This window comes from Cupressus sempervirens, chromosome 3 (assembly GCF_028749045.1).
Source record: "Cupressus sempervirens isolate cs-2001-9-10 chromosome 3, ASM2874904v1, whole genome shotgun sequence".
In the NCBI taxonomy this organism is placed as follows: domain Eukaryota; kingdom Viridiplantae; phylum Streptophyta; class Pinopsida; order Cupressales; family Cupressaceae; genus Cupressus; species Cupressus sempervirens.
The window spans coordinates 740,855,917-740,928,005 of NC_143120.1; the positions used below are offsets into that span (position 1 = coordinate 740,855,917).

General features: G+C 34.2%; 1 protein-coding gene and 1 pseudogene across 1 annotated transcript; both read left to right on the forward strand.

Annotated features, from left to right (window-relative positions):
* The first annotated feature begins 27,343 nt into the window (after positions 1-27,343).
* Positions 27,344-28,110, forward strand: LOC149568950 (putative germin-like protein 2-3). The gene is made up of 2 exons (XM_089817660.1): positions 27,344-27,470; positions 27,578-28,110. Exons 1-2 carry the CDS (start codon positions 27,344-27,346, stop codon positions 28,108-28,110), a joined length of 660 nt encoding a protein of 219 aa, XP_089673786.1.
* A 15,336-nt stretch (positions 28,111-43,446) lies between these two features.
* LOC149568951 (putative germin-like protein 2-1) lies at positions 43,447-55,446 on the forward strand (annotated as a pseudogene).
* The last annotated feature ends 16,643 nt before the right edge of the window (positions 55,447-72,089 follow it).

Genomic DNA, 72,089 nt, shown 5'->3' on the forward strand with positions numbered 1-72,089 from the left:
CTGTCTCATAAAATAACAGATGCAACAATCGCTTCATGAAAACAGATAAAAAAGTATTCCCAAGATATTTGTCCTGGTCACAACTTCCTCTCGGCCCTTAATTGTGGCTGTTCCACCACATAGTTGGTTCACCAATCAGCTGAAATGCAACCCATAAAGCCCTAGACTATGCCGAAAGGTGATGAACACGAAAGTACTTTACCATGAAGATGATTAATTTCTCAGCATTATCCTTACCATCGAAACCATGGAAAGTGGGTAATACGATCTTTTTAAGGTCATTGCTCAGCTCCTCCACTATCTTCTCATTATTATTCAGGTGTCCAAAATTATTCTTCATTAAAACCAGAATGTCACGTGGAGAGGAAAAAATTATTTATATCTATTTATACAAATGACAAGAAAGATTTATATCACAATTAGCATTGTGTTAAATTATGAACAACAATAGAGAGTGAAGATTTGATAAACTAAATAAAGACTAAAATTTTCAATCGATTTTATATATATGCAAGCGAATCACAAATTTGATTTCTGTTATCAAATTCAAGTTAGGTTTAGTTCCGAGCAATTAGGAATAGGGTAAAAAATAGTATTCGTATATCTTTTAGGAAATTATAAAATCATTGCAAAAAGTAGATTGTTGCATAAAGCTACTGTAGATTAAAAATGCTATCAAATGCAAGTTAGATTTGTTTCAAAATGAAATAAACCCGTGACAATGAAAAAGAGAAATCAGGAATAGGGTAAAAAATATTATTTCATATATCTTCTATGATGCATAGCTTAAAATTTGTAAGATACATTGCTTTTTAAAAATAAAATAAAAAAATTAGTGCTTTTTAATGGATCATTTAAGACTGACAAAGTATCACATTTAATATATCTGTCTAATTTCTTTTTGTTGCGATTAGTATTGGCATTTGTAAATGAAAAAAATCAAATTCCCTGTTTACCTACAAAATTAGTAAGATTGAAACTAGTGAGCTTTTTATATGTGAATGAAAGTGTACTCAAGCAAGGTATAATAATTTAAAACAAATCAAGAACAAATTGAAAACTATAAAAAGAAGCCACGATACAGAACTCTCCAAAGTCTATGGGATAAGGACGGTAGAATTAAATGGGTTTTGTATTCAGTTTTTGTCTTCTTTTGAATATGAAGAATATACATTACTTGTAGAAGCGTTCATCTTTGCCAATGATATTTGGTGATCGATCAATAAAAATTTGAAGATTATAAAGATATTTTTAACTGATCTAGGAGGTAAGTTAGGTTGTCTTAAGTTTCAAATAATAAACTAAGCATGTCTCAGGTTCCATCCCGATTTGCATCTTTACTACATAATAGTCTTACAATTACCTCTTTTTATTGAAAATCTAGCTATTTCATGTTAGTTCCATGCATATGATCTGATGGTGTGAACCAATTTCATTCAATTTACTCAGTGAGATCTTAACTACGATTATCCAAAATGGAACTATGAAACCTAAAATACAAAAAAAAAAAATTCAAGTTATTAGTATTCTAAATTTGTATAAAGAGTGCAAGAGAAAATTTAATAATATTTATTTATTCATGAATGCTAGAAGCAACACCCTCCTGACATAACATGGTACTATGAGGCATCATGAAGAATGTGCAATAATTATCTTTCAAAACTAATAGAACTTTAAAATACAATATTTAGACATATTCACATGTCGTACACAAGAGTCAGAGCAAAAGATATTTAAGTTCCTAATGAAGTTCTCTTAGATTACTAATAAGCATGCTTTGATAATGAGATTGTATACAATAGCATTCCTCATGGACGAAGAAGAAATTTTGATAAGTAAATACAGAGTGTTGGACATTTAAAAATAAGAAATCTACCTCATGATTAGGAAACATGCATTAACAAAGCAATATCACAAAATTTTGATAGCCAACAAGGTCCAAGTAAGGAAATCTTTTGTCATATCTCTTATAAAGATATCATTATTACTTGCAACCATCTTATCTGTGTAAAAAATTAGCACTCTAAGTTTGTCCATTCCAGATTGACTTTATATAGAACATTTTACTACCATAAATTTCGACTTTTGACCAAAGTAGAAACTACAGCTTGGGTTTAGAAAAACATTTTCTTTGTAGAGGAACTAAAGAAGAGTAAAAGATCTCGTAAATAAGTTGGTAACATAAGAAAGCATTGAACGTTAACCTGGAGCGTTGAGCGTTGATTCTCTACTTATTTAATCTCTCTTCCATCCTCTCCTTTATTGAACTATCACTGAATCCGCTGGTATTTTAAAATGGCCGCACTGCTAACTTATCAAGATTCAGAAAATGGAAATTTAGTAAATAAAATCATCAATCTTTATTGAAGAAGGCTTTTGAGTTCATTCCATAGAATTGATAGAGGAAACCTTCTTAAAATTTTAAACATAATAAAGATGGCAACCGTAGTATGGAAACAAACCTCAATGTTTAATTAACGGGCCCTGCAATAATTGATTACATTTCCACACTTTCTTTCCTTATGATTCATGGTGTTGTGTGTTACATCCTCTGAAATGTAAAGGACTATCAGTTAGAATTTATGAAAAATATCTCATTGTATTTGAAGTTGGTTGTTGCTGAGAAAAATCATCGTATTATGAAAATATCAGCTGTAGTTTAGATTTCAAACTGAAAATTATACTAGAACAATGAGAAGTGTTGTTGTTGGATATTGGAAATGTGCCTCTTAGTTCAGATCATTACTGAATTTGGTACCGAGTCTTGTGAAGGCAGGATTCGAATAAAGACTAAAATAGGTTAAGTTATAGGACGTTCTTAATTGTACTAGTTCTTATGGTGTTGTAACTATTTCCATAAATATTAGAGGTTATGTTTATGTTTACTAAGAGTAGAGATAATATTTTACGATCTTGTGATTTTAAGAGGTAAATCATATTAACTTGGAAAGGACTACAGTCCAAAAAAATTCATCTCTTAACTCTGTATTTTCAACGGAATGATATGACATTTCTAATTTCAGTTGAAATAATTAGTGTCTCATCGAAAGGAGGAAGAATAGTGGTTAAGAAAGAAAGAGGTTTCAAGGATCACCCATGGAAACTCTGACTAGTTTTCCATTTTTATTGAAGGGAAATATTAAACAATGTAAATCAAAATCTGAGTCTAATTCTCCATGAGTTCTTTGAAAATGTTTCCAGATAAAATAACAAAAGGTTTGACATGCGTCCTTCAAAAGGTAAATAAATAAATTATGTTAGATAGTTTTCCTATTTGACCCCATTTGACCCACATAAATGATTATAATATGTTTCTAAGGTCTTGTGACCCCTAAAGACATATGTTGTCATGACATGTGTCGAAAAAGGTCATAGGATAACCTATGACTCCTTTTGACCCATATAAATGATTATAATATATCCCTAGGGGCCCTAGGACCCCTAGAGACATATGTTGTAATGATATGTGTTGAAAGGGGTCATAGGATTTTCTATGACCCCTTTCAACCCATATAAATGATTATAATATGTCCCTAGGGGTCCTGGGACCCCTATAAACATATGTTATAATGAAATGTGTCAAAAGGGGTCATCGATTATCCCATGACCCCTTTCGGCCCATATAAATGATTATAATATGTTCCTAAGAGTCTTAGGACTCTTAGGGACATATGTTGTCATGAAACATGTCAAAAGGGGTCATAAGGTTATCATATGACTGCTTTTGACCCATATAAATGATTATAATATGTCTCTAGGGGTCCTAGGACCCCTAGAGACATGTTGTAATGAAATGTGTCGAAAGGGGTTATAAGTTATCTTATGACCCCTTTTAACCCATATGAATAACTATAATATATCCCTAGGGGTCCTAAGACACCTATAGACATATGTTGTAATGAAATATGTTGAATGGGGTCATAGGACATCTTATGGCCCATTTCAACTCATATAAATGTTTATAATATGTCCTTAGGGGTCGTACATCTCCTGGAGACATATGTTGTAATGAAATGTGTCAAAAGGGTTCATAGGTTATCCTATGACCCCTTTCAACCCATATAAATGATTATAATATGTCCCTATAGGTCCTAAGATCCCTACTGACATAAGTTGTAATGAAATGTGTCGAAAGTGGTCATAGGTTATACTATGACCCCTTTTAAACCATATAAATGATTATAATATGTCTCTAGAAGTCCTATGACCCCTATAGACATATGTTGTAATAAAATATGTGAAAATGAGTCATAGGTTATCCTATTACCCCTTTCAACCCATATAAATGATTTTAATATGTCTCTAGGGGTTCTGGGATCCCTAGAGACCTGTTTTGTCATGAAATGTGTCGAAAGGGGTCATAGGTTATCCTATGATCCCTTTCAACCCATATAAATAACTATAATATGTCCATAGGGGTCCGAGGACCCCTAGAGACATATTTTGTAATGAAATGTGTCCAAAGGGATTATAAGTTATCCTATGACCCCTTTTAACCCATATAAATAACTATAATATATCCCTAGGGGTCCTAAGACACCTATAGACATATGTTGTAATGAAATGTGTTGAAAGGGGTCATAGGACATTTTATGGCCCATTTCGACCCATATAAATGATTATAATATGTCCTTAGGGGTCTTACGTCCCCTAGAGACATATGTTGTAATGAAATGTGTCAAAAGGGTTCATACGTTATCCTATGACCCCTTTTAACCCATATAAATAATTATAATATGTCCCTATGGGTCTTAGGACCCCTATAGACATATGTTGTAATGAAATGTGTTGAAAGGGGTCATAGGTTATCATATGACCCCTTTCAACTCATATAAACAATTATAATATCCCTAAAGATATGTTGTCATGAAATGTGTCGAAAGGGGTTATAGGTTATACTACGACTACTTTCAAATCAAAAAAATGATTATAATATGTCCATAGGGGTCCTATGTCCTTCAGAGAGATATGTTGTAATGAAATATGTTGAAAGTGGTCATGGAATAGGTTATCCTGTGACCCCTTTCCACTCATATAAATGATTTTAAAATGTCCCTAAGGGTCTTGGGACCGCTAGAGACATGTTCTCATAAAATGTATTAAAAGTGGTCATAGGTTATCCTATGACCCTTTTCAACCCATATAAATGATTATAATATGTCCTTAGGGGTCCTAAGACCCCTAAAGACATGTTGTAACTAAATGTGTCAAAAGGGGTCATAAGTTATCCTATGACAACTTTCAACCCATATAAACAATTATAATATGTCCCTAAGGATCGCAGGAACCCTAAAGACATGTTCTAACAAAATGTGTCAAAAGGGCTCACAACACATCCTATGGCCCATTTCGACCCATATAAATGATTATAATATGTCCCTAGGGCTCTTATGACACCTCAAGACATATGTTGTAGCAAAATGTGTCAAAATGGGTCATTGATTATCTTAGGACTCCTTTCGATGCATATAAATGATTCTAATATGTCCCTAGGGGTCCTAGGACCCCTAGAGACATATGTTGTCATGAAATGTGTCGAAAGGGGTCATAGGTTATCCTATGAAATTTTTTGACCCATATAAATGATTATAATAAGTCTCTAAAGGTCCTAGGACCCCCAATGACATATATTGTCATGAAATGTGTTGAAAGGGGTCATAGGTTATTCTATGAGCCCTTTTCACCCATATAAATGATTATAATATGTCCTAGGGGGTCCCTAGGGGTATTGGGACCTCTAGACACATATGTTGCAATGAAATGTGTTGAAAATTATGACCATTTTTGACCCATATAAAAGAATCTAATATGTCCCTAGGGGTCCTGGGACCCGTAGAGACATGTTGTAACGAAATATGTTGAAAGACGTTATAGGTTATACTATGATGCCTTTCAAACTATAGAAATGATTATAGTATGCCCCTAGGGGTCCTATGTTCCCTAGAGACATGTTGTAATGAAATATGTTAGAAGAGGTCATAGGTTATCCTATTACCCCTTTCGAACCATATAAATGATTTTAATATGTCCATAGGGTTCTTGGGACCCCTAGAGACGTGTTGTCCTGAAACGTGTCGAAATGAGTCATAAGATATCCTATAACCCCTTTCAACTCATATAAATAATCATAATATCTCTCTAGGGGTCCTAGGATGCCTAGAGACATATTTTGTAATGAATTATGTCGAAAGTGGTCATAAATTATCCTATGGCGTCTTTCAACCCATACAAACAATTATAATATGTCCTTAGGGGTCCTAAGATGCCTAAAGACATATGTTGTAATGAAATGTGTCAAAAGGGTTTATAGGACATTCAATGGCCTATTTCGACCCAAATAAATGATTATAATATATCCCTAAGGGTCATATGACCCCTAGAGACATATGTTGTAATGAAATGTGTCGAAAGGGGTCATAGGTTATCCTATGACCCCTTTCAACCCATATAAATGATTATAATATGTCCCTAGGGGTCTTAGGACCCCTAGAGACATGTTGTAATGAAATTGGTCAAATGGGGTCATAGGTTATCCTATGACTCATTTTAACCCATATAAATGATTCTAATATGTCCTTAGGGGTCCTGGAATCCTTAGAGACATAAATTGTCATGAAATGTGTTTAAAGGGGCTTTAGATTATATTATAAACCCTTTCAAACCATAAAAATGCTTATAATATGTCCCTAAAGGTCTTATGTCCCCTATAGACATATGTTGTAATGAAATATGTCGAAAAGTGTCATACGTTACCTTATGACCCCTTTTGACCCATATAAATGATTCTAATATGTCCCTAGGGGTCTTGGAACCCATAGAGACATATTATGTTATAAAATGTGTCAAAAGAGGTCATAGGTTATTGTACGACCCCTTTCGACTCATATAAACGATTCTAATATGTCCCTAGGGGTCCTGGGGTCCCTAGAGACATGTTTTAGTGAGATGTGTCGAAAGGGGTCATAGGTTATAGTATGATCCATTTCAAAGCTATGTCCCTTGGGATCTTATGTCCCTTAGAGACATATGTTGTAATGAAATGTGTCGAAATGGGTCATAGGTTATCCTACGACCCATTTCAACCTATATAAAGAATTCTAATATGTCTCTAGGGGTCTTGCGACTCCTAGAGACATATGTTGTCATTAAATGCGTCTATTTGACTCATATAAATGATTATGATATGTCTGTAGGGGTCCTAGGACCCCTAGAGACATATGTTGCAATGAAATGTGTCAAAAGAGGTCATAAGTTATCTTATGACACCTTTTGACCTATATAAACAATTATAATATGTTCCTACGGGTCTTCGGACCCCTAGAGGCATATGTTGTAATAAAATGTGTCAAAAGGGGTCATAGGACATCTTATGGCCCATTTCGACTCATTTAAATGATTATAATATGTCCCTAGTGGTCCTATGACTCATGGAAACATATGTTGTAATGAAATGTGTCGAAAGGGATCATAGATTATCCTATGACGTCTTTTAATTCATATAAATGATTATAATATGTCCCTAATATGTTGTAATGAAATATGCCGAAAGTGGTCATAAGTTATCCTATGAACTCTTTCAACCCATATAAATGATTCTAATATGTCCTTATGGGTCTTCGGACCCCTAGAGACATATGTTGTCATGAAATGTGTTGAAACGGGTCATAGGTTATCTTATCACCTATTTCAACCCATATAACTGATTATAATAAGTTCTTAGGAGTCTTAGGACTCCTTGGCACATATGTTGTCATGAAAAATGTCGAAAGGGATCATAAGGTCATCCTATGACTGCTTTCAACCCATATAAATGATTATAATGTCCCTAGGGGTCCTAAGACTCCTATCGACATATGTTGTAATGAAATGTGTCAAAAGGGGTTATAGGTTATACTATGACCTTTTTCAAACCCAAAAAATATTATAATATGTCTCTATGGGTCCTATGACCCCTAGAGACATATGTTGTAATGAAATATGTCGAAAAGAGTCATAGGTTATCCTATGACCCCTTTTAACCTTTATAAATGATATAATATGTCCATAGGTGTCCTAGGACCCCTAGAGACATGTGTTTGTAATGAAATGTATCGAAATGGTTCATAGGTTATCCTATGACCTCTTTCGATTCATATAAATGATTCTAATGTGTCCTTAAGGGTCTTGGGACCCCTAGATACATATGTTGTTATGAGATGTGTCGAAAAGGGTCAAAGTTATCCTATGACCCCTTTTGACTCATATAAATAGTTATAATATGTTCCTGGGGTCCTAGGACCCTTAGAGACATATGTTGTCATGAAATGTGTTAAAAGTGATCAGAGATTATCTTATGACCCCTTTTGACCCATATAAATGATTATAATATGTCCCTAGGGGTCCGTAGACCCCTAGCGACATATGTTGTAATAAAATGTGTCGAAAGAGGTCATAGGTTGTCCTATGACTCATTTTGACCCATATAAATGATTATAATATGTCCCTGGGGGTCCTGTTTCTTTTAAAACATATGTTGTAATAAAATGTGTCAAAAAGAGTCATCAGTTATCCCATGATCCCTTTTAACCCATATAAATGGTTATTATATATACGTAGGAGTCGTAGGAGACTTAGGGACATGTGTTGTCATGAAACATATCAAAAGGGATCATAAGGTTATCCTATGACTCTTTTCAACCCATATAAACAATTATAATATGTCACCAGGGATTCTAAGAACCCTAGAGACATATATTGTAATGAAATGTGTCGAAAGGGGTTGTAGGTTATCCTATGACCCCTTTCAAACTATAGAAATGATTATAATATGTCCCTAGGGGTCATATGATCCCTAGAGGCAAATGTTGTAATGATATATGTCGAATGGGGTCATAGGATGACCTATGACCCCTTTCGACTCATATAAATGATTCTAAAATGTCCCTAGGGGTCTTAGGACCCTTAGAGACATATGTTATCTATTAAGAATAAGGTGTCTCAACCTTGTATAATTCCTATTCTTATTATTTGTTTTGTAAAATGTATTTCTTGCAAATAATGTTGATGTGTCAACATTTTGAATTGTGTGTAAGGAGATCATGGCTAAAACGGCTATGATAGATTCCTATGACACGTAAGAGCTATGTTAGGAAGATTGAATGATAGGTGAAGACATGTGGCAACTGATAAATTGGAGTATTGTACACTCTACCCCAATAGTGGGGTTAGGGTTCCTATTTTCTCGGAGAATGGTAAAACCCTAATACAGTTTATCTTTGGGAGTAGCCCTAAAGTGAAGCGCATGTTATAAGCATTTTTTAGGGTTATGAAGAGTAGTGATGCGTGATAGTGTATTGTTGGTACTGTGAGTTGCTATTGGAGTCTTCTATTGTCATTGTTGAGCTTGCACTACAAGTGTATTGTAACCTTTTGTTGAAGATAATACATTGTGCAGGTTCTGGAGGGGTGGGGTTGTTTTACCGAAAGGTTTTTTTCCACTCGCAAATCTTTGTGTTGTGTGTTTCTTTCTCTATCTATTTTTATGTATGCATTGTTGGCCGCAATATTGTTGTTGTTTACAAATCTGTAAGTGAAAAGTTTTTAAAAAGATTTGCACCATACTTTACTTAAGAGATTAGTGTAGGAAGCTATTTTCGCACCTGAGTTTCCTTACATTATCATGAAATGTGTTATAAATATTTATAATATGTCCTTAGGGGACCTGAGAATCTTAGGGACATATGTCATTATGAAACATATCGAAAGGGGTCATAAGGTTATCCTATGACCCCTTTCGACCCATATAAATGATTCTAATATGTCCCTAGGGGTCTTGGGACCCTTAGAGACATATGTTGTAATGAAATGTGTTAAAAACTATTTGAAATCATATAAATGATTATTATATGTGCTTAGGGGTCTTGTGTCCCCTAGAGACATGTTGTAATAAAATATGTCGAAAGGGACCTTTCGACCCATATAAACAATTCTAATATGTCCCTAGGGGTTCTGGGACCCCTAAAGACATATGTTGTCATGAAATGTGTTGAAAGGGGACCCATATAAATGATTATAATATGTTCCTAGGGTCCTGTGGCCTTTAGAGACATATGTTGTCATGAAATGTGTTGAAAGGGGTCATAGGTTATCTTATGACCCTTTTTTACCCATATAAATGATTATAATATGTCCCTAGGGGTCTCAGGACCCCTAGAGACATATGTTGTAATGAAATGTGTCGAAACGGATCATAGGTTTTCTTATGACCCCTTTCGACCCATATAAATGATTATAATATGTCCCTAGGGGTCCTGTTCCAATAAAATCATATGTTGTAATGAAATGTGTCGAAAGGGGTTATCGGTTATCCCATGACCCCTTTTTGACCCTTAGAAATGATTATAATATGTACCTAGGAGTAGTAGGAGACCTAGGGACATATGTTGTCATGAAACATGTCAAAAGGGGTCATAAGGTTATCTTATGACTCCTTTCGACCCATATAAACAATTATAATATGTCCGTAGGGGTCCTAAGACCCGTAGAGACATATGTTGTAATGAAATGTAGGTTATATTATGACCCATTTCAAACTATGGAAATGATTATAATATGTTCTTAGGGGTCGTACGATTCTTAGAGACATATGTTGTAATGAAATATGTTCAATGAGATCATAGGTTATCCTATGACCCTTTTCGACCTATATAAATGATTCTAATACGTCCTTAAGGGTCCTAAGACCTTTAGGGACATGTTATTATGAAATGTGTCAAATCTTTTCAACCCATATGAATATTTATAATATGTCCCTAGGGGACTTGGAACTCCTATGGACATATGTTGTCATCAAATATGTCGAAAGGGGTCATAGGTTATTCTATGACCTCTTTTGACCCATATAAACAATTCTAATATGTCCCTAGGGGTTCTAGGACCCCTACAGACATATGTTGCCATAAAATGTATCAAAAGGGGTCATAGGTTATCCTATGACCGCTTTTGACCCATATAAACAATTATAATATGTTCCTAGGCGTCCCAGGACCTCCAGAGACATATGTTGTAATAGAATGTGTCGAAAGGGGTCATAAGTTATCTTATGGCACCTTTCGACCCATATAAACAATTATAATATGTCCCTAGGGGTCCTAGGACCTTAGAGACATATGTTGTAATGAAATGTGTTGAAAAGGGTCATAGGACATCCTATGGCCCATTTCGACCCATATAAATGATTATAATATGTCCCTAGGGGTCCTACGACCCCTGAAGATATGTAATAAAATGTGTCGCAAGGGATCATATGTTATCCTATGACACCTTTTAACCCATATAAATGATTGTAATATGTCCGTTAGGATCTTGGGACCCTTAGTGACATATGTTGTAATGAAATATGTGGAAATGGGTCATAGGTTATCCTATGAACCCTTTCAACCCATATAAATAATTATAATATGTCTGTAAGGGTCTTGGGACCCCTAAAGACATATGTTGTCATGAAATGTGCCGAAAGGGGTCACAGGTTATCCTATGACCTATTTTGGCCTATATAAATGATTATAATAAGTTCTTAAGAGTCCTAAGACCCTTCAGGACATATGTTGTGATGAAACATTTTGAAAGGGGTTATAAGGTTATCTTATGACTGCTTTCAACCCATATAAACAATTATAATATGTCTCTATAGGTCCTAAGACCCCTACAGACATATGCTGTAATAAAATATGTCAAAAGGGGTCATAGGTTATACTATGACCCCTTTTAAACCAAAAAAATGATTATTATATGTCCTTAGGGGTCCTATGACCCCTAGAGACATATGCTCTAATGAAATATGTTGAAAGGGGACATAGGTTATCCTATGACCCCTTTCGACCCATATAAATGAGTCTAATATGTCCTTAGTTGTCCTGGGACCCCTAGAGACATATGTTGCCATGAAATGTATCGAAAGGGTTCATAGGTTATCCTGACTCCTTTCAACCCATATTAACGTTTTTAAAATGTCTCTAGGGATCCTAGGACCCCTAGAGACATATGTTGTCATGAGATATGTCGAAAAGGGTTATAGGTTATCCTATGACCCCTTTCGATCCATATAAATGATTATAGTATGTTCTTAGGGTCCTGGGACCCCTACAAACATATGTTCTCATGAAATGTGTTGAAAGGGGTCATAGGTTATCCCATGACCTCTTTTGACCCATATAAATGATTATAATATGTCCTTAAGGGTTCTAGGACCCCTAGAGAGATATGTTATTATAAAGTGTGTCGAAAGGGGTCATAGGTTTTCCTATTACCTCTTTTGATCTATATAAATGATTGTAATATGTCCATAGGGGTCATGTTCCCCTAAAAAGATATGTTGTAATGAAATGTGTTGAAAGGGGTCACAGGTTATCTCATTGCCCCTTTTGACCAATATAAATGATTATAATATATTCCTAAGAGTCTTAGGAGACCTAGAGACATATGTTGTGATGGAACATGTCAAAAGAAGTCATAAGGTTATCCTATGACTCCTTTCAACCCATATAAATAATAATAATATGCACCCAAGGGTTCTAAAATGCCTAGAGACATATGTTTTAATGAAATGTGTTGAAAGGGGTCATAGGTTATACTATGACCCCTTTCAAATCATAGAAATGATTATGATATGTCCTTAGGGGTCCTATGATCCCTAGAGACATATGTTTTCATGAAATATGTCGAATGGGTTGTTGGTTATCCTGTGACCCCTTTCAACCCATATAAATAATTCTAATACGTCTCTAGGGGTCCTGAGACCCCTAGAGACATGTTGTCATGAAATCTGTCGAAAGGGTCCCTTTCGACCCATATAAATGCTTATAATATGTCCCTAGGAGACTTGAGACTCCTAGATACATATGCTGTCATGAAACATGTCGAAAGGGGTCATAAGGTTATCTTATGACTTCTTTTGATCCATATAAATAATTATAATATGTCCCTATGGGTTTTAGGACCTATAGAGACATATGTTGTAATGAAATATGTCAAAAAAGGTCACAAGTTTTCCTATGAACCCTTTCGACCCATATAAATAATTATAATATGTCCCTAGGGGTCCTAGGACTCCTAGAGGCATATGTTTTAATGAAATGTGTCAAAGGGGTTCATAGGACATCTTGTGGCCCATTTTGACCCATATAAATTATTATAATATGTCCCTAGGGGTCCTACGAGCCTTAGAGATAGATGTTGTAATGAAATATGTCGAAAGGGGTCATAGGTTATCCTATGACCCCTTTCGTCCCATATAAATGATTCTAATATGTCTCTAAGGGTCCTAGGACCTCTAGAGACATATGTTGCCATGAAATTTGTCAAAAGGGCTCATAGGTTATGCTCTGACTCCTCTCGACCCATATAAATGATTATAATATGTCCCTAGGGTTCATAGGATCCCTGGAGACATATATTTTCATGAAATGTGTCGAAAGGGGTCATAGGTTATCTTGTGACCCCTTTTGACCCATATAAATGATTATAATATGTCCTTAGGGGGTTCCTAGTGGTCTTGGTACCACTAGAGACATATGTTGTAGTGAAATGTGTCAAAAATGATTATAGGTTTTCCTATGACCCGTTTCGACTCATATAAATGATTCTAATATGTCCTTAGGAGTCTTGGGACCCTTACAGATATATGTTGTCATGAGATGTGTCGAAAAAGGCCCCTTTCGACCCATATAAATGATTATAATATGTTCCTAGGTTCCTAGGACCCCTAGAGACATATGTTTTCATGAATTGTGTCGAAAGGGGTCATAGGTTATCTTATAACCCCTTTTGACCCATATAAATGATTAAAATATGTCCTTAGTAGTCTTGGGAACCCTAGAGACATGTTGTAATGAAACATGTTGAAAGGGGTCACAGGTTATCCTCTGACCCCTTTCGATCCAAATAAACGATTATAATACGTCTCTAGCAGTCCTAGGACCCCTAAAGACTTATGTTGTAATGAAATGTGTGGAAAGGGGTCATAGGTTATACAATGACCATTTTTAAATGATAGAAATAATTGTAATATGTCCCTAGGGGTCCTATGACACCTAGAGACATATGTTGTAATGAAATATGTTGAAAGGGATAATAGGTTATCCTATATTTTCAACCCATATAAACTATTATAATATGTCTGTAGGGATTTTAGGACCCCTAGAGACATATGTTGTAATAAAATGTGTCGAAAAGGGTCATAGGATATCTTAGCCTATGACGCCTTTCAACTCATATAAATGATTATAATATGTCTCTAGGTGTCCTAGCACCCATAGAGACATATGTCATCATTTAATGGGTCAAAATAGGTCATAGGTTACTCTATGACCCCTTTCAACCTATTTAAACACATTATTTATGTCCTTAGGGTTTCTAGGACCCCTAACAACATATATTGTCATATTATATATTGAAAGGGATCATGGGGTACTCTATGACCCCTTTCGATTCATTTGAACACATGATATATTTTTCTAGGGGTTATAGGACCCCTATCAACATATGCTATCATTTATTGGGTCAAAATTTTGGCCCATTTAAACACATGATGTATGTTCCTACGGCACCTAAGATCCCTAGGGACATACATGATGTGTTATAATTGGTAAAAAGGGGTCATAGGGAATGCCATGACAAATTTTGACCTATTACATAACAAAATACATTCATAGGGTTTGTAGGATCCCTAGGGACATACATGTTGTATTCCAATGGGTTGAATTGGGTTAAATGATATCCTACGATTGTGGCTGATGAAAATTCAGCTCTGAGCATATTATGGTTTTTGATGTTTAAAGTTGGTATAGGTTAGATAACCTCCAGCTGAATTCTCAGCCTTTTATTCTCTGGGGCCAGGCCCTCATTTTTTTGTGTGCTATCAACTACTTCAAAAACAAGGGATCACAAGATCATAAGATCATAGCTATACTCTTAGTAAACATAAACACAACCTCTAATATTTACTGAAACATTTACAACACCATAAGAACTAGTAAAATTAAGAACATCCTATAACTTAACACATTTTAATCCTAATTTTGATCTTGCCTTCACAAGTCTCAGTACCAAATTTAGCAGTGATCTCAACTAAGAGGCACATTTCCAATATCCAACAACTACACTTCTCACTGTTCTTGTACAATTTTCAGTTTAAAATCTAAACAACAATTGATTTTTTTATAATACAAATATTTTTCTCAACATCAACCGACATCAAATACAATGAGACATTTTTCATGAATTATAATTGGCAATCCTTTACATTTCAGAGGAAGTATGTAATATGCAACACCATGATTCGCAAGGAAAGACGGTGTGGAAATGTAAACAATTATTGCATGGTCCTTTAATTAAACTTTGAGGTTTGTTTCCATACTACGGTTACCATCTTTAGTATGTTTAAAATTTTAAGAAGGTTTCCTCTATCAATTATATGGAATGAACACATAATGATCCTTCTTCAATAAAGATTAATGATTTTATTTACTATCGTGATGACCTTGTAACATTATAACAAATCCAAATTGTAAGAAACAAATTCAAAACTCCACCTAATCGTATGTATCTATAACTAAATCTGAATCTGGGTGCCTTATTGGTTCTAGTGAATGACTCTTAACTTGGTGCACAACTATGATTTTTAGAAAGTCTAATTCTACTCCAATGCACAAGCTTAAAATTTTGGATATGAGGTGAGGTGTGGTATTTTCCAGATATTGATAAATTATATAGCGCAGTCTTATTCATGTTGAAAGGTCATCGTTGGCCATTCTAGTCAAGATGCTAACATAAGTACTCCTTGTCAAGGCATGATATGTGACTTCTTTGCATAAAATTTGTACCCAAACCCCATCAGTGATAAATTAATTGAACGTATTTCATTGAGTAAAATGAAAAAATACATAGATCACCAACTCTATTATTCTATACAATATTAAGATGTAGACACAAGTTGAGGGACTAAAGTTTTTGATGTTAAGTATAAGGAGTACTTTATGTCGAATCAAACTTAGTGTTTGAACATTGTTGCCAAGTCATGGCTCTTGCAACCAAGGAAAGGGAAATCTCAACTGGCCAAATCCATTCATAGATCATTGCTAAAAGAAGACATAGCAAACATGGTAACTCTATTAAGTAGGACAGTTGGACTTCAAGATTCACATGAGTTTGAAGGTTGGATGTTCCTATTTATTAACATGGTCTGCGAAGGGAAGTAAAACATTGATTGGGTTGAAATTATCAATAACTCACTATATAGACAACTCATGGGTCTTCAAGAAAATGACTACTTCTACATGACTTCATACCTTTTCTATGCTATTACAAGTACCAAAAGTTGGCCAGGACTTAATCGACAGGGTATCTATAATGATGTGACTCTCATTTACAATCATCTTCCTCATATTCAGTGTGACAATAGCGTGCACCATTTTACAAGAGTGAATGATGCGTTTACAATGCTGACTATAAGAGAAATTCAAGGGAATATCGGGGTCAGAATTTCACTAGAAGCAGCAATGAAAGTACAAAAATATGGAAGTGTTTTCATACAGTTCCTAAAGTTTACTTATATCAGATTAGCTGCCTATGATGGGTGTCCACTAATGCTACATAGATTTTTTGATGATAAATTGGTCTTGATTGAAATGTGCAAGCAAATAAGTCAAATCAATAAACTTTGTAGGAATTGGAGGATAGATGAAATACCTTTTCCTATCGGCATCCGATATTATAGTTGTGATACCACATCAGATGCTCGGAATATAGAAAGATCTATTGCCACAATAAATTTGCATCCTTATACGATGCGTTTCCCTTATGATAGTAAGGGCTATGCAGTGAATGAGTTAAAGTTAAATCCCAATCTTGGTCACTTCCCGTCTCTAGAGGACTTTTGGGAGGATTGTGAAAATGATTTTGAAGTCAGGAAGAGAGATTGGATGCGGCTTACAGTGAGGCAGGTAATAGACTTCAAGCTGGATATTGATGTGATAGGTGTAGATGATAATGAGGTTTCCTTGGTTGATCCTTTCTACTATGAGAAAATCGAATTGCTAGATCTCCCTCCTATTGATTGGTCAATTCCGGAGTTAAAAAGCTTAAAAGAAAGGATTGCCTTTGTTCTTAAAAGGACAAGAGATTGGGTCAATAAAGTCAAAGTAGAAAGGGCAGCTGTTGAATTCCAAAGTAGGGAGAGAAGAGGCAATCAAGGACAATCATCTTGAATGGCATTAAAGGAATGCAACAATTAGATGCAAGTGTTCCAGATCAAGATTAAGATCTAAATCATCTAGCTAAGTTTACAGTCAAAAAGAGGAGGACAAAGATGAAAAATAAATCTACTAGATCAAATCAGGAAGGAAATGAGCCTAATATGAAGGATCAAGGAACTCCCCAAGCCGTTGAACCACACATTCCCATTACATCCTCTCATGATGTAGCAATCCCTCATTTGAGTCTCTCTCCTCCTGAGATATCATTAATAAACATCACACAACTGGATAATCAATTATCTAATTCAGAAGATTTAATGATGATTGCTGAAAATATAATAGGTGATGTGAAAGTTTCAAATACTACACATTCATGGTTCCAAAACAATATTAAGAAGAAGAAGAAAGTTGTTCAAATGATTCTACCTCCATTTGATGTGATCTCTAGTTTCCTTCAGAAGCCTTCTAAGGTGAAAAAGACCAAAGTGATGTCTAGGTTAGCCATTGATAAAAGATACTTCTTCAATAAAGATTGATGATTTTATTTACTGTTGTGATGACCTTGTAACATTATAAAAAATCCAAATTGTAAGAAACAAATTCAAAACTCCACCTAATTTTATGTATCTATAACTAAATTTGAATCTGGGTGCCTTATTGGTTCTAGTGAACGACTCTTAAATTGGTGCACATTGTGATTTTTGGAAAGTCTAATTCTACTCCAACGCACAAGCTTAAAATTTTGGATATGAGGTGAGGTGTGGTATTTTCCAGTTATTGATAAATTATATAGTGCAGTCTTAACCATGTTGAAAGGTCATTGTTGGCCACTCTAGTCAAGATGCTAACACAACTACTCCTTATCAAGGCACGATATGTGGCTTCTTTGCCCAAAATTTGCACCCAAACCCAATCAGTGATAAATTAATTGAACGTCTTTCATTGAGTAAAATGAAAAAATACATAGATCACCAACTCTATTATTCTATAAAATATTAAGATGTAGATACAAGTTGAGGGACTAAAGTTTTTGATGTTAAGTATATACTTAACATTTGCATCATTTTAATGGCATACTAAGGGAGAGGGATTAACAACTCATAGTTTACTTTTCTTTACTTTTCTGCACATCAACACATCAACATAGGGTAAAAGCACAAACCCGTGTCACCCTTTTGTAAAGGAAAAGGCTAACAAAAGTATGACTGTTCACCTTTAATGACATAAGCATGGTATTGTTATTGAGAATTTGAAAATGAAGAAAACTAATGAAATGCGTAGAAATGGATGAAGTTTAGGATTATAATTTTTTATAATTATTTGGAATAAGAATTGATGTTTTAGGTGTTGAAAAATGATGAAAATTAGGGGTCTAGTTCCCACCAAAAAACTATATGGAAATAAACTCATTTCTCTTTGATCTCAGACTATGTTATAGATAACATACATAGCTAGAACAATAAAAAATAAAATTGTCTTTAGACCTATATTTTCTCTTTTATAATGATTCAAATTTCAACTCACCTGAAATCGATAGCCTCCATCTCCCACCACATTTTTCAAAACAAATCTATTCTAACCAGAAGAAAAATATAGATTCTAGAAGAGGAATTTCTCTCCTCTAGAACATCATATGATTTTCAATTTTTTAATATGATTTAATATTTTTTCTTTCTCAAAATTGATATATTCTTGAGTGTTAAAATACGTGCTTGTAGAAATTTTAATTACAATATGCAATATCTAATTAAAATAAGTTAAAAACTCTATATGAGAATATCCTTGACTTTGAGCTCTATAAAATGGTGTTCTATAGGTTATTAAAAAAAATCATAAAAAATAGTAAGAGTTATTGAAACGTTATTTTTCTGAAATACTTTTATTTCTTTAGTAATTGGATACAAACTAGTATAAAACATGCATTTCCAATTGGAAAAGTGTGAGACCATATATAGCTTAGCTATAATGAATTTATCTAGATCATATGTTTGAGAAAAATTGATTTTTAGAGAGAAATACTCAAATTCAATCATTCTGATATCTCAGCCTGAAAGGTGACACAATTTTGTACTTTTGTCCCATAATCACCTAGAAGTTAATTATTTAATACTTGATAGGTGACCATTTGTAGGGTACATTTCATGGCAGAATAAAAAATGTCAAATGGTGAGACTAGTTCAAGGTTCACATGTGGTAAAATGCCCAGTTCCTGCTCAGCATGTGGTAATATGCGCCTTCTCAGATCATTGATTGTAAATAGTTATCGATAGTGGAAATTATTAAATTATTGCAAAATTTCATAGATTTTTTCTTGAAGCTAGTGTAGATTAAAACTGCTATCAAATTCAAGTTAGGTTTATTTTGAAATGAACTAAACCGGTGACAATGAAATGAGCAATTCGGAATAGGGTAAAAATTATTATTCATATATCTTCTAGGAAATTCTAAAATCATTGCAAAAAATAGATTGTTGCATGAAGCTACTGTAGATTAAAAATGCTATCAAATGCAAGTTAGATTTGTTTCAAAATGAAATAAACCCGTGACAATGAAAACGAGAAATCAAGAATAGGGTAAAAAATATTATTTGTAAGATACAATGCTTAAAATTTGTAAGATACAATGCTTTTTAAAAATAAAATAAAAAAATTAGTGCTTTTTAATGGATCATGTAAGACTGACAAAGTATCACATTTAATATATCTGTCTAATTTCTTTTGGTTGCGATTAGTATTGGCATTTGTAAATGAAAAAAATCAAATTCCCTGTTTACCTACAAAATTAGTAAGATTGAAACTAGTGAGCTTTTTATATGTGAATGAAAGTGTACTCAAGCAAGGTATAATAATTTAAAACAAATCGAGAACAAATTGAAAACTATAAAAAGAAGCCATGATACAGAACTCTCCAAAGTCTATGGGATAAGGACGATAGAATTAAATGGGTTTTGTATTCAGTTTTTGTCTTCTTTTGAATATGAAGAATATACATTACTTGTAGAAGCGTTCATCTTTGCCAATGATATTTGGTGATCGATCAATAAAAAGTTGAAGATTATAAAGATATTTTTAACTGATCTAGGAGGTAAGTTAGGCTGTCTTAAGTTTCAAATAATAAACTAAGCATGTCTCAGGTTCCATCCCGATTTGCATCTTTACTACATAATAGTCTTACAATTACCTCTTTTTATTGAAAATCTAGCTATTTCACGTTAGTTCCATGTATATGATCTGATAGTATGAACCAATTTCATTCAATTTACTCAGTGAGATCTTAACTACGATTATCCAAAATGGAACTATGAAACCTAAAATACAAAAAAAAAAAATTCAAGTTATTAGTATTCTAAATTTGTATAAAGAGTGCAAGAGAAAATTTAATAATATTTATTTATTCATGAATGCTAGAAGCAACACCCTCCTGACATAACATGGTACTATGAGGCATCATGAAGAATGTGCAATAATTATCTTTCAAAACTAATAGAACTTTAAAATACAATATTTAGACATATTCACATGTGGTACACAAGAGTCAGAGAAAAAGATATTTAAGTTCCTAATGAAGTTCTCTTAGATTACTAATAAGCATGCTTTGATAATGAGATCGTATACAATAGCATTCCTCATGGAAGAAGAAGAAATTTTGATAAGTAAATACAGAGGGTTGGACATTTAAAAATAAGAAATCTACCTCATGATTAGGAAACATGCATTAACAAAGCAATATCACAAAATTTTGATAGCCAACAAGGTCCAAGTAAGGAAATCTTTTGTCATATCTCTTATAAAGATATCATTATTACTTGTAACCATCTTATCTGTGTAAAATATTGGCACTCTAAGTTTGTCCATTCCAGATTGACTTTATATAGAACATTTTACTACCATAAATTTTGACTTTTGACCAAAGTAGAAAACTTCCTGGACAAACCAATCAAAGTGGAGGAGGAGGACTCGACAAGGGAAGCACTTGAGGAGCAGAAGAATGGGAACCAAGAGAAGGAAGAGGGAATCTAGTCCAGGCTCTGTTGTGTTTTTTTACTATTTTTATGATTATGTTTCTGAACTTTGCACCCCATGGGGTTTTAGGAATATGTTGATTACTTGGACCAATAGCAGTGTTGTTTTCAAATGTTGCTAGTTTATTATCTAGTTTACTATGCATAGCAGTTTAAGTACTGTGGATGATGATGATTCGGCTCTAAACATATTATGGTTTTTGATGTTCAAAGTTGGTATAGGTTAGATAACTGAGAGATAACCTCCAACTGAATTCTCAGCCTTTTGTTCTCTCGGGCCAGGCCTCCTTTTTTTTGGTTGCTATCAGCTACTTCAAAAACAAGGGATCACAAGATCATAAGACCATAGCCGTACTCTTAGTAAGCATAAACATAACCTCTAATATTTAATGAAACATTTACAACACCATAAGAACTAGTACAATTAAGAACATCCTATAACTTAACCTATTTTAATCTTAATTTTGATCCTACCTTCACAAGATTCGGTGCCAAATTTAGCAATGATCTCAACTAAGAGGCACATTTCCAATATCCAACAACTACACTTCTCATTTTTCTTGTACAATTTTAAGTTTAAAATCTAAACAACAACTGATTTTTTCATAATACAATGATTTTTCTCAACGTCAACCAGCTTCAAATATAATGAGCCATTTTTCATGAATTATAACTGGCAATCCTTTACATTTCAGAGGAAGTATTTAATACACAACACCATGATTCGCAAGGAAAGACAGTGTGGAAATGTAAACAATTATTGCATGGTCCTTTAATTAAACATTGAGGTTTGTTTCCATACTACGGTTACCATCTTTAGTATGTTTAAAATTTTAAGAAGGTTTCCTCTATCAATTATATGGAATGAACACAAGATCCTTCTTCAATAAAGATTGATGATTTTATTTACTATCGTGATGACCTTGTAATGTTATAACAAATCCAAATTGTAAGAAACGAATTCAAAACTCCACCTAATTGTATGTATCTATAACTAAATTTGAATCTGGGTGCCTTATTGGTTCTAGTGAACGACTCTTAAATTGGTGCACATCTATGATTTTTAGAAAGTCTAATTCTACTCCAATGCACAAGCTTAAAATTTTGGATATGAGGTGAGGTGTAGTATTTTCCAGTTATTGATAAATTATATAGCGCAGTCTTAACCATGTTGAAAGGTCATCACTGGCCATTCTAGTCAAGATGCTAACTTAACTACTCCTTATCAAGGCACGATATGTGGCTTCTTTGCCCAAAATTTGCACCCAAACCCAATCAGTGATAAATTAATTGAACGTCTTTCATTGAGTAAAATGAAAAAATACATATATCACCAACTCTATTATTCCATACAATATTAAGATGTAGATACAAGTTGAGGGACTAAAGTTTTTGATGTTAAGTATATACTTAACATTTGCATCATTTTAATGGTATACCAAGGGAGAGGGATCAACAACTCATAGTTTACTTTTCTTTACTTTTCTGCACATCAACACATCAACATAGGGTAAAAGCACAAACCCGTGTCACCCTTTTGTAAAGGAAAGTGCTAACGAAAGTATGACTGTTCACCTTTAATGACATAAGCATGGTATTATTATTGAGAATTTGAAAATGAAGTAAACTAATGAAATGTGTAGAAATGGATGAAGTTTAGGATTGTAATTTTTTATAATTATTTGGAATAAGAATCGATGTTTTAGGTGTTGAAAAATGATGAAAATTAGGGGTCTAGTTCCCACCAAAAAACTATATGGAAATAAACTCATTTCCCTTTGATCTCAGACTATGTTATAGATAACATACATAGCTAGAACAATAAAAAATAAAATTGTCTTTAGACCTATATTTTCTCTTTTATAATGATTCAAATTTCAACTCACCTAAAATCGATAGCTTCCATCTCCCACCACATTTTTCAAAACAAATTTATTCTAACTAGAAGAAAAATTATACATTCTAGAAGAGGAATTTCTCTCCTCTAGAACATCATATGATTTTCAAATTTTTAATATGATTTAATATTTTTTCTTTCTCAAAATTGACATATTTTTGAGTGTTAAAATACATGCTTGTAGAATTTTTAATTACAATATGATATATCTAATTAAAATAAGTTAAAAACTCTATATGAGAATATCCTTGACTTTGAGCTCTGTAAAATGGTGTTCTATAGGTTATTAAAAAAATATCATAAAAAATAGTAAGAGTTATTGAAACGTCAGTTTTCTGAAATACTTTTATTTCTTTAGTAATTGGATACAAACTAGTATAAAATATGAATTTCCAATTGGAAAAGTGTGAGACCATATATAGCTTAGCTATGATGAATTTATCTGGATCATATGTTTGAACAAAATTGATTTTTAGAGAGAAATACTCAAATTCAATCATTTTGATAACTCAGCTTGAAAGGTGACACAATTTTGTACTTTTGCCCCATAATCACCTAGAAATTAATTATTTAATTCTTGATAGGTGACCATTTGTAGAGTACATTTCATGGCAGCATAAAAAATGTCAAATGGTGAGACTAGTTCAAGGTTCACATGTGGTAAAATGCCCAGTTCCTGCTCGGCATGTGGTAATATTCACCTTCGTAGATCATTGATTGTAAATAGTTATCAATAGTGGAAATTATTAAATTATTGCAAAATTTCATAGATTTTTTCTTGAAGCTAGTGTAGATTAAAACTGCTATCAAATTCAAGTTAGGTTTAGTTCGAAATGAACTAAACCGGTGACAATAAAACCGAGCAATTAGGAATAGGGTAAAAAATATTATTCATATATCTTCTAGGAAATTATAAAATCATTGCGAAAAATAGATTGTTGCATGAAGCTACTGTAGATTAAAAATGCTATCAAATGCAAGTTAGATTTGTTTCAAAATGAAATAAACCCGTGACAATGAAAACGAGATTTGTGTCCTTTAGTATGGCTCTTTCCATGTCATGCAAGATGTTGAAGGGGGTTGGTTGTATTTCTTTGGAGAACCTCTTCAGGTTTTGGGGACTTAGCCTTTGGTGGTTTCTGGTTGCTCTTGCAGATGTTTGATCCCTCTAGGAGAATACTCTGGCAGTTCCCTAAGGTCATTTGTTGGCTTGTATTCTATCCATCTGAGCTTCTTTCCTTGTGTAGTGGAGCTTTTCCCTCTTACAGTTGGGAGATGTCCTATTTTTATGACTACTTCTTGGCTGTTGATTCTCTGGAGGTGTGTTGGTTCTAGAGCTCAAGTGGTTTGGTGGTTAGATGAATGTTGGGCAAGGAAGCCTGGCGGAGGTGGAGAACATGTTCTCTAGTTTGAGGCCATAGAGCTATTTTAGTTTTGTCTCTGTATGCTTTCATTTTTAGAGCATGTCCCCCTCTTGGTTTGGTCTCTTTTCGATCTGTTATTGAATGATGAATTTTTATTTATTTAAATGGGTATTGTTGTTTCTGGTTTCTTTATAGTGGTACTAGAGCAAGGCATGCTATCAATTTTTATGGGCACTTTCTAGTTAGTTTTTGTTATTGGTTGAGAAGTCATCGGGGGGTCGTTTTAAAATCCCCACAAGGTGTTTGGTTCCTTTCAAAACCTTAGGGATCGACACTGAGAGCTTGTTTCCTTTGCTAAGCTTATGTTTTCTATTCTTTTGTAACGAATTTGGTGTTTTATATAGGTTTCAGTGGCCCACCAATCCCTAGTTTCCAAATCAATTCTATTTAAAGATAATAATGTAGTTTTCTTAAAATAATTTTTTGACTAAACCAAGAGACAAATAATATAAACCCTATAATGAGGCTTTCATATTCATATATGATTTATTTAATATTATTATTTGAAGTTTTTAAAATAATAATCATTAAAAACATAGTTTTTTCAAAAATGATTTTCTAGTCCAAGGGGTTTAGCTTAGTGTATTCGTCTCTATTCATATTTTGATTCTAAGTGTTATTGATATTCCTTGGTGCATTATTGTGAAACTTCCTCTTGAATCCTTGAGGACTGTGGTTTCTCTCTGAAGTTGTGATTGCATTTACCGTTTTTAGTTTCTCCTCCTAAAGCAGTATCTTTCGATGTGCGAATTCCATGGTTTTTGGTTCATGCATTTTGATTACAGATCCAATCTCGAGATGTAATCCCAATACAACCTTATATTTGTTCTCAAATGCTCATCCTACAGATATCGAGGAACATATTTCACCAAACGAAAAAATTGCTCTTGGTATTTGGTCACTACCATGACCCCTTGTACATCAAGTTTTGAAACTTAGCTACGTCAGTGTCATAAAATAACAGAGGCAATGATCGCTTCATGGAAAGAGATAAAAATTTATTCCCAGGACATTTGTCCTGGTCACAACTTCCTCTCAGCCATTAATTGTTCCACCATGTGGTTAATTCACCAATCGACTGAAATGCAACCCATAAAGCCCTAGACTGTGCTGAAAGGTGATGAACATGAAAGTACTTTTCCATGGAGATGATTAATTTCTCAGCATCATCCTTACCATCGAAAGTGGGTAATATGACCTTTTTAAGGTCCTTGCTCAAATCCTCTGCTATCTTCTCATTATTCAGGGGTCCAAAATTATTCTCCTCATCAAAATTTTCCTTTAAACTGTTCCTCAATTCTCCTATCCTCTTCAAATTTTCTGACAGCTTCTAATACTTGATCTCCATTCTACGCACCCCTTAGATCTTGTTCAAGGTGATCCAATGGTTCAACCTTCTCCCAGAGGAGGTTTCCACAGTAGGTTAGAAGTGCTAAAATATGGTCTTGGCTTTGATTCAGACTGAGCTCATCATTCTTACTAGTTCCTTCCTGATTATTATTTGTGGTCTTCATGGCGAGTATTCAATTCTTGTACCAAACATAAGTATGCAACTTATAAAACGTAGACCGAGGTCCTAGTGTTTAAGCTTATCTCCAATACCATAGAATGTCAAGTCGTCAAATAGCTAGTATATCGCAAGGTTAGAAGATCAAGTCTTAGTCATTCAATTGCAAAGACTAGCCAAACACAATTTTCCATTCAATTTAATATAAGTAATACAAGATTCGACCAATGCCAAGAATAAAGACAATATGCAAATTTAAGTATACTAATGTAATCAATTGCAAATTGCAAATTTTAGAAATAAAGTTTAAGACTAATATTCAATGTTTTAATAGTTATGAGAATTTTGTTGAAGTGCTTCGAAAGTATTTTACATGTAGATTTTAAAAACATACTTATAGAAAACTCACAAATAATTAGATATGTAACATGTAATTTTAAATATGTTACAGACAACTAAAAGAAAATCATTTCCATCCCTAATTATTTAAAATCCAAATAATTATAAAACACAATTTATAATTAAGTTGTTTAAAATAGGATTGTAGTTAAATCAAAGAAAGCTAATGCTAAAAGTGATGGAATGAAATTTAATTTCTTTATTTTTAAGAACTAATATAAAAATCATATTTATTTTAATTAAAATGTAAAAATGAATATCTAATTAATTATTATATAAATAATATATTTGCAAATGGAGTGGTTGTTTCTGATCTGATATTAAACATTAATACATAATTAATTATTATGTAAATAACTAATATCATCCATTAGATATCTTTAAATCGATGCAGTAGTTGTTTGTGATTTTCAATTTAGTTATTAGGTCTTATTAAATTAATGTGGAGGTAACCGTATGCAGTAGGGCTTACGTTGGAAATCCCTGTGGAAGTACCTCATCATATTGGAAGAACGGGGTAAAATAGACGGAGTCAAGATGAATGAACCCTTGCGAAGTAGTCATCTGTGTTTGAAATACATCATTCAATTTCCCTAGTTTACCAATTCTACGAGGGAGCAATAGCATACATAATATTGGCTTTCAGGAACCTCAACGTAGAAGATTTCAACCATAATAAAAGAATATAAGAGTATATCCGCGGTAGCAGGTGGGTTGATCGTCAGGTAAGAATGAATGAGTCCTTGAGGATCAGTTAACGTTTCGAGTATATAAAGCATGCAAATGGGCTTGCAATAGTACTCAATTCAATTATCCACATCCTGAGCTGTTTATTCACATCAGTCTCTCTGTGTTCCTGTCATAATGGGTAGCAGGATGATTTACCTCACGCTGCGGCTTGTTCTGTTGATATGTTGTTTCGGCAAAGGCGTCGTGGCAGCGGATTCCGATCCATTGCAGGATTTCTGCGTTGCAGACAACGAAAGCAAAGGTGAGCAGAGAATAACATTATAGATAATAAGAGATCTAGGTACTGATTATATGGTTGCATGTGCTCGTTAGAAATCTAGGTACTGATTATATGATTGTTTTTCACAGTGTTGGTGAACGGGTTCGTGTGCAAGGAGGCAATGGCAGTATCAGCAGAGGACTTCTTCTTCGGGGGGCTTGGGCAGGCGGGGAACACCGACAATGCAGTGGGCTCCATCGTGACCCCTGCCAACGTAATGCAGATACCGGGGCTGAACACGTTGGGAATATCTCTGGTCCGCATCGACTACGCAGTGGGTGGACTTAATCCTCCTCACACCCACCCCAGAGCCACCGAGGTTCTCTTTCTAGCGGAAGGCGAGCTCTTTGTAGGGTTTATTGACACCAACAACACCTTCTTCAGCAAGACGTTGGAGAAGGGAGACGTGTTCGTCTTCCCCAAGGCGCTCGTGCATTTCCAGCAGAATGTGGGGAAAGAGAATGCGGTCGCCATCTCTGCTTTGAGCAGCCAGCTCCCGGGAACCCAGACAATTGCTAATTCTCTGTTTGCGGCGAATCCCCCTCTCCCCGATTCCGTATTGAGCAAGGCCTTCCGCATCACCCAGGAGCTCGTGGACTACATTCAGAAGATGTTCGCCTAAGCTCCTTGAGCTTAATTTTTTGTGATCGATTCGATAAAAATAAAACAAAGGAAAGGTAGACCACATAGGAATACTATTTTCGTACCATTCAATAAAAATTCTCTCTTTAGAGCTGCTCGTTGCATTCTCAACAGAAGTTTATTTTCCTAAAGGAACATCTTTCTGTGTGAAAAGAATTCTATGGTTTCTGGTTCATGCATCTTGACCACAGATCCAGTCTGGGGATGTAATCCCAATACAAACTTATAATATCCATTCTAAAATGCTCATCCTACAAATACTATGGAACATATTTCACAAATAACAAAATCGCTCCTGATATTTGGTCACTGCCATGACCCCTTTAATCAAGTTTTGAAACTCAGCTACGTCTGTCTCATAAAATAACAGATGCAACAATCGCTTCATGAAAAGAGATAAAAAAGTATTCCCAAGATATTTGTCCTGGTCACAACTTCCTCTCGGCCCTTAATTGTGGCTGTTCCACCACATAGTTGGTTCACCAATCAGCTGAAATGCAACCCATAAAGCCCTAGACTATGCCGAAAGGTGATGAACACGAAAGTACTTTACCATGAAGATGATTAATTTCTCAGCATCATCCTTACCATCGAAACCATGGAAAGTGGGTAATACGATCTTTTTAAGGTCATTGCTCAGCTCCTCCGCTATCTTCTCATTATTATTCAGGTGTCCAAAATTATTCTTCATTAAAACCAGAATGTCACGTGGAGAGGAAAAAATTATTTATATCTATTTATACAAATGACAAGAAAGATTTATATCACAATTAGCATTGTGTTAAATTATGAACAACAATAGAAAGTGAAGATTTGATAAACTAAATAAAGACTAAAATTTTCAATCGATTTTATATATATGCAAGCGAATCACAAATTTGATTTCTGTTATCAAATTCAAGTTAGGTTTAGTTCGAAATGAGCTAAACCGAGCAATTAGGAATAGGGTAAAAAATATTATTCGTATATCTTTTAAGAAATTATAAAATCATTGCGAAAAATAGATTGTTGCATGAAGCTACTGTAGATTAAAAATGCTATCAAATGCAAGTTAGATTTGTTTCAAAATGAAATAAACCCGTGACAATGAAAAAGAGAAATTAGGAATAGGGTAAAAAATATTATTTCATATATCTTCTATGATGCATAGCTTAAAATTTGTAAGATACACTGCTTTTTAAAAATAAAATAAAAAAATTAGTGCTTTTTAATGGATCATGTAAGACTGACAAAGTATCACATTTAATATATCGGTCTAATTTCTTTTGGTTGCGATTAGTATTGGCATTTGTAAATGAAAAAAATCAAATTCCCTGTTTACCTACAAATTGAAAACTATAAAAAGAAGCCACGATACAGAACTCTCCAAAGTCTATGGGATAAGGACGATAGAATTAAATGGGTTTTGTATTCAGTTTTTGTCTTCTTTTGAATATGAAGAATATACGTTACTTGTAGAAGCGTTCATCTTTGCCAATGATATTTGGTGATCGATCAATAAAAATTTGAAGATTATAAAGATATTTTTAACTGATCTAGGAGGTAAGTTAGGTTGTCTTAAGTTTCAAATAATAAACTAAGCATGTCTCACGTTAGTTTCATGCATATGATCTGATAGTGTGAACCAATTTCATTCAATTTACTCAGTGAGATCTTAACTACGATTATCCAAAATGGAACTATGAAACCTAAAATACAAAACAAAAAATTCAAGTTATTAGTATTCTAAATTTGTATAAAGAGTGCAAGAGAAAATTTAATAATATTTATTTATTCATGAATGCTAGAAGCAACACCCTCCTGACATAACATGGTACTATGAGGCATCATGAAGAATGTGCAATAATTATCTTTCAAAACTAATAGAACTTTAAAATACAATATTTAGACATATTCACATGTCGTACACAAGAGTCAGAGCAAAAGATATTTAAGTTCCTAATGAAGTTCTCTTAGATTACTAATAAGCATGCTTTGATAATGAGATTGTATACAATAGCATTCCTCATGGACGAAGAAGAAATTTTGATAAGTAAATACAGAGGGTTGGACATTTAAAAATAAGAAATCTACCTCATGATTAGGAAACATGCATTAACAAAGCAATATCACAAAATTTTGAACGTTAACCTAGAGCATTGAGCGTTGATTTTCTACTTATTTAATCTCTCTTCCATCCTCTCCTTTATTGAACTATCACTGAATCTGCTGGTATTTTAAAATGGCCGCACTGCTAACTTATCAAGATTCAGAAAATGGAAATTTAGTAAATAAAATCATCAATCTTTATTGAAGAAGGCTTTTGTGTTCATTCCATAGAATTGATAGAGGAAACCTTCTTAAAATTTTAAACATAATAAAGATGGAAACCATAGTATGGAAACAAACCTCAATGTTTAATTAACGGGCCATGCAATAATTGATTACATTTCCACACTTTCTTTCCTTATGATTCATGGTGTTGTGTGTTACATCCTCTGAAATGTAAAGGACTATCAGTTAGAATTTATGAAAAATATCTCATTGTATTTGAAGTTGGTTGTTGCTGAGAAAAATCATCGTATTATGAAAATATCAGCTGTAGTTTAGATTTCAAACTGAAAATTATACTAGAACAATGAGAAGTGTTGTTGTTGGATATTGGAAATGTGCCTCTTAGTTCAGATCATTACTGAATTTGGTACCGAGTCTTGTGAAGGCAGGATCCGAATAAAGACTAAAATAGGTTAAGTTATAGAACGTTCTAAATTGTACTAGTTCTTATGGTGTTGTAACTATTTCCATAAATATTAGAGGTTATGTTTATGTTTACTAAGAGTAGAGATAATATTTTACGATCTTGTGATTTTAAGATGTAAATCATATTAACTTGGAAAGGACTAGAGTCCAAAAAAATTCATCTCTTAACTTTGTATTTTCAACGTAATGATATGACATTTCTAATTTCAGTTGAAATAATTAGGGTCTCATCGAAAGGAGGAAGAATAGTGGTTAAGAAAGAAAGAGGTTTCAAGGATCACCCATGGAAACTCTGACTAGTTTTCCATTTTTATTGAAGGGAAATATTAAACAATGTAAATCAAAATTTGAGTCTAATTCTTCATGAGTTCTTTGAAAATGTTTCCAGATAAAATAACAAAAGGTTTGGCATGCGTCCTTCAAAAGGTAAATAAATAAATTACGTTAGATAGTTTTCCTATTTGACCCGATTTGACCCACATAAATGATTATAATATGTTTCTAAGGTCTTGTGACCCCTAAAGACATATGTTGTCATGACATGTGTTGAAAAAGGTCATAGGATAACCTATGACTCCTTTTGACCCATATAAATGATTATAATATATCCCTAGGGGTCCTAGGACCCCTAGAGACATATGTTGTAATGATATGTGTTGAAAGGGGTCATAGAATTTTCTATGACCCCTTTCAACCCATATAAATGATTATAATATGTCCCTAGGGGTCCTGGGACCCCTATAAACATATGTTATAATGAAATGTGTCAAAAGGGGTCATCAATTATCCCATGACCCCTTTCGGCCCATATAAATGATTATAATATGTTCCTAAGAGTCTTAGGACTCTTAGGGACATATGTTGTCATGAAACATGTCAAAAGGGGTCATAAGGTTATCATATGACTGCTTTCGACCCATATAAATGATTATAATATGTTGTCATGAAATGTGTCGAAAGGGGTTATAGGTTATACTACGACTACTTTCAAATCAAAAAAATGATTATAATATGTCCATAGGGGTCCTATGTCCTTCAGAGACATATGTTGTAATGAAATATGTTGAAAGTGGTCATGGAATAGGTTATCCTGTGACCCCTTTCCACTCATATAAATGATTTTAAAATGTCCCTAAGGGTCTTGGGACCGCTAGAGACATGTTGTCATAAAATGTATTAAAAGTGGTCATAGGTTATCCTATGACCCTTTTCAACCCATATAAATGATTATAATATGTCCTTAGGGGTCCTAAGACCCCTAAAGACATGTTGTAACTAAATGTGTCAAAAGGGGTCATAAGTTATCCTATGACAACTTTCAACCCATATAAACAATTATAATATGTCCCTAAGGATCGCAGGAACCCTAAAGACATGTTCTAACGAAATGTGTCAAAAGGGCTCACAACACATCCTATGGCCCATTTCGATCCATATAAATGATTATAATATGTCCCTAGGGCTCTTATGTCACCTCAAGACATATGTTGTAGCAAAATGTGTCAAAATGGGTCATTGATTATCTTAAGACTCCTTTCGATGCATATAAATGATTCTAATATGTCCCTAGGGGTCCCAGGACCCCTAGAGACATATTTTGTCATGAAATGTGTCGAAAGGGGTCATAGGTTATCCTATGAAATTTTTTGACCCATATAAATGATTATAATAAGTCTCTAAAGGTCCTAGGACCCCCAATGACATATATTGTCATGAAATGTGTTGAAAGGGTCAATAGGTTATTCTATGAGCCCTTTTAACCCATATAAATGATTATAATATGTCCTAGGGGTTCCCTAGGGCTATTGGAACCTCTAGACACATATGTTGCAATGAAATGTGTTGAAAATTATGACCATTTTCGACCCATATAAAAGAATCTAATATGTCCCTAGGGGTCCTGGGACCCGTAGAGACATGTTGTAATGAAATGTGTTGAAAGATGTTATAGGTTATACTATGATGCCTTTCAAACTATAGAAATGATTATAGTATGTCCCTAGGGGTCCTATGTTCCCTAGAGACATGTTGTAATGAAATATGTTAGAAGAGGTCATAGGTTATCCTATTACCCCTTTCAAACCATATAAATGATTTTAATATGTCCATAGGGTTCTTGGGACCCCTAGAGACGTGTTGTCCTGAAACGTGTCGAAATGAGTCATAAGATATCCTATAACCCCTTTCAACTCATATAAATAATCATAATATCTCCCTAGGTGTCCTAGGATGCCTAGAGACATATTTTGTAATGAAATATGTCGAAAGTGGTCATAAATTATCCTATGACGTCTTTCAACCCATACAAACAATTATAATATGTCCTTAGGGGTCCTAAGATGCCTAAAGACATATGTTGTAATGAAATGTGTCAAAAGGGTTTATAGGACATTCAATGGCCTATTTCGACCCAAATAAATGATTATAATATATCCCTAAGAGTCATATGACCCCTAGAGACATATGTTGTAATGAAATGTGTCTAAAGGGGTCATAGGTTATCCTATGACCCCTTTCAACCCATATAAATGATTATAATATGTCCCTAGGGGTCTTAGGACCCCTGGAGACATGTTGTAATGAAATTGGTCAAAAGGGGTCATAGGTTATCCTATGACTCATTTCAACCCATATAAATGATTCTAATATGTCCTTAGGGGTCCTGGAATCCTTAGAGACATAAATTGTCATGAAATGTGTTTAAAGGGGCTTTAGATTATATTATAAACCCTTTCAAACCATAAAAATGCTTATAATATGTCCCTAAAGGTCTTATGTCCCCTATAGACATATGTTGTAATGAAATATGTCGAAAAGTGTCATACGTTACCTTATGACCCCTTTTGACCCATATAAATGATTCTAATATGTCCCTAGGGGTATTGGAACCCATAGAGACATATGTTGTTATAAAATGTGTCAAAAGAGGTCATAGGTTACTGTACGACCCCTTTCGACTCATATAAACGATTCTAATATGTCCCTAGGGGTCCTGGGGTCCCTAGAGACATGTTGTAGTGAGATGTGTCGAAAGGGGTCATAGGTTATAGTATGATCCCTTTCAAAGCTATGTCCCTTGGGATCTTATGTCCCTTAGAGACATATGTTGTAATGAAATGTGTCAAAATGGGTCATAGGTTATCCTACGACCCATTTCAACCTATATAAAGAATTCTAATATGTCTCTAGGGGTCTTGCGACTCCTAGAGACATATGTTGTCATTAAATGCGTCTATTTGACTCATATAAATGATTATGATATGTCTGTAGGGGTCCCAGGACCCTTAGAGACATATGTTGCAATGAAATGTGTCAAAAGAGGTCATAAGTTATCTTATGACACCTTTTGACCTATATAAACAATTATAATATGTTCTTACGGGTCTTAGGACCCCTAGAGGCATATTTTGTAATAAAATGTGTCAAAAGGGGTCATAGGACATCTTATGGCCCATTTCGACTCATATAATTGATTATAATATGTCCCTAGCGGTCTTATGACTCATGGAAACATATGTTGTAATGAAATGTGTCAAAAGGGATCATAGATTATCCTATGACATCTTTTAATTCATATAAATGATTATAATATGTCCCTAATATGTTGTAATGAAATATGCCGAAAGTGGTCATAAGTTATCCTATGAACTCTTTCAACCCATATAAATGATTCTAATATGTCCTTATGGGTCTTCGAACCCCTAGAGACATATGTTGTCATGAAATGTGTTGAAACAGGTCATAGGTTATCTTATCACCTATTTCAACCCATATAAATGATTATAATAAGTTCTTAGGAGTCTTAGGACTCCTTGGCACATATGTTGTCATGAAAAATGTCGAAAGGGATCATAAGGTCATCCTATGACTGCTTTCAACCCATATAAATGATTATAATGTCCCTAGGGGTCCTAAGACTCCTATCGACATATGTTGTAATGAAACGTGTCAAAAGGGGTTATAGGTTATACTATGACCTTTTTCAAACCCAAAAAATATTATAATATGTCTCTATGGGTCTTATGACCCCTAGAGACATATGTTGTAATGAAATATGTCGAAAAGAGTCATAGGTTATCCTATGACCCCTTTTAACCTTTATAAATGATATAATATGTCCATAGGTGTCCTGGGACCCCTAGAGACATGTGTTTGTAATGAAATGTATCGAAAGGGTTCATAAGTTATCCTATGACCTCTTTCGATTCATATAAATGATTCTAATGTGTCCTTAAGGGTCTTGGGACCCCTAGATACATATGTTGTTATGAGATGTGTCAAAAAGGGTCAAAGTTATCCTATGACCTCTTTTGACTCATATAAATAATTATAATATGTTCCTGGGGTCCTAGGACCCTTAGAGACATATGTTGTCATAAAATGTGTTAAAAGTGGTCAGAGATTATCTTATGACCCCTTTTGACCCATATAAATGATTATAATATGTCCCTAGGGGTCATATGATCCCTAGAGGCAAATGTTGTAATGATATATGTCGAATGGGGTCATAGGATGACCTATGACCCCTTTCAACCCATATAAATGATTCTAATATGTCCCTAGGGGTCTTAGGACCCTTAGAGACATATGCTATCTATTAAGAATAAGGTGTCTCAACCTTGTATAATTCCTATTCTTATTATTTGTTTTGTAAAATGTATTTCTTGCAAATAATGTTGATGTGTCAACATTTTGAATTGTGTGTAAGGAGATCATGGCTAAAACGGCTATGATAGATTCCTATGACACGTAAGAGCTATGTTAGGAAGATTAAATGATAGGTGAAGACATGTGGCAACTGATAAATTGGAGTATTGTACACTCTACCCCAATAGTGGGGTTAGGGTTCCTATTTTCTTGGAGAATGGTAAAACCCTAATACAGTTTATCTTTGGGAGTAGCCCTAAAGTGAAGCGCATGTTATAAGCATTTTTTAGGGTTATGAAGAGTAGTGATGCGTGAGAGTGTATTGTTGGTACTGTGAGTTGCTATTGGAGTCTTCTATTGTCACTGTTGAGCTTGCACTACAAGTGTATTGTAACCTTTTGTTGAAGATAATACATTGTGCAGGTTCTGGAGGGGTGGGGATATTTTACCCAAAGGTTTTTTTCCACTGGAAAATCTTTGTGTTATGTGTTTTTTTCTCTATCTATTTTTATGTATGCATTGTTGGCCGCAATATTGTTGTTGTTTACAAATCTGTAAGTGAAATTTTTAAAAAAGATTTGCACCATACTTTCCTTAAGAGATTAGTGTAGGAAGTTGTTTTCGCACCTGAGTTTCCTTACATTATCATGAAATGTGTTATAAATATTTATAATATGTCCTTAGGGGACCTGTTAATCTTAGGGACATATGTCATTATGAAACATATCGAAAGGGGTCATAAGGTTATCCTATGACCCCTTTCGACCCATATAAATGATTCTAATATGTCCCTAGGGGTCTTGGGACCCTTAGAGACATATGTTGTAATGAAATGTGTTTAAAACTATTTGAAATCATATAAATGATTATTATATGTGCTTAGGGGTCTTGTGTCCCCTAGAGACATGTTGTAATCAAATATGTCGAAAGGGGTCATAGGTTATCCTATGACCCCTTTCGACCCATATAAACAATTCTAATATGTCCCTAGCGGTTCTGGGACCCCTAAAGACATATGTTGTCATGAAATGTGTTGAAAGGGGACCCATATAAATGATTATAATATGTTCCTAGGGTCCTGTGGCCTTTAGAGACATATGTTGTCATGAAATGTGTTGAAAGGGGTCATAGGTTATCTTATGACCCTTTTTTACCCATATAAATGATTATAATATGTCCCTAGGGGTCTCAGGACCCCTAGAGACATATGTTGTAATGAAATGTGTCAAAACGGGTCATAGGTTTTCTTATGACCCCTTTCGACCCATATAAATGATTATAATATGTCCCTAGGGGTCCTGTTCCAATAAAATCATATGTTGTAATGAAATGTGTCGAAAGGGGTTATCGGTTATCCCATGACCCCTTTTTGACCCTTAGAAATGATTATAATATGTACCTAGGAGTAGTAGGAGACCTAGGGACATATGTTGTCATGAAACATGTCAAAAGGGGTCATAAGGTTATCTTATGACTCCTTTCGACCCATATAAACAATTATAATATGTCCGTAGGGGTCCTAAGACCCCTAGAGACATATGTTGTAATGAAATGTAGGTTATATTATGACCCGTTTCAAACTATGGAAATGATTATAATATGTTCTTAGGGGTCCTATGATTCTTAGAGACATATGTTGTAATGAAATATGTTGAATGAGATCATACGTAATCCTATGACCCTTTTCGACCTATATAAATGATTCTAATATGTCCTTAAGGGTCCTAAGACCTTTAGGGACATGCTATTATGAAATGTGTCAAATCTTTTCAACCCATATGAATATTTATAATATGTCCCTAGGGGACTTGGAACTCCTATGGACATATGTTGTCATGAAATATGTCGAAAGGGGTCATAGGTTATTCTATGACCTCTTTTGACCCATATAAACAATTCTAATATGTCCCTAGGGGTTCTAGGACCCCTACAGACATATGTTGTCATAAAATGTATCAAAAGGGGTCATAGGTTATCCTATGACCGCTTTTGACCCATATAAACAATTATAATATGTTCCTAGGTGTCCCAGGACCTCCAGAAACATATGTTGTAATGGAATGTGTCGAAAGGGGTCATAAGTTATCTTATGACACCTTTCGACCCATATAAACAATTATAATATGTCCCTAGGGGTCCTAGGACCTTAGAGACATATGTTGTAATGAAATGTGTTGAAAATCGTCATAGGACATCCTATGGCCCATTTCGACCCATATAAATGATTATAATATGTCCCTAGGGGTCCTACGACCCCTGAAGATATGTAATAAAATGTGTCGCAAGGGATCATATGTTATCCTATGACACCTTTTAACCCATATAAATGATTATAATATGTCCCTTAGGATCTTGGGACCCTTAGTGACATATGTTGTAATGAAATATGTGGAAAGGGGTCATAGGTTATCCTATGAACCCTTTCAACCCATATAAATAATTATAATATGTCTGTAAGGGTCTTGGGACCCCTAAAGACATATGTTGTCATGAAATGTGTCGAAAGGGGTCATAGGTTATCCTATGACCTATTTTGTCCTATATAAATGATTATAATAAGTTCTTAAGAGTCCTAAGACCCTTCAGGACATATGTTGTGATGAAACATTTTGAAAGGGGTTATAAGGTTATCTTATGACTGCTTTCAACCCATATAAACAATTATAATATGTCTCTATAGGTCCTAAGACCCCTACAGACATATGCTGTAATAAAATATGTCAAAAGCGGTCATAGGTTATACTATGACCCCTTTTAAACCAAAAAAATGATTATTATATGTCCTTAGGGGTCCTATGACCCCTAGAGACATATGTTGTAATGAAATATGTTGAAAGGGGACATAGGTTATCCTATGACCCCTTTTGACCCATATAAATGAGTCTAATATGTCCTTAGTTGTCCTGGGACCCCTAGAGACATATGTTGCCATGAAATGTATCGAAAGGGTTCATAGGTTATCCTGACTCCTTTCAACCCATATAAACATTTTTAAAATGTCTCTAGGGATCCTAGGACCCCTAGAGACATATGTTGTCATGAGATATGTCGAAAAGGGTTATAGGTTATCCTATGACCCCTTTCGATCCATATAAATGATTATAGTATGTTCTTAGGGTCCTGGGACCCCTACAAACATATGTTCTCATGAAATGTGTTGAAAGGGGTCATAGGTTATCCCATGACCTCTTTTGACCCATATAAATGATTATAATATGTCCTTAAGGGTTCTAGGACCCCTAGAGACATATGTTATTATAAAGTGTGTCGAAAGGGGTCATAGGTTTTCCTATGACCTCTTTTGATCTATATAAATGATTGTAATATGTCCATAGGGGTCATGTTCCCCTAAAAGGATATGTTGTAATGAAATGTGTCGAAAGGGGTCACAGGTTATCTCATTGCCCCTTTTGACCAATATAAATGATTATAATATATTCCTAAGAGTCTTAGGAGACCTAGAGACATATGTTGTCATGAAACATGTCAAAAGAAGTCATAAGGTTATCCTATGACTCCTTGCAACCCATATAAATAATAATAATATGCACCCAAGGGTTCTAAAATGCCTAGAGTCATATGTTTTAATGAAATGTGTTGAAAGGGGTCATAGGTTATACTATGACCCCTTTCAAATCATAGAAATGATTATGATATGTCCTTAGGGGTCCTATGATCCCTAGAGACATATGTTTTCATGAAATATGTCGAATGGGTTGTTGGTTATCCTATGACCCCTTTCAACCCATATAAATAATTCTAATATGTCTCTAGGGGTCCTGAGACCCCTAGAGACATGTTGTCATGAAATCTGTCGAAAGGGTCCCTTTCGACCCATATAAATGCTTATAATATGTCCCTAGGAGACTTGAGACTCCTAGATACATATGTTGTCATGAAACATGTCGAAAGGGGTCATAAGGTTATCTTATGACTTCTTTTGATCAATATAAATAATTATAATATGTCCCTATGGGTTTTAGGACCTATAGAGACATATGTTGTAATGAAATATGTCAAAAAAGGTCACAAGTTTTCCTATGAACCCTTTCGACCCATATAAATAATTATAATATGTCCCTAGGGGTCCTAGGACTCCTAGAGACATATGTTTTAATGAAATGTGTCAAAGGGGTTCATAGGACATCTTGTGGGCCATTTTGACCCATATAAATTATTATAATATGTCCCTAGGGGTCCTACGAGCCCTAGAGATAGATGTTGTAATGAAATATGTCGAAAGGGGTCATAGGTTATCCTATGACCCCTTTCGTCCCATATAAATGATTCTAATATGTCTCTAAGGATCCTAGGACCTCTAGAGACATATGTTGCCATGAAAATTGTCAAAAGGGCTCATAAGTTATGCTCTGACTCCTCTCGACCCATATAAATGATTATAATATGTCCCTAGGGTTCATAAGATCCCTGGAGACATATATTTTCATGAAATGTGTCAAAAGGGGTCATAGGTTATCTTGTGACCCCTTTTGACCCATATAAATGATTATAATATGTCCTTAGGGGGTTCCTAGTGGTCTTGGTACCACTAGAGACATATGTTGTAGTGAAATGTGTCAAAAATGGTTATAGGTTTTCCTATGACTCGTTTCGACTCATATAAATGATTCTAATATGTCCTTAGGAGTCTTGGGACCCTTAGAGATATATGTTGTCATGAGATGTGTCGAAAAGGGCCCCTTTTGACCCATATAAATGATTATAATATGTTCCTGGGTTCCTAGGACCCCTAGAGACATATGTTTTCATGAATTGTGTCGAAAGGGGTCATAGGTTATCTTATAACCCCTTTTGACCCATATAAATGATTAAAATATGTCCTTAGTAGTCTTGGGAACCCTAGAGACATGTTGTAATGAAACATGTTGAAAGGGGTCACAGGTTATCCTCTGACCCCTTTCGATCCAAATAAACGATTATAATACATCTCTAGCAGTCCTAGGACCCCTAAAGACTAATGTTGTAATGAAATGTGTGGAAATGGGTCATAGGTTATACAATGACCGTTTTTAAATGATAGAAATAATTGTAATATGTCCCTAGGGGTCCTATGACACCTAGAGACATATGTTGTAATGAAATATGTTGAAAGGGATAATAGGTTATCCTATATTTTCAACCCATATAAACTATTATAATATGTCTGTAGGGATTTTAGGACCCCTAGAGACATATGTTGTAATAAAATGTGTCGAAAAGGGTCATAGGATATCTTAGCCTATGACGCCTTTCAACTCATATAAATGATTATAATATGTCTCTAGGTGTCCTAGCACCCATAGAGACATATGTCATCATTTAATGGGTCAAAATAGGTCATAGGTTACTCTATGACCCCTTTCAACCTATTTAAACACTTTATTTATGTCCTTAGGGTTTCTAGGACCCCTAACAACATATATTGTCATATTATATATTGAAAGGGATCATGGGGTACTCTATGACCCCTTTCGATTCATTTGAACACATGATATATTTTTCTAGGGGTTATAGGACCCCTATCAACATATGCTATCATTTAATGGGTCAAAATTTTGGCCCATTCAAACACATGATGTATGTTCCTACGGCACCTAAGATCCCTAGGGACATACATGATGTGTTATAATTGGTAAAAAGGGGTCATAGGGAATGCCATGACAAATTTTGACCTATTACATAACAAAATACATTCATAGGGTTTGTAGGATCCCTAGGGACATACATGTTGTATTCCAATTGGTTGAATTGGGTTAAATGATATCCTACGACTGTGGCTGATGAAAATTCGGCTCTGAGCATATTATGGTTTTTGATGTTTAAAGTTGGTATAGGTTAGATAACCTCCAGCTGAATTCTCAGCCTCTTATTGTCTGGGGCCAGGCCCTCATTTTTTTGTGTGCTATCAACTACTTCAAAAACAAGGGATCACAAGATCATAAGATCATAGCTATACTCTTAGTAAACATAAACACAACCTCTAATATTTACTGAAACATTTACAACACCATAAGAACTAGTAAAATTAAGAACATCCTATAACTTAACCCATTTTAATCTTAATTTTGATCTTGCCTTCACAAGACTCAGTGCCAAATTTAGCATTGATCTCAACTAAGAGGCACATTTCCAATATCCAACAACTACACTTCTCATTGTTCTTGTACAATTTTCAGTTTAAAATCTAAACAACAATTGATTTTTTCATAATACAAATATTTTTCTCAACATCAACCGACATCAAATACAATGAGACATTTTTCATGAATTATAATTGGCAATCCTTTACATTTCAGAGGAAGTATGTAATATGCAACACCATGATTCGCAAGGAAAGACGGTGTGGAAATGTAAACAATTATTGCATGGTCCTTTAATTAAACTTTGAGGTTTGTTTCCATACTACGATTACCATCTTTAGTATGTTTAAAATTTTAAGAAGGTTTCCTCTATCAATTATATGGAATGAACACATAATGATCCTTCTTCAATAAAGATTAATGATTTTATTTACTATCGTGATGACCTTGTAACATTATAACAAATCCAAATTGTAAGAAACAAATTCAAAACTCCACCTAATCGTATGTATCTATAACTAAATCTGAATCTGGGTGCCTTATTGGTTCTAGTGAATGACTCTTAACTTGGTGCACAACTATGATTTTTAGAAAGTCTAATTCTACTCCAATGCACAAGCTTAAAATTTTGGATATGAGGTGAGGTGTGGTATTTTCCAGATATTGATAAATTATATAGCGCAGTCTTATTCATGTTGAAAGGTCATCGTTGGCCATTCTAGTCAAGATGCTAACATAACTACTCCTTGTTAAGGCATGATATGTGACTTCTTTGCCTAAAATTTGTACCCAAACCCCATCAGTGATAAATTAATTGAACGTCTTTCATTGAGTAAAATGAAAAAATACATATATCACCAACTCTATTATTCTATACAATATTAAGATGTAGACACAAGTTGAGGGACTAAAGTTTTTGATGTTAAGTATAAGGAGTACTTATGTCATGGCTCTTGCAACCAAGGAAAGGGAAATCTCAACTGGCCAAATCCATTCATAGATCATTGCTAAAAGAAGACATAGCAAACATGGTAACTCTATTAAGTAGGACAGTTGGACTTCAAGATTCACATGAGTTTGAAGGTTGGATGTTCCTGTTTATTAACATGGTCTGCGAAGGGAAGTAAAACATTGATTGGGTTGAAATTATCAATAACTCACTGTATAGACAACTCATGGGTCTTCAAGAAAATGACTACTTCTACATGACTTCATACCTTTTCTATGCTATTACAAGTACCAAAAGTTGGCCAGGACTTAATCGAAAGGGTATCTATAATGATGTGACTCTCATTTACAATCATCTTCCTCAGATTCAGTGTGACAATAGCGTGCACCATTTTAGAAGAGTGAATGATGCGTTTACAATGCTGACTATAAGAGAAATTCAAGGGAATATTGGGTTCAGAATTTCACTAGAAGCAGCAATGAAAGTACAAAAATATGGAAGTGTTTTCATACAGTTCCTAAAGTTTACTTATATCAGATTAGCTGCCTATGATGGGTGTCCACTAATGCTACCTAGATTTGTTGATGATAAATTGGTCTTGATTGAAATGTGCAAGCAAATAAGTCAAATCAATAAACTTTGCAGGAATTGGAGGATAGATGAAATACCTTTTCCTATCGGCATCAGATATTATAGTTGTGATACCACATCAGATGCTCGGAATATAGAAAGATCTATTGCCACAATAAATTTGCATCCTTATACGATGCGTTTCCCTTATGATAGTAAGGGCTATGCAGTGAATGAGTTAAAGTTAAATCCCAATCTTGGTCACTTCCCGTCTCTAGAGGAATTTTGGGAGGATTGTGAAAATGATTTTGAAGTCAGGAAGAGAGATTGGATGCGGCTTACAGTGAGGCAGGTAATAGACTTCAAGCTGGATATTGATGTGATAGGTGTAGATGATAATGAGGTTTCCTTGGTTGATCCTTTCTACTATGAGAAAATCGAATTGCTAGATCTCCCTCCTATTGATTGGTCAATTCCGGAGTTAAAAAGCTTAAAAGAAAGGATTGCCTTTGTTCTTAAAAGGACAAGAGATTGGGTCAATAAAGTCAAAGTAGAAAGGGCAGCTGTTGAATTCCAAAGTAGGGAGAGAAGAGGCAATCAAGGACAATCATCTCGAATGGCAATAAAGGAATGCAACAATTAGATGCAAGTGTTCCAGATCAAGATTAAGATCTAAATCATCCAGCTAAGTTTACAGTCAAAAAGAGGAGGACAAAGATGAAAAATAAATCTACTAGTTAAATCAGGAAGGAAATGAGCCTAATATGAAGGATCAAGGAACTCCCCAAGCCGTTGAACCACACATTACCATTACATCCTCTCATGATGTAGCAATCCCTCATTTGAGTCTCTCTCCTCCCGAGATATCATTAATAAACATCACACAACTGGATAATCAATTATCTAATTCAGAAGATTTAATAGTGATTGCTGAAAATATAATAGGTGATGTGCAAGTTTCAAATACTACACATTCATGGTTCCAGAACAATATTAAGAAGAAGAAGAAAGTTGTTCAAATGATTCTACCTCCATTTGATGTGATCTCTAGTTTCCTTCAGAAGCCTTCTAAGGTGAAAAAGACCAAAGTGATGTCTAGGTTAGCCATTGATAAAAGATACTTCTTCAATAAAGATTGATGATTTTATTTACTGTTGTGATGACCTTGTAACATTATAAAAAATCCAAATTGTAAGAAACAAATTCAAAACTCCACCTAATTTTATGTATCTATAACTAAATTTGAATCTGGGTGCCTTATTGGTTCTAGTGAACGACTCTTAAATTGGTGCACATTATGATTTTTGGAAAGTCTAATTCTACTCCAATGCACAAGCTTAAAATTTTGGATATGAGGTGAGGTGTGGTATTTTCCAGTTATTGATAAATTATATAGCACAATCTTAACCATGTTGAAAGGTCATTGTTGGCCACTCTAGTCAAGATGCTAACACAACTACTCCTTATCAAGGCACGATATGTGGCTTCTTTGCCCAAAATTTGCACCCAAACCCAATCAGTGATAAATTAATTGAACATCTTTCATTGAGTAAAATGAAAAAATACATAGATCACCAACTCTATTATTCTATACAATATTAAGATGTAGATACAAGTTGAGGGACTAAAGTTTTTGATGTTAAGTATATACTTAACATTTGCATCATTTTAATGGCATACTAAGGGAGAGGGATTAACAACTCATAGTTTACTTTTCTTTACTTTTCTGCACATCAACACATAAACATAGGGTAAAAGCACAAACCTATGTCACCCTTTTGTAAAGGAAAAGGCTAACAAAAGTATGACTGTTCACCTTTAATGACATAAGCATGGTATTATTATTGAGAATTTGAAAATGAAGCAAACTAATGAAATGCGTAGAAATGGATGAAGTTTGGGATTATAATTTTTTATAATTATTTGGAATAAGAATTGATGTTTTAGGTGTTGAAAAATGATGAAAATTAGGGGTCTAGTTCCCACCAAAAAACTATATGGAAATAAACTCATTTCCCTTTGATCTCAGACTATGTTATAGATAACATACATAGCTAGAACAATAAAAAATAAAATTGTCTTTAGACCTATATTTTCTCTTTTATAATGATTCAAATTTCAACTCACCTGAAATCGATAGCCTCCATCTCCCACCACATTTTTCAAAACAAATCTATTCTAACCAGAAGAAAAATTCTACATTCTAGAAGAGGAATTTCTCTCCTCTAGAACATCATATGATTTTCAATTTTTTAATATGATTTAATATTTTTTCTTTCTCAAAATTGATATATTTTTGAGTGTTAAAATACGTGCTTGTAGAAATTTTAATTACAATATGCAATATCTAATTAAAATAAGTTAAAAACTCTAAATGAGAATATCCTTGACTTTGAGCTCTATAAAATGGTGTTCTATAGGTTATTAAAAAAAATCATAAAAAATAGTAAGAGTTATTGAAACGTTATTTTTCTGAAATACTTTTATTTCTTTAGTAATTGGATACAAACTAGTATAAAGCATGCATTTCCAATTGGAAAAGTGTGAGACCATATATAGCTTAGCTATAATGAATTTATCTAGATCATATGTTTGAGCAAAATTGATTTTTAGAGAGAAATACTCAAATTCAATCATTCTGATATCTTAGCCTGAAAGGTGACACAATTTTGTTATTTTGTCCCATAATCACCTATAAGTTAATTATTTAATACTTGATAGGTGACCATTTGTAGAGTACATTTCATGGCAGCATAAAAAATGTCAAATGGTGAGACTAGTTCAAGGTTCACATGTGGTAAAATGCCCAGTTCCTGCTCAGCATATGGTAATATGCGCCTTCTCAGATCATTGATTGTAAATAGTTATCGATAGTGGAAATTATTAAATTATTGCAAAATTTCATAGATTTTTTCTTGAAGCTAGTGTAGATTAAAACTGCTATCAAATTCAAGTTAGGTTTATTTTGAAATGAACTAAACCAGTGACAATGAAACGAGCAATTAGGAATAGGGTAAAAATTATTATTCATATATCTTCTAGGAAATTCTAAAATCATTGCAAAAAATAGATTGTTGCATCAAGCAACTGTAGATTAAAAATGCTATCAAATGCAAGTTAGATTTGTTTCAAAATAAAATAAACCCGTGACAATGAAAACGAGAAATCAGGAATAGGGTAAAAAATATTATTTCATATATCTTCTATGATGCATAGCTTAAAATTTGTAAGATACAATGCTTTTTAAAAATAAAATAAAAAAATTAGTGCTTTTTAATGGATCATGTAAGACCGACAACATATCACATTTAATATATCTGTCTAATTTCTTTTGGTTGCGATTAGTATTGGCATTTGTAAATGAAAAAAATCAAATTCCCTGTTTACCTACAAAATTAGTAAGATTGAAACTAGTGAGCTTTTTATATGTGAATGAAAGTGTACTCAAGCAAGGTATAATAATTTAAAACAAATCGAGAACAAATTGAAAACTATAAAAAGAAGCCACGATACAGAACTCTCCAAAGTCTATGGGATAAGGACAATAGAATTAAATGGGTTTTGTATTCAGTTTTTGTCTTCTTTTGAATATGAAGAATATACATTACTTGTAGAAGCGTTCATCTTTGCCAATGATATTTGGTGATCGATCAATAAAAATTTGAAGATTATAAAGATATTTTTAACTGATCTAGGAGGTAAGTTAGGCTGTCTTAAGTTTCAAATAATAAACTAAGCATGTCTCAGGTTCCATCCCGATTTGCATCTTTACTACATAATAGTCTTACAATTACCTCTTTTTATTGAAAATCTAGCTATTTCACGTTAGTTCCATGCATATGATCTGATAGTGTGAACCAATTTCATTCAATTTACTCAGTGAGATCTTAACTACGATTATCCAAAATGGAATTGTGAAACCTAAAACACAAAAAAAAAAATTCAAGTTATTAGTATTCTAAATGTGTATAAAGAGTGCAAGAGAAAATTTAATAATATTTATTTATTCATGAATGCTAGAAGCAACACCCTCCTGACATAACATGGTACTATGAGGCATCATGAAGAATGTGCAATAATTATCTTTCAAAACTAATAGAACTTTAAAATACAATATTTAGACATATTCACATGTCGTACACAAGAGTCAGAGAAAAAGATATTTAAGTTCCTAATGAAGTTCTCTTAGATTACTAATAAGCATGCTTTGATAATGAGATCGTATACAATAGCATTCCTCATGGAAGAAGAAGAAATTTTGATAAGTAAATACAGAGTGTTGGACATTTAAAAATAAGAAATCTACCTCATATTGGCACTCTAAGTTTGTCCACTCCAGATTGACTTTATATAGAACATTTTACTACCATAAATTTTGACTTTTGACCAAAGTAGAAAACTTCCTAGACAAACCAATCAAAGTGGAGGAGGAGGACGCGACAAGGGAAGCACTTGAGGAGCAGAAGAATGGGAACCAAGAGAAGGAAGAGGGAATCTAGCCCAGGCTCTGTTGTGTTTTTTTACTATTTTTATGATTATGTTTCTGAACTTTGCACCCCATGGGGTTTTAGGAATATGTCAATTACTTGGACCAATAGCAATGTTGTTTTCAAATGTTGCTAGTTTATTATCTAGTTTACTATGCATAGCAGTTTGAGTACTGTGGATGATGATGATTCGGCTCTGAACATATTATGGTTTTTGATTTTCAAAGTTGGTATAGGTTAGATAACTGAGAGATAACCTCCAACTGAATTCTCAGCCTTTTGTTCTCTTGGGCTAGGCCACCTTTTTTTTGGTTGCTATCAGCTACTTCAAAAACAAGGGATCACAAGATCATAAGACCATAGCCGTACTCTTAGTAAGCATAAAAATAACCTCTAATATTTAATGAAACATTTACAACACCATAAGAACTAGTACAATTAAGAACATCCTATAACTTAACCTATTTTAATCTTAATTTTGATCCTTCCTTCACAAGACTCGGTGCCAAATTTAGCAATGATCTCAACTAAGAGGCACATTTCCAATATCCAACAACTACACTTCTCATTTTTCTTGTACAATTTTTAGTTTAAAATCTAAACAACAACTGATTTTTTCATAATACAATGATTTTTCTCAACGTCAACCAGCTTCAAATATAATGAGCCATTTTTCATGAATTATAACTGGCAATCCTTTACATTTCAGAGGAAGTATGTAATACACAACACCATGATTCGCAAGGAAAGACAGTGTGGAAATGCAAACAATTATTGCATGGTCCTTTAATTAAACATTGAGGTTTGTTTCCATACTACGGTTACCATCTTTAGTATGTTTAAAATTTTAAGAAGGTTTCCTCTATCAATTATATGGAATGAACACAAGATCCTTCTTCAATAAAGATTGATGATTTTATTTACTATCGTGATGACCTTGTAATGTTATAACAAATCCAAATTGTAAGAAACGAATTCAAAACGCCACCTAATTGTATGTATCTATAACTAAATTTGAATCTGGGTGCCTTATTGGTTCTAGTGAACGACTCTTAAATTGGTGCACATCTATGATTTTTAGAAAGTCTAATTCTACTCCAATGCACAAGCTTAAAATTTTGGATATGAGGTGAGGTGTGGTATTTTCCAGTTATTGATAAATTATATAGCGCAGTCTTAACCATGTTGAAAGGTCATCGTTGGCCATTCTAGTCAAGATGCTAACTTAACTACTCCTTATCAAGGCACGATATGTGGCTTCTTTGCCCAAAATTTGCACCCAAACCCAATCAGTGATAAATTAATTGAATGTCTTTCATTGAGTAAAATGAAAAAATACATAGATCACCAACTCTATTATTCCATACAATATTAAGATGTAGATACAAGTTGAGGGACTAAAGTTTTTGATGTTAAGTATATACTTAACATTTGCATCATTTTAATGGTATACCAAGGGAGAGGGATCAACAACTCATAGTTTACTTTTCTTTACTTTTCTGCACATCAACACATCAACATAGGGTAAAAGCACAAACCCGTGTCACCCTTTTGTAAAGGAAAGGGCTAACAAAAGTATGACTGTTCACCTTTAATGACATAAGCATGGTATTATTATTGAGAATTTGAAAATGAAGTAAACTAATGAAATGTGTAGAAATGGATGAAGTTTAGGATTGTAATTTTTTATAATTATTTGGAATAAGAATTGATGTTTTAGGTGTTGAAAAATGATGAAAATTAGGGGTCTAGTTCCCACCAAAAAACTATATGGAAATAAACTCATTTCCCTTTGATCTCAGACTATGTTATAGATAACATACATAGCTAGAACAATAAAAAATAAAATTGTCTTTAGACCTATATTTTCTCTTTTATAATGATTCAAATTTCAACTCACCTAAAATCGATAGCCTCCATCTCCCACCACATTTTTCAAAACAAATCTATTGTAACTAGAAGAAAATTTATACATTCTAGAAGAGGAATTTCTCTCCTCTAGAACATCATATGATTTTCAAATTTTTAATATGATTTAATATTTTTTCTTTCTCAAAATTGACATATTTTTGAGTGTTAAAATACGTGCTTGTAGAATTTTTAATTACAATATGCTATATCTAATTAAAATAAGTTAAAAACTCTATATGAGAATATCCTTGACTTTGAGCTCTGTAAAATGGTGTTCTATAGGTTATTAAAAAAATATCATAAAAAATAGTAAGAGTTATTGAAACGTCTGTTTTCTGAAATACTTTTATTTCTTTAGTAATTGGATACAAACTAGTATAAAATATGCATTTCCAATTGGAAAAGTGTGAGACCATATATAGCTTAGCTATGATGAATTTATCTGGATCATATGTTTGAACAAAATTGATTTTTAGAGAGAAATACTCAAATTCAATCATTTTGATATCTCAGCTTGAAAGGTGACACAATTTTGTACTTTTGCCCCATAATCACCTAGAAATTAATTATTTAATTCTTGATAGGTGACCATTTGTAGAGTACATTTCATGGCAGCATAAAAAATGTCAAATGGCGAGACTAGTTCAAGGTTCACATGTGGTAAAATGCCCAGTTCCTGCTCGGCATGTGGTAATATTTACCTTCGTAGATCATTGATTGTAAATAGTTATCGATAGTGGAAATTATTAAATTATTGCAAAATTTCATAGATTTTTTCTTGAAGCTAGTGTAGATTAAAACTGCTATCAAATTCAAGTTAGGTTTAGTTCGAAATGAACTAAACCGGTGACAATGAAACCGAGCAATTAGGAATAGGGTAAAAACTATTATTCATATATCTTCTAGGAAATTATAAAATCATTGCAAAAAATAGATTGTTGCATGAAGCTACTGTAGATTAAAAATGCTATCAAATGCAAGTTAGATTTGTTTCAAAATGAAATAAACCTGTGACAATGAAAACGAGATTTGTGTCCTTTAGTATGGCTCTTTCCATGTCATGCCAGATGTTGAAGGGGGTTGGTTGTATTTCTTTGGAGAGCCTCTTCAGGTTTTGGGGACTTGGCCTTTGGTGGTTTCTGGTTGCTCTTGCAGATGTTTGATCCCTCTTGGAGAATACTCTGGCAGTTCCCTAAGGTCATTTGTTGGCTTGTATTCTATCCATCTGAGCTGCTTTCCTTGTGTAGTGGAGCTTTTCCCTCTTACAGTTGGGAGATGTCCTATTTTTATGACTACTTCTTGGTTGTTGATTCTCTGGAGGTGTGTTGGTTCTAGAGCTCTAGTGGTTTGGTGGTTAGATGAATGTTGGGCAAGGAAGTCTGGCGGAGGTGGAGAACATGTTCTCTAGTTTGAGGCCATAGAGCTATTTTAGTTTTGTCTCTGTATGCTTTCATTTTTAGAGCATGTCCCCCTCTTGGTTTGGTCTCTTTTCGATCTGTTATTGAATGATGAATTTTTATTTATTTAAATGGGTATTGTCGTTGCTGGTTTCTTTATAATGGTACTAGAGCGAGGCATGCTATCAATTTTTATGGGCACTTTCTAGTTAGTTTTTGTTATTGGTTGAGAAGTCATCGGGGGGTCCTTTTAAAATCCCCACAAGGTGTTCAGTTCCTTTCAAAACCTTAGGGATCGACACTGAGAGCTTGTTTCCTTTGCTAAGCTTATGTTTTCTATTCTTTTGTAACGAATTTGGTGTTTTATATAGGTTTCAGTGGCCCACCAATCCCTAGTTTCCAAATCAATTCTATTTAAAGATAATAATGTAGTTTTCTTAAAATAATTTTTTGACTAAAGTAAGAGACAAATAATATAAACCCTATAATGAGGCTTTCATATTCATATATGATTTATTTAATATTATTATTTGAAGTTTTTAAAATAATAATCATTAAAAACATAGTTTTTTCAAAAATGATTTTCTAGTCCAAGGGGTTTAGCTTAGTTGGTCGAGGCAAGGAGCTCTCATTGTCGACACCCTGGTTCAAATCCAAGATGGACATCTTTGTGTAATTCTAAGTTGCAACTCTTGGTCTTCTATTGGTTGTATTCGTCTCATTTGTAAAAAGTGGATTCTAAGTTGTGACTCTTGGTCCTCCAATTGTTGTTTCTAGTGTGGTCACTTATGTATTTACCTGCTTATAACTCTATTGAAAATACATCCTTTCTTTATCACTTTAGTCATATAATTTTTGTTTGTTTTAATTTTTAAACATGATTTGGAGTTTATTTTCTTATTCCATAAAACTTTATTAATAACATATTACCTTTTATTTGGTAATTTTTCGGAGAGTTTCAAATCAAGTATAGTTTCCAGACTATCCAATATATGAAATAACATCAAGGTATAGTAACAATCACATGACATAGGAAGTAAATTAGTTCCAGTCACATGTCTAAGATAACAATTGGCATACTTAGAAAAGATAAACATAGGGGCTGGATTCAACATATTTTACTAGGTCAAAGGTCCAACAAGCTCACCAACAGAAATGAAGGAGTAGGGATGGTGGGTTGTGACATCCCTCCCCTCCAGGAAGAGACATCAACTTGTTGCCTAATGAAAATGTAACAAACATAGTTCTCGCATCACACATAACAGAAAGCACAACAATAAGATACACTAGAGTCTATATAGATAAAAGATATAAACATCTAATAAAACCATCGTCATCTCCCATGTCCTAAGATTTGAGAATAACTAATCAATGGGAGATCCATTAGGACGCATCGTAGATCATGTTTTGGTAGTTTATATGGGTGCAGCTTGAAAAATTGTTTGAGAAAGTTTTGCATCTCTAGTATGATGGGGACAATAACTTTCGCATTGTTTACCTCCAAAAGTAAAGAAACCATTCCCCGCTCCCTTCCTACCGTCAGACCTATTGTTCCAGTTATTCCCATTTCCACTGTTATCAACTTATCTCTATTCATATTTTGATTCTAAAGTGTTATTGATATTCCTCGGTGCATTATTGTGAAACTTCCTCTTGAATCCTTGAGGATTGTGGTTTCTCTCTGAAGTTGTGATTGCATTTACCATTTTTAGTTTCTCCTCCTAAAGCAGTATCTTTCGATGTGCGAATTCCATGGTTTTTGGTTCATGCATTTTGATTATAGATCCAATCTCGAGATGTAATCCCAATACAACCTTATATTTGTTCTCAAATACTCATCCTACAGATACTAAGGAACATATTTCACCAAACGAAAAAATTGCTCTTGGTATTTGGTCACTACCATGACCCCTTGTACATCAAGTTTTGAAACTCAGCTACGTCAGTGTCATAAAATAACAGAGGCAATGATCGCTTCATGGAAAGAGATAAAAATTTATTCCCAGGACATTTTTCCTGGTCACAACTTCCTCTCAGCCATTAATTGTTCCACCATGTGGTTGATTCACCAATCGACTGAAATGCAACCCATAAAGCCCTAGACTGTGCTGAAAGGTGATGAACATGAAAGTACTTTTCCATGGAGATGATTAATTTCTCAGCATCATCCTTACCATCGAAAGTGGGTAATATGACCTTTTTAAGGTCTTTGCTCAACTCCTCTGCTATCTTCTCATTATTCAGGGGTCCAAAATTATTCTCCTCATCAAAATTTTCCTTTAAACTGTTCCTCAATTTTCCTATCCTCTTCAAATTTTCTGATAGCTTCTAATACTTGATCTCCATTCTACACACCCCTTAGATCTTGTTCAAGGTGATCCAATGGTTCAACCTTCTCCCAGAGGAGGTTTCCACAGTAAGTTAGAAGGGCTAAAATATGGTCTTGGCTTTGATTCACACTGAGCTCATCATTCTTACTAGTTCCTTCCTGATTATTATTTGTGGTCTTCATGGCGAGTATTCAATTCTTGTACCAAACATAAGTATGCAACTTATAAAACGTAGACCAAGGTCCTAGTGTTTAAGCTCATCTCCAATACCATAGAATGTCAAGTTGTCAAATAGCTAGTATATCGCAAGGTCAGAAGATCAAGTCTTAGTCATTCAATTGCAAAGACTAGCCAAACACAATTTTCCATTCAATTTAATATAAGTAATACAAGATTTGACCAATGCCAAGAATAAAGACAATATGCAAATTTAAGTATACTAATGTAATCAATTGCAAATTGCAAATTTTAGAAATAAAGTTTAAGACTAATATTCAATGTTTTAATAGTTATGAGAATTTTGTTGAAGTGCTTCGAAAGTATTTTACATGTAGATTTTAAAAACATACTTATAGAAAACTCACAAATAATTAGATATGTATCATGTAATTTTAAATATGTTACAGACAACTAAAAGAAAATCATTTCCATCCCTAATTATTTAAAACCCAAATAATTATAAAACACAATTTATAATTAAGTTGTTTAAAATAAGATTGTAGTTAAATCAAAGAAAGCTAATGCTAAAAGTGATGGAATGAAATTTAATTTCTTTATTTTTAAGAACTAATATAGAAATTATATTTATTTTAATTAAAATGTAAAAATGAATATCTAATTAATTATTATATAAATAATATATTTGCAAATGCAGTGGTTGTTTCTGATCTGATATTAAACATTAATACATAATTAATTATTATGTAAATAACTAATATCATCCATTAGATATCTTTAAATCGATGCAGTAGTTGTTTGTGATTTTCAATTTAGTTATTAGGTCTTATTAAATTAATGTGGAGGTAACCGTATGCAGTAGGGCTTACGTTGGAAATCCCTGTGGAAGTACGTCATCATATTGGAAGAACGGGGTAAAATAGACGGAGTCAAGATGAATGAACCCTTGCGAAGTAGTCATCTGTGTTTGAAATACATCATTCAATTTCCCTAGTTTACCAATTCTATGAGGGAGCAATAGCATACATAATATTGGCTTTCAGGAACCTCAACGTAGAAGATTTCAACCATAATAAAAGAATGATAAGAGTATATCCGCGGTAGCAGGTGGGTTGATCGTCAGGTAAGAATGAATGAGTCCTTGAGGAGCAGTTAACGTTTCAAGTATATAAAGCATGTAAATGGGCTTGCAATAGTACTCAATTCAATTATCCACATCCTGAGCTGTTTATTCACATCAGTCTCTCTGTGTTCCTGTCATAATGGGTAGCAGGATGATTTACCTCATGCTGGGGCTTGTTCTGTTGATATGTTGTTTCGGCAAAGGCGTCGTGGCAGCGGATTCCGATCCATTGCAGGATTTCTGCGTTGCAGACAATGAAAGCAAAGGTGAGCAGAGAATAACATTATAGATAATAAGAGATCTAGGTACTGATTATATGATTGGATGTGCTCGTTAGAAATCTAGGTACTGATTATATGATTGTTTTTCACAGTGTTGGTGAACGGGTTCGTGTGCAAGGAGGCAATGGCAGTATTAGCAGAGGACTTCTTCTTTGGGGGGCTTGGGCAGGCGGGGAACACCGACAATGCAGTGGGCTCCATCGTGACCCCTGCCAACGTAATGCAGATACCGGGGCTGAACACGTTGGGAATATCTCTGGTCTGCATCGACTACGCAGTGGGTGGAATTAATCCTCCTCACACCCACCCCAGAGCCACCGAGGTTCTCTTTCTAGCGGAAGGCGAGCTCTTTGTAGGGTTTATTGACACCAACAACACCTTCTTCAGCAAGATGTTGGAGAAGGGAGACGTGTTCGTCTTCCCCAAGGCGCTCGTGCATTTCCAGTAGAATGTGGGGAAAGAGAATGCGGTCGCCATCTCTGCTTTGAGCAGCCAGCTCCCGGGAACCCAGACAATTGCTAATTCTCTGTTTGCGGCGAATCCCCCTCTCCCCGATTTCGTATTGAGCAAGGCCTTCCGCATCACCCAGGAGCTCGTGCACTACATTCAGAAGATGTTCACCTAAGTTTCTTGAGCTTAATTTTTTGTGATCGATTCGATAAAAATAAAACAAAGGAAAGGTAGACCACATAGGAATACTATTTTCGTACCATTTAATAAAAATTCTCTCTTTAGAGCTGCTCGTTGCATTCTCAACAGAAGTTTATTTTCCTAAAGGAACATCTTTCTGTGTGAAAAGAATTCTATGGTTTCTGGTTCATGCATCTTGACCACAGATCCAGTCTGGGGATGTAATCCCAATACAAACTTATAATATCCATTCTAAAATGCTCATCCTACAAATACTATTAAACATATTTCACAAATAACAAAATCGCTCCTGATATTTGGTCACTGCCATGACCCCTTTAATCAAGTTTTGAAACTCAGCTATTTCTATCTCATAAAATAACAGATGCAACAATCGCTTCATGAAAAGAGATAAAAAAGTATTCCCAAGATATTTGTCCTGGTCACAACTTCCTCTCGGCCCTTAATTGTGGCTGTTCCACCACATAGTTGGTTCACCAATCAGCTGAAATGCAACCCATAAAGCCCTAGACTATGCCGAAAGGTGATGAACACGAAAGTACTTTACCATGAAGATGATTAATTTCTCAGCATCATCCTTACCATCGAAACCATGGAAAGTGGGTAATACGATCTTTTTAAGGTCATTGCTCAGCTCCTCCGCTATCTTCTCATTATTATTCAGGTGTCCAAAATTATTCTTCATTAAAACTAGAATGTCATGTGGAGAGGAAAAAATTATTTATATCTATTTATACAAATGACAAGAAAGATTTATATTACAATTAGCATTGTGTTAAATTATGAACAACAATAGAAAGTGAAGATTTGATAAACTAAATAAAGACTAAAATTTTCAATCGATTTTATATATATGCAAGCGAATCACAAATTTGATTTCTGTTATCAAATTCAAGTTAGGTTTAGTTCGAAATGAGCTAAACCGAGCAATTAGGAATAGGGTAAAAAATATTATTCGTATATCTTTTAGGAAATTATAAAATCATTGCGAAAAATAGATTGTTGCTTGAAGCTACTGTAGATTAAAAATGCTATCAAATGCAAGTTAGATTTGTTTCAAAATGAAATAAACCCGTGACAATGAAAAAGAGAAATCAGGAATAGGGTAAAAAATATTATTTCATATATCTTCTATGATGCATAGCTTAAAATTTGTAAGATACACTGCTTTTTAAAAATAAAATAAAAAAATTAGTCCTTTTTAATGGATCATGTAAGACTGACAAAGTATCACATTTAATATATCTGTCTAATTTCTTTTGGTTGCGATTAGTATTGGCATTTGTAAATGAAAAAAATCAAATTCCCTGTTTACCTACAAAATTAGTAAGATTGAAACTAGTGAGCTTTTTATATGTGAATGAAAGTGTACTCAAGCAAGGTATAATAATTTAAAACAAATCGAGAACAAATTGAAAACTATAAAAAGAAGCCACGATACAGAACTCTCCAAAGTCTATGGGATAAGGACGGTAGAATTAAATGGGTTTTGTATTCAGTTTTTGTCTTCTTTTGAATATGAAGAATATACATTACTTGTAGAAGCGTTCATCTTTGCCAATGATATTTGGTGATCGATCAATCAAAATTTGAAGATTATAAAGATATTTTTAACTGATCTAGGAGGTAAGTTAGGTTGTCTTAAGTTTCAAATAATAAACTAAGCATGTCTCAGGTTCCATCCCGATTTGCATCTTTACTACATAATAGTCTTACAATTACCTTTTTTTATTGAAAATCTAGCTATTTCGCGTTAGTTCCATGCATATGATCTGATAGTGTGAACCAATTTCATTCAATTTACTCAGTGAGATCTTAACTACGATTATCCAAAATGGAATTGTGAAACCTAAAATACAAAAAAAAAAATTCAAGTTATTAGTATTCTAAATGTGTATAAAGAGTGCAAGAGAAAATTTAATAATATTTATTTATTCATGAATGCTAGAAGCAACACCCTCCTGACATAACATGGTACTATGAGGCATCATGAAGAATGTGCAATAATTATCTTTCAAAACTAATAGAACTTTAAAATACAATATTTAGACATATTCACATGTCGTACACAAGAGTCAGAGCAAAAGATATTTAAGTTCCTAATGAAGTTCTCTTAGATTACTAATAAGCATGCTTTGATAATGAGATTGTATACAATAGCATTCCTCATGGACGAAGAAGAAATTTTGATAAGTAAATACAGAGTGTTGGACATTTAAAAATAAGAAATCTACCTCATGATTAGGAAACATGCATTAACAAAGCAGTATCACAAAATTTTGATAGCCAACAAGGTCCAAGTAACAAAATCTTTTGTCATATCTCTTATAAAGATATCATTATTACTTGTAACCGTCTTATTTGTGTAAAATATTAGCACTCTAAGTTTGTCCATTCCAGATTGACTTTATATAAAACATTTTACTACCATAAATTTTGACTTTTGACCAAAGTAGAAGCTACAGCTTAGGTTTAGAAAAACATTTTCTTTGTAGTGGAACTAAAGAAGAGTAAAAGATCTCATAAATAAGTTGGTAACATAAGAAAGCATTGAACGTTAACCTGGAGCGTTGAGGGTTGATTCTCTACTTATTTAATCTCTCTTCCATCCTCTCCTTTATTGAACTATCACTGAATCCGCTGGTATTTTAAAATGGCCGCACTGCTAACTTATCAAGATTCAGAAAATGGAAATTTAGTAAATAAAATCATCAATCTTTATTGAAGAAGGCTTTTGTGTTCATTCCATAGAATTGATAGAGGAAACCTTCTTAAAATTTTAAACATAATAAAGATGGCAACCGTAGTATGGAAACAAACCTCAATGTTTAATTAACGGGCCATGTAATAATTGATTACATTTCCACACTTTCTTTCCTTATGATTCATGTTGTTGTGTGTTACATCCTCTAAAATATAAATGACTATCAGTTAGAATTTATGAAAAATATCTCATTGTATTTGAAGTTGGTTGTTGCTGAGAAAAATCATCGTATTATGAAAATATCAGTTGTAGTTTAGATTTCAAACTGAAAATTATACTAGAACAATGAGAAGTGTTGTTGTTGGATATTGGAAATGTGCCTCTTAGTTCAGATCATTACTGAATTTGGTACCGAGTCTTGTGAAGGCAGGATTCGAATAAAGAATAAAATAGGTTAAGTTATAGGACGTTCTTAATTGTACTAGTTCTTATGGTGTTGTAACTATTTCCATAAATATTAGAGGTTATGTTTATGTTTACTAAGAGTAGAGATAATATTTTACGATCTTGTGATTTTAAGATGTAAATCATATTAACTTGGAAAGGACTAGAGTCCAAAAAAATTCATCTCTTAACTCTGTATTTTCAACGGAATGATATGACATTTCTAATTTCAGTTGAAATAATTAGTGTCTCATCGAAAGGAGGAAGAATAGTGGTTAAGAAAGAAAGAGGTTTCAAGGATCACCCATGGAAACTCTGACTAGTTTTCCATTTTTATTGAAGGGAAATATTAAACAATGTAAATCAAAATCTAAGTCTAATTCTCCATGAGTTCTTTGAAAATGTTTCCAGATAAAATAACAAAAGGTTTGGCATGCGTCCTTCAAAAGGTAAATAAATAAATTACGTTAGATAGTTTTCCTATTTGACCCGATTTGACCCACATAAATGATTATAATATGTTTCTAAGGTCTTGTGACCCCTAAAGACATATGTTGTCATGACATGTGTCAAAAAAGGTCATAGGATAACCTATGACCCCTTTTGACCCATATAAATGATTATAATATATCCCCATGGGTCCTAGGACCCCTAGAGACATATGTTGTAATGATATGTGTTGAAAGGGGTCATAGGATTTTCTATGACCCCTTTCAACCCATATAAATGATTATAATATGTCCCTAGGGGTCCTGGGACCCCTATAAAAATATGTTATAATGAAATGTGTCAAAAGGGGTCATCGATTATCACATGACCCCTTTCGGCCCATATAAATGATTATAATATGTTCCTAAGAGTCTTAGGACTCTTAGGGACATATGTTGTCATGAAACATGTCAAAAGGGTTCATAAGGTTATCATATGACTGCTTTCGACCCATATAAATGATTATAATATGTCTCTAGGGGTCCTAGGACCCCTAGAGACATGTTGTAATGAAATGTGTGGAAAGGGGTTATAAGTTATCTTATGACCCCTTTTAACCCATATAAATAACTATAATATATCCCTAGGGGTCCTAAGACACCTATAGACATATGTTGTAATGAAATATGTTGAATGGGATCATAGGACATCTTATGGCCCATTTCAACTCATATAAATGATTATAATATGTCCTTAGGGGTCGTACATCTCCTGGAGACATATGTTGTAATGAAATGTGTCAAAAGGGTTCATAGGTTATCCTATGACCCCTTTCAACCCATATAAATGATTATAATGTGTCCCTATAGGTCCTAAGATCCCTACTGACATAAGTTGTAATGAAATGTGTCGAAAGTGGTCATAGGTTATACTATGACCCCTTTTAAACCATATAAATGATTATAATATGTCTCTAGAAGTCCTATGACCCATATAGACATATGTTGTAATAAAATATGTGGAAATGAGTCATAGGTTATCCTATTACCCCTTTCAACCCATATAAATGATTCTAATATGTCTCTAGGGGTTCTAGGATCCCCAGAGACCTGTTTTGTCATGAAATGTGTCGAAAGGGGTCATAGGTTATCCTATGATCCCTTTCAACCCATATAAATAACTATAATATGTCCATAGGGGTCTGAGGACCCCTAGAGACATATTTTGTAATGAAATGTGTCCAAAGGGATTATAAGTTATCCTATGACCCCTTTTAACCCATATAAATAACTATAATATATCCCTAGGGGTCCTAAGACACCTATAGACATATGTTGTAATGAAATGTATTGAAAGGGTTCATAGGACATTTTATGGCCCATTTCGACCCATATAAATGATTATAATATGTCCTTAGGGGTCTTACATCCCCTAGAGACATATGTTGTAATGAAATGTGTCAAAAGGGTTCATACGTTATCCTATGACCCCTTTTAACCTATATAAATAATTATAATATGTCCCTATGGGTCTTAGGACGCCTATAGACATATGTTATAATGAAATGTGTTGAAAGGGGTCATAGGTTATCATATGACCCCTTTCAACTCATATAAACAATTATAATATCCCTAAAGATATGTTGTCATGAAATGTGTCGAAAGGGGTTATAGGTTATACTACGACTACTTTCAAATCAAAAAAATGATTATAATATGTCCATAGGGGTCCTATGTCCCTCAGAGACATATGTTGTAATGAAATATGTTGAAAGTGGTCATGGAATAGGTTACCCTGTGACCCCTTTCCACTCATATAAATGATTCTAAAATGTCCCTAAGGGTCTTGGGACCGCTAGAGACATGTTGTCATAAAATGTATTAAAAGTGGTCATAGGTTATCCTATGACCCTTTTCAACTCATATAAATGATTATAATATGTCCTTAGGGGTCCTAAGACCCCTAAAGACATGTTGTAACTAAATGTGTCAAAAGGGATCATAAGTTATCCTATGACAACTTTCAACCCATATAAACAATTATAATATGTCCCTAAGGATCGTAGGAACCCTAAAGACATGTTCTAACGAAATGTGTCAAAAGGGCTCACAACACATCCTATGGCCCATTTCGACCCATATAAATGATTATAATATGTCCCTAGGGCTCTTATGACACCTCAAGACATATGTTGTAGCAAAATGTGTCAAAATGGGTCACTGATTATCTTAGGACTCCTTTTGATGCATATAAATGATTCTAATATGTCCCTAGGGGTCCCACGACCCCTAGAGACATATGTTGTCACGAAATGTGTCGAAAGGGGTCATAGGTTATCCTATGAAATTTTTTGACCCATATAAATGATTATAATAAGTCTCTAAAGGTCCTATGACCCCCAATGACATATATTGTCATGAAATGTGTTGAAAGGGGTCATAGGTTATTCTATGAGCCCTTTTAACCCATATAAATGATTATAATATGTGCTAGGGGGTCCCTAGGGGTATTGGGACCTCTAGACACATATGTTGCAATGAAATGTGTTGAAAATTATGACCATTTTCGACCCATATAAAAGAATCTAATATGTCCCTAGGGGTCTTGGGACCCGTAGAGACATGTTGTAATGAAATGTGTTGAAAGACATTATAGGTTATACTATGATGCCTTTCAAACTATAGAAATGATTATAGTATGCCCCTAGGGGTCCTATGTTCCCTAGAGACATGTTGTAATGAAATATGTTAGAAGAGGTCATAGGTTATCCTATTACCCCTTTCGAACCATATAAATGATTTTAATATGTCCATAGGGTTCTTGGGACCCCTAGAGACGTATTGTCCTGAAACGTGTCGAAATGAGTCATAAGATATCCTATAACCCCTTTCAACTCATATAAATAATCATAATATCTCCCTAGGGGTCCTAGGATGCCTAGAGACAGATTCTGTAATGAAATATGTCGAAAGTGGTCATAAATTATCCTATGACGTCTTTCAACCCATACAAACAATTATAATATGTCCTTAGGGGTCCTAAGATGCCTAAAGACATATGTTGTAATGAAATGTGTCAAAAGGGTTTATAGGACATTCAATGGCCTGTTTCGACCCAAATAAATGATTATAATATATCCCTAAGAGTCATATGACCCCTAGAGACATATGTTTTAATGAAATGTGTCGAAAGGGGTCATAGGTTATCCTATGACCCCTTTCAACCCATATAAATGATTATAATATGTCCCTAGGGGTCTTAGGACCCCTGGAGACATGTTGTAATGAAATTGGTCAAAAGGGGTCATAGGTTATCCTATGACTCATTTCAACCCATATAAATGATTCTAGTATGTCCTTAGGGGTCCTAGAATCCTTAGAGACATAAATTGTCATGAAATGTGTTTAAAGGGGCTTTAGATTATATTATAAACCCTTTCAAACCATAAAAATGCTTATAATATGTCCCTAAAGGTCTTATGTACCCTATAGACATATGTTGTAGTGAAATATGTCGAAAAGTGTCATACGTTACCTTATGACCCCTTTTGACCCATATAAATGATTCTAATATGTCCCTAGGGGTCTTGGAACCCATAGAGACATATGTTGTTATAAAATGTGTCAAAAGAGGTCATAGGTTATTGTACGACCCCTTTCGACTCATATAAACGATTCTAATATGTCCCTAGGGGTCCTGGGGTCCCTAGAGACATGTTGTAGTGAGATGTGTCGAAAGGGGTCATAGGTTATAGTATGATCCCTTTCAAAGCTACGTCCCTTGGGATCTTATGTCCCTTAGAGACATATGTTGTAATGAAATGTGTCGAAAGGGGTCATAGGTTATCCTATGACCCATTTCAACCTATATAAAGAATTCTAATATGTCTCTAGGGGTCTTGCGACTCCTAGAGACATATGTTGTCATTAAATGCGTCTATTTGACTCATATAAATGATTATGATATGTCTGTAGGGGTACCAGGACCCCTAGAGATATATGTTGCAATGAAATGTGTCAAAAGAGGTCATAAGTTATCTTATGACACCTTTTGACCTATATAAACAATTATAATATGTTCCTACGGGTCTTAGGACCCCTAGAGGCATATGTTGTAATAAAATGTGTCAAAAGGGGTCATAGGACATCTTATGGCCCATTTCGACTCATATAAATGATTATAATATGTCCCTAGTGGTCCTATGACTCATGGAAACATATGTTATAATGAAATGTGTCGAAAGGGATCATAGATTATCCTATGACATCTTTTAATTCATATAAATGATTATAATATGTCCCTAATATGTTGTAATGAAATATGCCGAAAGTGGCCATAAGTTATCCTATGAACTCTTTCAACCCATATAAATGATTCTAATATGTCCTTATGGGTCTTCGGACCCCTAGAGACATATGTTGTCATGAAATGTGTTGAAACGGGTCATAGGTTATCTTATCACCTATTTCAACCCATATAAATGATTATAATAAGTTCTTAGGAGTCTTAGGAATCCTTGGCACATATGTTGTCATGAAAAATGTCGAAAGGGATCATAAGGTCATCCTATGACTGCTTTCAACCCATATAAATGATTATAATGTCCCTAGGGGTCCTAAGACTCCTATCGACATATGTTGTAATGAAACGTGTCAAAAGGGGTTATAGGTTATACTATGACCTTTTTCAAACCCAAAAAATATTATAATATGTCTCTATGGGTCCTATGACCCCTAGACACATATGTTGTAATGAAATATGTCAAAAAGAGTCATAGGTTATCCTATGACTCATATAAATAATTATAATATGTTCCTGGGGTCCTAGGACCCTTAGAGACATATGTTGTCATCAAATGTGTTAAAAGTGGTCAGAGATTATCTTATGACCCCTTTTGACCCATATAAATGATTATAATAAGTCCCTAGGTGTCCTTACACCCCTAGCGACATATGTTGTAATGAAATGTGTCGAAAGAGGTCATAGGTTGTCCTATGACTCATTTTGACCCATATAAATGATTATAATATGTCCCTGGGGGTCCTGTTTCTTTTAAAACATATGTTGTAATAAAATGTGTCAAAAAGAGTCATTAGTTATCCCATGATCCCTTTTAACCCATATAAATGGTTATTATATATACGTAGGAGTCGTAGGAGACTTAGGGACATGTGTTGTCACGAAACATATCGAAAGGGGTCATAAGGTTATCCTATGACTCTTTTCGACCCATATAAATAATTATAATATGTCACCAGGGATTCTAAGAACCCTAGAGACATATATTGTAATGAAATGTGCCGAAAGAGGTCGTAGATTATCCTATGACCCCTTTCAAACTATAGAAATGATTATAATATGTCCCGAGGGGTCATATGATCCCTAGAGGCAAATGTTGTAATGATATATGTCGAATGGGGTCATAGGATGACCTATGACCCCTTTCGACCCATATAAATGATTCTAATATGTCCCTAGGGGTCTTAGGACCCTTAGAGACATATGTTATCTATTAAGAATAAGGTGTCTCAACCTTGTATAATTCCTATTCTTATTATTTGTTTTGTAAAATGTATTTCTTGCAAATAATGTTGATGTGTCGACATTTTGAATTGTGTGTAAGGAGATCATGGCTAAAATGGCTATGATAGATTCCTATGACACGTAAGAGCTATGTTAGGAAGATTAAATGATAGGTGAAGACATGTGGCAACTGATAAATTGGAGTATTGTACACTCTACCCGAATAGTGGGGTTAGGGTTCCTATTTTCTCGGCGAATGGTAAAACCCTAATACAGTTTATCTTTGGGAGTAGCCCTAAAGTGAAGCGCATGTTATAAGCATTTTTTAGGGTTATGAAGAGTAGTGATGAGTGAGAGTGTATTGTTGGTACTGTGAGTTGCTATTGGAGTCTTCTATTGTCACTGTTGAGCTTGCACTACAAGTGTATTGTAACCTTTTGTTGAAGATAATACATTGTGCAGGTTCTAGACGGGTGGGGTTGTTTTACCGAAAGGTTTTTTTCCACTGGCAAATCTTTTTATTATGTGTTTCTTTCTCTATCTATTTTTATGTATGCATTGTTGGCCACAATATTGTTGTTGTTTACAAATCTATAAGTGAAAAGTTTTTAAAAAGATTTGCACCATACTTTCCTTAAGAGATTAGTGTAGGAAGCTGTTTTCGCACCTGAGTTTCCTTACATTATCATGAAATGTGTTATAAATATTTATAATATGAACTTAGGGGACCTGAGAATCTTAGGGACATATGTCATTATGAAACATATCGAAAGGGGTCATAAGGTTATCCTATGACCCCTTTCGACCCATATAAATGATTCTAATATGTCCCTAGGGGTCTTGGGACCCTTAGAGACATATGTTGAAATGAAATTTGTTAAAAACTATTTGAAATCATATAAATGATTATTATATGTGCTTCGGGGTCTTGTGTCCCCTAGAGACATGTTGTAATAAAATATGTTGAAAGGGGTCATAGGTTATCCTATGACCCCTTTTGACCCATATAAACAATTATAATATGTCTCTATAGGTCCTAAGACCCCTACAGACATATGTTGAAAAAAAATATGTCAAAAGGGGTCATAGGTTATATTATGACCCCTTTTAAACCAAAAAAATGATTATTATATGTCCTTAGGGGTCCTATGACCCGTAGAGACATATGCTGTAATGAAATATGTTGAAAGGGGACATAGGTTATCCTATGACCCCTTTCAACCCATATAAATGAGTCTAATATGCCCTTAGTTGTCCTGGGACCCCTAGAGACATATGTTGCCATGAAATGTATCGAAAGGGTTCATAGGTTATCCTGACTCCTTTCAACCCATATAAACGTTTTTAAAATGTCTCTAGGGATCCTAGGACCCCTAGAGACATATGTTGTCATGAGATATGTCGAAAAGGGTTATAGGTTATCCTATGACCCCTTTCGATCCATATAAATGATTATAGTATGTTCTTAGGGTCCTGGGACCCCTACAAACATATGTTCTCATGAAATGTGTTGAAAGGGGTCATAGGTTATCCCATGACCTCTTTTGACCCATATAAATGATTATAATATGTCCTTAAGGGTTCTAGGACCCCTAGAGACATATGTTATTATAAAGTGTGTCGAAAGGGGTCATAGGTTTTCCTATGACCTCTTTTGATCTATATAAATTATTGTAATATGTCCATAGGGGTCATGTTCTCCTAAAAAGATATGTTGTAATGAAATGTGTCGAAAGGGGTCACAGGTTATCTCATTGCCCCTTTTGACCAATATAAATGATTATAATATATTCCTAATAGTCTTAGGAGACCTAGAGACATATGTTGTCATGAAACATGTCAAAAGAAGTCATAAGTTTATCCTATGACTCCTTTCAACCCATATAAATAATAATAATATGTACCCAAGGGTTCTAAAATGCCTAGAGACATATGTTTTAATGAAATGTGTTGAAAGGGGTCATAGGTTATACTATGACCCCTTTCAAATCATAGAAATGATTATGATATGTCCTTAGGGGTCCTATGATCCCTAGAGACATATGTTTTCATGAAATATGTCGAATGGGTTGTTGGTTATCCTATGACCCCTTTCAACCCATATAAATAATTCTAATATGTCTCTAGGGGTCCTGAGACCCCTAGAGACACGTTGTCATGAAATCTGTCGAAAGGGTCCCTTTCGACCCATATAAATGCTTATAATATGTCCCTAGGAGACTTGAGACTCCTAGATACATATGTTGTCATGAAACATGTCGAAAGGGGTCATAAGGTTATCTTATGACTTCTTTTGATCCATATAAATAATTATAATATGTCCCTATGGGTTTTAGGACCTATAGAGACATATGTTGTAATGAAATATGTCAAAAAAGGTCACAAGTTTTCCTATGAACCCTTTCGACCCATATAAATAATTATAATATGTCCCTAGGGGTCCTAGGACTCCTAGAGACATATGTTTTAATGAAATGTGTCAAAGGGGTTCATAGGACATCTTGTGGCCCATTTTGACCCATATAAATTATTATAATATGTCTCTAGGGGTCCTACAAGCCCTAGAGATAGATGTTGTAATGAAATATGTCGAAAGGGGTCATAGGTTATCCTATGACCCCTTTCGGCCCATATAAATGATTCTAATATGTCTCTAAGGGTCCTAGGACCTCTAGAGACATATGTTGCCATGAAATTTGTCAAAAGGGATCATAGGTTATGCTCTGACTCCTCTCAACCCATATAAATGATTATAATATGTCCCTAGGGTTCATAGGATCCCTAGAGACATATATTTTCATGAAATGTGTCGAAAGGGGTCATAGGTTATCTTGTGACCCCTTTTGACCCATATAAATGATTATAATATGTCCTTAGGGGGTTCCTAGTGGTCTTGGTACCACTAGAGACATATGTTGTAGTGAAATGTGTCAAAAATGATTATAGGTTTTCCTATGACCCGTTTCAACTCATATAAATGATTCTAATATGTCCTTAGGAGTCTTGGGACCCTTAAAGATATATGTTGTCATGAGATGTGTTGAAAAGGGCCCCTTTCGACACATATAAATGATTATAATATGTTCCTAGGTTCCTAGGACCCCTAGAGACATATGTTTTCATGAATTGTGTTGAAAGGGGTCATAGGTTATCTTATAACCCCTTTTGACCCATATAAATGATTAAAATATCTCCTTAGTAGTCTTGGGAAGCCTAGAGACATGTTGTAATGAAACATGTTGAAAGGGGTCACAGGTTATCCTCTGACCCCTTTCGATCCAAATAAACGATTATAATACGTCTCTAGCGGTCCTAGGACACCTAAAGACTTATGTTGTAATGAAATGTGTGGAAAGGGGTCATAGGTTATACAATGACCGTTTTCAAATGATAGAAATAATTGTAATATGTCCCTAGGGGTCCTATGACACCTAGAGACATATGTTGTAATGAAATATGTTGAAAGGGATAATAGGTTAAACTATATTTTCAACCCATATAAACTATTATAATATGTCTGTAGGGATTTTAGGACCCCTAGAGACATATGTTGTAATAAAATGTGTCGAAAAGGGTCATAGGATATCTTAGCCTATGATGCCTTTCAACTCATATAAATGATTATAATATGTCTCTAGGTGTTCTAGCACCCATAGAGACATATGTTGTCATTTAATGGGTCAAAATAGGTCATAGGTTCAAGGTTCACATGTGGTAAAATGCCCAGTTCCTGCTCGGCATGTGGTAATATTCACCTTCGTAGATCATTGATTGCAAATAGTTATCGATAGTGGAAATTATTAAATTATTGCAAAATTTCATAGATTTTTTCTTGAAGCTAGTGTAGATTAAAACTGCTATCAAATTCAAGTTAGGTTTAGTTCGAAATGAACTAAACCGGTGACAATGAAACCGAGCAATTAGGAATAGGGTAAAAAATATTATTCATATATCTTCTAGGAAATTATAAAATCATTGCGAAAAATAGATTGTTGCATGAAGCTACTCTAGATTAAAAATGCTATCAAATGCAAGTTAGATTTGTTTCAAAATGAAATAAACCCGTGACAATGAAAACGAGATTTGTGTCCTTTAGTATGGCTCTTTCCATGTCATGCCAGATGTTGAAGGGGGTTGGTTGTATTTATTTGGAGAGCCTCTTCAGGTTTTGGGGACTTGGCCTTTGGTGGTTTCTGGTTGCTCTTGCAGATGTTTGATCCCTCTAGGAGAATACTCAGGCAGTTCCCTAAGGTCATTTGTTGGCTTGTATTCTATCCATCTGAGCTGCTTTCCTTGTGTAGTGGAGCTTTTCCCTCTTACAGTTGGGAGATGTCCTATTTTTATGACTACTTCTTGGCTGTTGATTCTCTGGAGGTGTGTTAGTTCTAGAGCTCTAGTGGTTTGGCGGTTAGATGAATGTTGGGCAAGGAAGTCTGGCGGAGGTGGAGAACATGTTCTCTAGTTTGAGGCCATAGAGCTATTTTAGTTTTGTCTCTGTATGCTTTCATTTTTAGAGCATGTCTCCCTCTTGGTTTGGTCTCTTTTCGATCTGTTATTGAATGATGAATTTTTATTTATTTAAATGGGTATTGTCGTTGCTGGTTTCTTTATAGTGGTACGAGAGCGAGGCATGCTATCAATTTTTATGGGCACTTTCTAATTAGTTTTTGTTATTGGTTGAGAAGTCATCGGGGGGTCCTTTTAAAATCCCCACAAGGTGTTCGGTTCCTTTCAAAACCTTAGGGATCGACACTGAGAGCTTGTTTCCTTTGCTAAGCTTATGTTTTCTATTCTTTTGTAAGGAATTTGGTGTTTTATATAGGTTTCAGTGGCCCACCAATCCCTAGTTTCCAAATAAATTCTATTTAAAGATAATAATGTAGTTTTCTTAATATAATTTTTTGACTAAACCAAGAGACAAATAATATAAACCCTATAATGAGGCTTTCATATTCATATATGATTTATTTAATATTATTATTTGAATTTTTTAAAATAATAATCATTAAAAACATAGTTTTTTCAAAAATGATTTTCTAGTCCAAGGGGTTTAGCTTAGTTGGTCGAGGCAAGGAGCTCTCATTGTTGACACCCTGGTTCAAATCCAAGATGGACATCTTTGTGTAATTCTAAGTTGCAACTCTTGGTCTTCTATTGGTTGTATTCGTCTCATTTGTAAAAAGTGGATTCTAAGTTGTGACTCTTGGTCCTCCAATTGTTGTTTCTAGTGTGGTCACTTGAGAGGAGCTTGAATAAATTGTAATCTTTTCCTCTTAAGGAGAACCCGATATGTAAATGATCTTAATATGATAAATATTTTTTCTTAAAAAACATAATTTAAAAAATTAACACTAGAACTTATATATTTTTAAAATTAGATTTTTCTAAATATTTAGTCTTAAATTTTAACTTATGTATTTACCTGCTTATAACTCTATTGAAAATACATCCTTTCATTATCACTTTAGTCATATAATTTTTGTTTGTTTTAATTTTTAAACATGATTTGGAGTTTATTTTCTTATTCCATAAAACTTTATTAATAACATATTACCTTTTATTCGGTAATTTTTCGGAGAGTTTCAAATCAAGTATAGTTTGCAAACTATCCAATATATGAAATAACATCAAGGTATAGTAACAATCACATGACATAGGAAGTAAATTAGTTCCAGTCACATGTCTAAGATAACAATTGGCATACTTAGAAAAGATAAACATAGGGGCTGGATTCAACATATTTTACTATGTCAAAGGTCCAACAAGCTCACCAACAGAAATGAAGGAGTAGGGATGGTGGGTTGTGAGATCCCTCCCCTCCAGGAAGAGACATCAACTTGTTGCTTGATGAAAATGTAACAAACATAGTTCTCACATCACACATAACTGAAAGCACAACAATAAGATACACTAGAGTCTATATAGATAAAAGATATAAAGATCTAATAAAACCATTTTCATCTCCCATGTCCTAAGATTTGAGAATAAATAATCAATGAGAGATCCATTAGGTCCAACAAGCTCACCAACAGAAATGAAGGAGTAGGGATGGTGGGTTGTGACATCCCTCCCCTCCAGGAAGAGACATCAACTTGTTGCCTGATGAAAATGTAACAAACATAGTTCTCACATCACACATAACTGAAAGCACAACAATAAGATACACTAGAGTCTATATAGATAAAAGATATAAAGATCTAATAAAACCATTTTCATCTCCCATGTCCTAAGATTTGAGAATAAATAATCAATGAGAAATCCATTAGGACGCATCGTAGATCATGTTTTGGTAGTTTATATGGGTGCAGCTTGAAAAATTGTTTGAGAAAGTTTTGCAACTCTAGTATGATGGGGACAATAACTTTCGCATTGGTTACCTCCAAAAGTAAAGAAACCATTCCCCGCTCCCTTCCTACCGTCAGACCTATTGTTCCAGTTATTCCCATTTCCACTGTTATCAACTTATCTCTATTCATATTTTGATTCTAAGTGTTATTGATATTCCTCGGTGCATTATTGTGAAACTTCCTCTTGAATCCTTGAGGACTGTGGTTTCTCTCTGAAGTTGTGATTGCATTTACCGTTTTTAGTTTCTCCTCCTAAAGCAGTGTCTTTCGATGTGCGAATTCCATGGTTTTTGGTTCATGCATTTTGTTACAGATCCAATCTCGAGATGTAATCCCAATACAACCTTATATTTGTTCTCAAATGCTCATCCTATAGATACTAAGGAACATATTTCACCAAACGAAAAAATTGCTCTTGGTATTTTGTCACTACCATGACCCCTTGTACATCAAGTTTTGAAACTCAGCTACGTCAGTGTCATAAAATAACAGAGGCAATGATCGCTTCATGGAAAGAGATAAAAATTTATTCCCGGGACATTTTTCCTGGTCACAACTTCCTCTCAGCCGTTAATTGTTCCACCATGTGGTTGATTCACCAATCGACTGAAATGCAACCCATAAAGCCCTAGACTGTGCTGAAAGGTGATGAACATGAAAGTACTTTTCCATGGAGATGATTAATTTCTCAGCATCATCCTTACCATCGAAAGTGGGTAATATGACCTTTTTAAGGTCCTTGCTCAACTCCTCTGCTATCTTCTCATTATTCAGGGGTCCAAAATTATTCTCCTCATCAAAATTTTCCTTTAAACTGTTCCTCAATTCTCCTATCCTCTTCAAATTTTCTGACAGCTTCTAATACTTGATCTCCATTCTACGCACCCCTTAGATCTTGTTCAAGGTGATCCAATGGTTCGACCTTCTCCCAGAGGAGGTTTCCACAGGAGGTTAGAAGGGCTAAAATATGGTCTTGGCTTTGATTCAGACTAAGCTCATCATTCTTACTAGTTCCTTCCTGATTATTATTTGTGGTCTTCATGGTGAGTATTCAATTCTTGTACCAAACATAAGTATGCAACTTATAAAATGTAGACCAAGGTCCTAGTGTTGAAGCTCATCTCCAATACCATAGAATGTCAAGTCGTCAAATAGCTAGTATATCGCAAG

What these genes read in the sequence shown, in the direction of transcription:
- LOC149568950 (XM_089817660.1), top strand. Translation starts at nt 27,344, where the DNA reads ATGGGTAGCAGGATGATTTACCTCACGCTGCGGCTTGTTCTGTTGATA. An exon ending in TGCAGACAACGAAAGCAAAG is followed by an intron (nt 27,471 to 27,577) that starts GTGAGCAGAGAA and finishes TGTTTTTCACAG; the next exon opens with TGTTGGTGAACGGGTTCGTG.